Raw genomic sequence first — 64,356 nt, 5'->3', positions numbered from 1 at the left:
GTCTAGGTTACTCTGGGTTCTTAATCTTGGTCTTTATTTTTATTCTGGAATTTTATATATCTGAGATTTCATGATGTCTTTCTAACTTGGGATGTTTTTGGACTTTATACTGTCTCTACTGGGATTATTATGATGTTTGGATTACAATGCTGGACTAGGTAGTAGTCTGATGAAGAGAAACTCTGCTCGAAATGTCACGTTGGTGCAATAAATAATTGTATTTTGGAGATCTACAGTGTGCGAGACGTCTTTCTGTTCTTTGTCAGTCTTTTTTTCGGCTCAGCACCTGTCACCTAGGTTTGGATGTGCGTGTAGACTTCTTTCTTATGATATGTAATGTATAACATCTCTGCTGCAAAGAAAGTTTTAAACTGGCATTTTGACACACATTTCAGGTTAAAGAACTATTGCACCTTCTGTGAATTGAAAATTGCAGCAGGCCATTCTACAATTTAATCTAATTTGCAATTAATTTCTTAGCCCTAGTTCAGATGACTTTGACCAGCCCACTCAGCTGTCTGTGAGTTTTTTAAGTATAATGAGACATTGAGGAGCAGTGATGAACTTATTTTACATCTCTGTGGCTGCAGGGAGACGCTGGAAAGGCTTAAACAAGGTGTGCTGAAGGGGACAATAAAGCTTGGGATTGACTGCATTTGTTTTAATGAGTGCACTAATTATGGATCTTGATTAATTGGGATTAACTCCATTAATCTTGACAGCTCTAAAACGGCTAGTTGAAAAAAACAAAAATGAAAATAAAAAGATTCAAATTTCCTATTCAGTTCATTTTGTAGTGCAACCCTGTCATTATTAAATGTAGAGACAGAACTGCTCTCCCCTCACTGACATCCTGAGTCCCTGCTGTGTTTGTGAGCTGACTTTGCCTTCGAATCTTTACCCAGGCTTTCTGTCTTTGCCAATAAGCCAGTTGTTGTGGGACCAAAACAACACCATTGTTCCTTTGACCAACTGTCTGGCCTTTCATTTTGAATAACACTACTGTTGATTTCTGGTTTGGCCGCACTATCAGCACCTCTAGATGTTAGCACATTTCTCTGATATTCCTCCAACACAGAGACTGGTGAGTTCAAATGACTGCGTTTAAAGAAACAATCTTTAGATGACATCAACAATCACCCAGAAAAGCTGGAGGCTGTGAAGCGGTCAGGAGAGCATAGCTGCACCTGGTGACAAGTCCTAGTATGCCGGAAAAGTACGCCAAGGGATAAAACTCAGAACTGCTTATGCTGTCAGATGTAAAGACCTCGTCTGAATGAACTTTAACGTTGTGAAAGCTTGATTTATGCATGCTTGAATGAAGCTGATATAAGAAGTTAAAGTGGGTTGTGTTGAGTCTCCCTCCTTACCTGGACCCTTGATGCTGTCGCACAGGTTGTCAGTGAGATTGGCGATGATGTCCTGCAGATGATCGAAGTCTTCGACGTAGTACAGGTGGGTGTCATGTGGGTCAGAGGCGATGGACTTCAACTGATCCATATCAAAATTCTCCACACCTGAGAGCAAAATGAACCACCACAAAATGATTAAAAATTCATTTCTAGTTCATAGATATCTGTCTGTATAACCACTGTCTCTGACTGGTACTTAACCCTCTGAGCCTGCAGCTTTTTTTTTAACCATCAACCCATAGGTACACAGTCAAGCTCTGAACATCTTTTTCTTCAGGACAACCTGGGCTTTAGGAATATGTGTGCTGCTGTAGTGTCACTAGTATTTAAAAAAGTTATTGGACCTTAAAGACAAAAAAACAAAAACCAGAAAACAAAACTAATCAGAAATTAAAAGTCCACCCCTTGTTAAGCTGCCCTAAGTTCCTGAAGCTGCTTTGTTTGACAGTCCTCTGAAGGCTGAGCTCATCCCTGTTTCCTTACCACACTTTTCCCTTCAGTCAACTTTCCATGAACAGCCTGTCCTTTCAGCAATGACCTTCTGTGGCTTACCCTCCTTGTAGAGGTGCCAGCAATTGTCTTCTGGACAAGTGTCAAGTCAGCAATCTTGCCCTTTATTGTGGTTGTGTGTACTGGACCAGAGTGAGAGAATTCAAATTCAATTGAATTCAATACATTCAAAGTAAACAGTCCCTAAAAGCTCCCCTTTAACTAAAAATGCATCTACCATAAAATCTAGATTATAAGTCCCTCCAGTGTGTAAGATGCTGTCAGTTTTGAGGGATGTACTGAACAGTATCACTGTTCTCTTTAAGGTTTATGACCTAAGAGAGAACGTCTGTTCAAAAGTACATCTGCCGGCCAATCAGGGTCACTTTGTGTCCCAGGACGTTGTCATCAGTAGAGAGACCGATTCACCATGAATGGGGTGAATTTTAAAGTTGCATTTTCAGGGTTTATTCAGAGGCGGCTGTTCTTGCTGTCATGATGCCACTTGTCTCAGGACTTCATACTGGTATATCAGGACTTCATACTGGTATATCAGGACTTCATACTGGTATATCAGTCACAGCGGTAAACAGGAAACAGCCAGCTTTCAGCAAAAGAACTGGGTAAGTGTGCCTCATGCACCAGGTTTTATGGCATTTTCAGCTCACAGATTTTAGTTACCTTAAGTATGCTTCAGACTTGTTTTGCAATTTTCAAACCTTGTTGATATCAATCAATTCTTTTAACAATAACACTGAAAAACCATTGAACTATCTCACCAATAGCATACAGCTCAATGCCGTTATCTCTCAGGTTTTGTGACGGCATGTCAACGTCGTCCTGGGACTCTCCATCAGTGAGGAGGACAACAATTTTTCTGGACTCGTCCCGCATCCCTACAGTGGGTTTGAAGTTGTTCTGCAGGATATAGTTTAGAGCCAGTCCTGTAAGAGAGGAGGTCAGAGGTTAATGAATTGTTCAGATGACCAACTCTTTCCTGCTCGGTTCTTTAATTATCTTACTACAAATAAAACCCAAACAAACACCAAACATAATTCACATCCATTATATTTCAGTACTTATTAATGTTTACTGTACACTTTAATTACTCCATGTTTTATTTCATAGACATTTTTTGTTCTCCCTTATGTTAACAGCTTTGATGTTATCAGAACTCAAATTTAGAAATCCATCCATCCTGCTCATACAGAAGAGGGTCAGCATGGAAGCAGGCTAAGGAAGTTGACATGGACCCTCCTCTCCAAATCGATATTTTCATCTCCTCCTGGAGGAACCTAAGAGGAGAGACCTCCAGTTTCCACATACAGCGTACGCGCCGTGAATTGCACTGCGGAGCGAATCGCTCCGTCTCTAGTTTATCAGAACATTTCCACAGCCGGCGCTCCAGACTGGGAGCGGAGCGTGCCTGGACCCACACTTCGCTCCACTTAGTTCGAGATACGCTGTAGGTCTATTTTCATCACTGGCCGCTGCCAAACCACATCAATACCTGTCGATCAGAAAGCTCCGGAAAAGGAACCCACAAGCGTAGAATTTCTGGTTCTTTCAAAATACAACACGGACTCCTGATTGTAATTCATCACTAAAGCAACATTATGTCTCATCCTGCAGAGAGAGCACAGAGCTACAACGGTGCCATTGACGAGGAAAAGTTAACTTTTAAAGAAAGGGTATTGTGTCTTTTTTCAAGGCTTTACACCATCTCTCTGATACCCACGTAGTAGCTTCACTTGGTTTACAGCTCAAAAAACTCCTCATGTGTCTCACACTGGCGTCCTGAAAAACCCCTATTTTAACCTTTGTCTGAAACGCTTCATTTTCGCTGATGTCTCTTTGACACCCCCCCACCCCACACACACACACACACACACACACACAGACCTGCTTTCCTCTGATTGGACGATTTTCTGGAGGCTGGCCAGCAGCAGGACTCAATGTTTTGTGCCCGCCCCCTCCAATGTGGCTAATAGTACTTGTAAACTTTGAATGAACCGGTCCGACTGAGTAAAATAAGGCGAATTTTGATATACGTCCGTACGTGTTAGACCTGGAGTCTGACCCTGATAGTTTGGAGAGAGAGGGGGAAGAAAACCAGCAGCAGCAGCGAAGGATAGAGCAGGATGTATCTGTTTGGTAAGTTTCACTGTGTTACTAAATGGCTAAAGGGCTAAAAGGCCTTGTGGGGGCGGTCTGTTCCGCTTTGCTGGCAGCACGGACAAACCGGTCAGGAAATCCTATTGCGATGACCTCATCAGTTCGCTCCATCAAAATCTCGTCTCGGGAAGATCTCGGAGAGATTCCCAACAAACTGTTTTCATTAGTTTACACTCTAATTCTAATATTTCTGCCGCATACATTTATCTTGCGGTTTGAAAATTTGCATTCGTGAAGTATGGACATCCAACATTGTGACTTTATATTTATGTTACAAAAATATAATACCCCCTCTTTAAGGACATTTAGCCAAAGAATTTTACCTAAAACCACAGATCCTTTAATCAAACATTAACCTTAACCTTTTAACTAATATCATGGACTTATACCGGAAAGGATGATAAATTAAGCCCCAAAGGTAAAATAGTTGTCTGTTGACATACTTCTCCAGCGTGAACTCACAGTTCTCCTGTGATCTCTTCCTGCTGACCAGGGCTGTGCGCTGGGGCACAGCGCTCTTGACACGATTCCAGGCATGGTCGCTTGCCACCAAACCTGTGGCGCTTCGGTGCATGGTGCAGTTGTCCTATGTGGAAATCGCGGGAGAGTCTAGCACCTTTCCAGAGGCTGAGTGCACCACCTTGCCATACAACTGGGCATAACATTATGTCTGGCATGGATGGTCAGTGTATATTTGACCAACAGATTTTTAATATGGAATGAGAAACCCAAAATCAAGAAATGAGATGTTTCCCCATGGGTCACACCTGTGGGTCCTTTAGGCAGTTCATATTAAAAGTTTTAAGTCTTGGGGCTTCCCAGTTGCACCAATAATCGAACAATTACATATCTGTGTACTTTCGACTGTGTGCAGGGGCTTGTCTGAGATTTTTGGTGGTTACACAGGAATTTTCAACCATTGTTTCCCATGGACTTCTGCTTTGTTGAATTGTTATCTAAACAGGCACTGATGTTTTAGATTTGACCATAATCATATCAAACTTTAAAAATCTGGTATCCTGACAACCGTAGATTGATCATGTGAACCAAGATGCTCTTCTTACCTGTCCTGGTGCCTCCTGTTCTGTAAGGAAACGTGGCAACAGCGTCCAGCAGGGATTTCTTGGTTCTGTGGGTGTTCAGGTACCACTCTGTCCTTGGGTCTTCACTGTACTGAGCCAGACCTGCAGAAAAGACGTAATGAAGGGGTCAAATCCCAGAACCAAACACCTGAAAGTGATGTTCCAAGTTAAAGAAAACCTGTCGCAGCCATTGCAGTTTCCAAACCAATTATAAAGCAGTCAAACCTATGGATGAAGAGGATGAAGATCATGTGATCTAATACTAATACAGGATCTAATACAGGAATCTTGAGTTTGGCATGACTTGGGTGAAAGTTTTACCAATCTGAACTCTGTCAGGGCCGATATCGAAAGCTTCAACTAAACGAGCGATGAACATGCGGCAGATTTGGAAGTTTTGGATGCCAACACTAGAGGAGCCGTCCACCAGCACCACGACGTCAGCTTTAGCAGTGGTCATACACCGAGTTCCTGTAGAGACGATGAGGACAGAGAACCACAGTTGGTACAACATAGACGGCCTACTGAGTTTGAAATGAAAAATACGATCATTGATGTAGGTAAATGCAGAAAGAGTGAGATGAGACACATCAGAAAAGAAAGAGGATGAAATGGGCAAATCAGACCAAGAATCTTCACGATTTCTTATCCAGTGCAGGGCTGGTACTTAATGTATGTAGTTTTTCTGATTATTGCAGTGTACATATCCATTTAGAGCTGTAAAGTACTAACCTTCCTCTGTCCCCATTTATTCATAACGGTTGTCCCTCACTTCTTGCTCTCCACTGAGTATTTGTACATCATCACGATCACATGACTACAAATAACCTATCAGGCAATAACAGACTTCAGGTGTGTTTTTCTGTGTTCTTACCCATTATTATTAAAGTTGTGACTCATTCACCAGTCTGAGAGAGAGCATGTTGGCTCCACATCAGGAGCCTCCTGCTGCGGACCACTTAGTTGTCTCTCCGCTTTTTCTTTGGAATCCAGCAGCCATTTACTGATGTGCATGTCTAACTTCGTTTTTTTAGCTTAGAGAAACTCTTGCAACACTCTGTGGTGGCACATTATCTCACCATTTTTTTTTGTGTGGTTTGTGAATGTGAGAGTGCTTAATTATTTCAATCATCTGTCTGTCTTTGTGGATGTTCTCAGAATTACCAGCTGCTCTGAAGTCCAGTTCAGAAAAAGATTTATGATGCAATGAAACTGAGACTGAAAGGTGGTAGACTAGAAAACAGCAGCAATGTGATGAAATGCTTCTGCATTGCATTTTAAGCCTCAAAGCAATTAATTTGTACTCTGGTTTCCATTCTCAAGTGATGGAGTTTAAAAGAAGAGCTCTGCAGGTTTGGACTGAAACTAGAAGAGTGAAGAGGTTAAATGAAGAATGGTGTGTTTTCCAGCCTTTAACCCTGTGATCGTTCTGTGACAGCAGGAGCTGTAGTCTTCCTGTCTGTTATAAGATTCTCCATACATTCACTAACATGTGAAAGACATTTTAAAAGTCAGGAACTAACTCATTTAACATGACAGAAATACACTCGTAAGATGTGTGATGTCGGTTGATGACTTCCAGTCACAAGATAAGGCCTTTTGTCCAGTTAGACGGAAAGAGCCTGCACAGACTCAAATATACCAAAAACTTGCTGTATTTAAAGTGTTACAATGAAAATCCTTATCCAGAATTGTATTACTTTTATACATAACTCACTAGCTATTGGATCTGGGCTAATAGCCAGGGTGTTTTTGAGCAGGCAACCCTGGGGTTCAAAGATGTGGACTACTCTCTCATAATAGCACAAGGTTTATTTAATAATCGTTATCAGTATATAATTAGTGGGGGGGCTTAGTCAATTTTGAGAATCCAACACTTCATGTCCTGCATTTTAATCAAGTTCATGAAACAATCTGAGGTATAAATTCAGGTAGACATCCAAGGTCAGTGATTAAAGGAGACTGGTATTTCCTTTATAAGGTCACATTCTAGTGAGCTTAAATTTGTGTTTTTTCTCACGTTTATCTTAAATGAGCACCTTCATGTTACATAAACATCACAGAAGCCTGTTTACTGCTCTAACATATAAAAACATAGACCATCTAAAGCTAACCTAACACAACGTTAAACATAAAAATTATAGCTGACAGATTTTACCAAAATAAGAGGATTATGTTGATATTGTGGTGTAAGGTGACCTTAAAGGTCACATTATTTGCTAATTTAAGACAAGTTTATATTGGTCTCAGTGGTCCCCAAAACATGCCTGTGAAGTTTGTTGCAGAAAAAAACACTCCAGTACTGTTTTATTGCATTTCTAAAACCCCTCTGTTTCAGCCCGGCTCAGAACAAGCTATTTCTGTGTCTGTGGCTTTAAATGTTGCTGACCTATCTAACTCTGCCCCTCTCAGGACATGGATGTGGCTTCATGGATGTGACTTTCCTGATCCTCCTATCAGCTGGCAGCTAAGAGGAGAATCAGGAGAGGAGGGCTGATCTTTCTTCCAGGCCTGGGTCACATATTTTAGTTAGAAAATACCAAAAAAAGTGTTATTTTGTATAAAATGTGACCTCAAACATTTTATTTTTTATTTCAGCATTTCAACCTTAGAAGCTCTGACTGTAACATGCTAGCTCTACCTGTCTCTCTCCCTGCGTCACTGACCGATATGATAGTTTTTCAGATGATTTGTTTTAATTTTGCTGTCTCATTATCTATATACTGTCTATTAATTGGTCTTTTGTGCACAGTAAAGCTTCTCAAGGCATGTCAGAGGTTTGCTAAAATGCTAAAATGTTGGCCAATCAAAACTGATTCTAACAACTGTCACCCATCTACTGAAGTTGATTTACAAAACTAACACATCAAATATTGGGGTCATATTTGAACTTTCAGCCTAATCTAATTAAGTTTATCATACGTGATCTTACCTGTCTGGAAAGGTGTGTAGTGGGCCTGTATCTCCACATTGTTCTCCTCGTTAACAGACTGGCAGGTTAATTTGCTGTTGTTGCTGATCTGGCTCGTGACATTCAGGTCAGAGAAACAGTCTGCGTCTCTGGAATTCTCCCCAACACCATCAGTAATCTCAGCTCCTGTCTCATTCACCCAGCGGAGACTGTTTGGTTGACAGGAAGTCAAACCTCTGTATCTCAGCAGAGAACACTCTAGTCTGACATCACTGCTGCTCCTCAGATCAGACTGTCTTTGTGTTGGAAAGACTGAAAGAAAAAGATCAAAACTTAGTTAGACATTGAGATCTCCTGGAAAGTTTCTCCTCTCTCTGTTTTTGGCCAAACAATCATCACTAGAGTAGTATAAGATCTAGTCATAAACCAAAAGTGACCAGCAGATGCAGGGTTGGACACAATGCAATCTTTTGAAACATTAAGAATGTTACATGTCCAAGAAGGACGCCAAGCTCACTCTGGTGCAACACATTTAACTGTTGAAGATTCTGTGGTCATTCTATAAACATGTCTCTTTTAATGCCTCTTTTAATCTTTTAAATCACTCTGAAATGTTTCTCATGAATAAAAACATTTATCAAAGTCTTCTTATTAAAAGCTCAACAACTTAAATCTTTTAAACCTTAACATCAGCTCACAGAGAATACATAAGAGACATTCATACATAAAACTGGATGACAGACCATTTCCCTTTAGTTTGCTTTTAGGTAATTACACCATAGACCTTGTAAGAGGTCGAATAATCGGTCTGACCAATTATCAACACATATTTAGAATTTTGCTGATCACCAGTATCAGCATTTTATTCTACTGATCACTGATTATGATTAAACAATAAAAAAGTCCACTACTTTGGCTCTGCTGCATGTGTTTCTACCCCTCTGGATCCACTTCCTGATCACCCCCCCCCACTGAAATTGTATTGATCAATCAAAACAAAAAAAAAAAAATCCAAATTTTGAGCACATGCCACTAGTGACAGACGGTGGGGCGGCTGCATTGAGTGAGGTGGAGGGCTGCATGTGGCCCCTGGGGTGTCAGATGCCCACCCCTACATAAGAGGTTATTGGTCTGGCAAACAAAACAGGTGAGTGACAGTTTGCTGTTCAGTGTAGCTCTGATCAACTTAAATAAGAAAAATGAAGGGGGTGCTAATATTTCTTCATGGAGATGAGACTTACCTGTAAAAACACTGAGATACACATTTACATCGTAAGGATCAGAATCACCACGTCGACACGTGTAGAGACCAACATCCTCAGCAGTGACACGTTTAATGACCAAAGAACAATTGGAGTCCAAACTCAGCCAGTCAGCTCGGGACGACGTCTGCTTCACCTCCCCACTGCTTGCCTCCATAACGGTCTCTGATGGATCTCTGTTATAAAGCCATGAAATATCAGAGCACTGCAGAGGTCCAGAGGATGATGGAGAGCCACAGGGCAGGGTGGCGTCTTGTTCATGTTGGAAGATGCGATGAATCTTCTCTTGACTGTTGACCACTGGAAAGACACAAAGAGAAGAAGAAGTGTCAGAAACCAAGCTCACATCAAACTTCACAGAATCTCTCTGGACATTAACATCTGATCTCAAGGTTATTTTGTCAAAGAAGGAACAGAGAATATTGTTTAATTCTGGGTTTTGTTCCTGCATTTCCAGCCTGAAATCAGATGTACACTAGAGTAAGATCTGAATTCACAAATAACTGACAAAGATGAAAATAAATCTACAGATTTGGTGGGAATGTTTTTTGTCCATAATTCCATACTCTGTAGTTTTGCTCCAACCAATGGCACACTGCTCTAAATGATTGTTAACCTGTGGTGTATTAGGAATGAAATAAAAAACAAATCATTTTGAATTTGATGGTGACAGCACATCTCAAAAAAGTAGGGACATGGCCATGTTTCAGTTGTGTTCCATCTCCTCTTCTTTAGCAACAGTCTATAAACAGCTTTGACCCAGAGAAGACAGCAGTGTTTCTGGATCCTGTTCACATATGGCGTCTTCTTTACATACAGCTTTACAATCAGCTTTAGAAAAGCTGGTCTGAAGGGTTGTGTTTCTGCAAAAGAACACTACTTCATCCAAACAACAATAAAAAGAAAGACAAGTGGGCAACATCACCCAAAAATTGGACCTAAAACGACTTAAAACAAGATCTCTGGACCAACAAAGGCTAGACTGGACTCTTTGGTGCAACTTGCAGACTCTATGTCTGCAGATGGACAGGTGAACATCGTAAAGCATCATTTTAACACCCACAATAAAGCACAGAGGTGGTAGCGCCATGGTAACACCCACAATAAAGCACTGAGGTTGTAGCACCATGGTAACACCCACAATAAAGCACAGAGGTTGTAGCGCCATGGTAACACCCACAATAAAGCACTGAGGTTGTAGCGCCATGGTAACACCCACAATAAAGCACTGAGGTTGTAGTGCCATGGTAACACCCACAATAAAGCACTGAGGTTGTAGCGCCATGGTTACCACCCACAAAAATTTACCAATGAAACTATGATCTTTTTCTACAAATTTAATCTTGCTTTCATACTTTTGGACTGTAGTGTAGGTTTCACTCTGACCATGCATGTCTTTTAGTGTTTACAATCTTGGATCAGGTGTGGGCAACTAGTCACCTGGGGGCCACATGTGCCCTTCCACCTTACTTTATGCAACTTCCCAAATAAATTCTAAATACCAATAAATTTTAAAATCAAAGAAAATTAAAACCTATAATCTTTCCTTTAGTTGTTTTATTTGTTTAGAAAATAAGAGATTAATGAATTTGAAGGTCTAATATTAACTCCTAGATATTTAAATCTGTCAGTAGAAATTCTAAAGGGTAGGTTGTTAAGATGGGGCATATGAATGTTCTTATCCAAGTTAATCCTAAACCCATAGAGCTGTCCAAACTTCTGTATTAAATCAAGAAGAGGTGAGAGGGACGTCTTTACATGGGACAGAGTCAATAATCACACCACTACAGACCTATGGTGGAGACAAATGAGCTGAATGATATTTATAATAGATAAAAGTAGAAACTGCAAGAGGTTCCAAAGCAAGAGCAGGACACTCAAACCATAGAAAAGTTTACCTAATGACTCGGACTAACACTAAGTTGAAAATATCTGACAGCCAGGCACTCTCACTCTCACAACTATGACCAAGTTAGAGTCACTAATTAGCCTAACAAGCATGTTTTTGTGGTGGGAGGAAGCCAGAGTGCCAGAGAGAACCCACACATTCATGGGAAGAGAACCAGGAACCTTCATGCTTTGAGGCTACAGCGTCAACCCTTCATTGCTCTGCAGCCCTTCAACACAATAATCCTCTAAACATGTAAGAGCTTTGACAGCAGAAGAACAAACCTTTAGTTCTGCTCAGATTAGACCTCAGACATGACTGACCACTAACTCCTTAGCTGCTAGCTCAGCTGATTTTACATGTTTATATTAAACACAATCATCAGCATACATTTGCACATCTATACCATGACACACTTTTAACACATGTAAAGATAAATAATAGAAAAAGAGTAGTTACCCCCAAACTGGAGCACAAAAATGAAGATCAATCCCAGCAGAGCCATCCTCCATCTGGTCTGGGGGGGAAACTGGCAAAGTTCTCGAGGCGTTACCTTATTTGAACTAAATTTGAGACGGTTGTGCAATTTCCTTTAATGTAGTTAAGTTTCTGAGACAAGCTAATCTTAACAAAGCATCTGACACATCAACAAAAAATACTCAGAAAGCTTTAGGATGGTGGGTTATTTCAGAGTGAACATCAGGAAATTTTACATCAATGCAGGAAATGTCGGAATCTTTTCAGGTGCTGCGAACATAAATGAAATTAGTTCATCACACTTTATAATTTGGTGTTTTATGGAGGAGTGTTCTCTCCTCTCCAAGTCTGATGTCTGTAATAACAGCAACATGCAGAGCAGAGCATGCAGATCATTTCTAGCTGGGTTTCTGTTATAGTTTTTTGCAAAATAAAAGTGACATTTCTTAAATTTCGATTAAGTACAATTGAGCTTTGATTGCATTTCCATTAAAGGGAGTGTTGGGCATAGGCCTTGCAATTCTCGTAAAATCTCATCTTGTGTGAATCAGCTGCAGGGAAGCTTGCCGCTCAAAACCTGTTGTGTGTTGATACAGTTTTGGTTACATCTACAGCGGTTGCCTTGATAACTTTGAACAAAAGACGAGGCAACGGCTGATAGTTCAGAGGTAAAGTCCATATGTGTGGCAAAAGCCACGAATAAGGGTATTACTATGGTGATAAGCAAAGTCTCATCTCTTCTTCTGCCCACATGTACCACGCCATGTTGTCTCAGAGTGACTGGTCATGTGACCCCGTAAGTCACGTCCCGTGACTTGTAAATGCGGAAAAGTGTTTCCATTACACTTTTGAGATATATTTTTATATCAAAATGCCTAGAAAACATCAGGAGAGCGTAAAAACTTGTTTGCAAAATTTGAGAGGTTTTTCAAAATTCCGGTGTTTCCATAACCATTTTTTATTGCTTTATTTAGTTTTTGCACATTTCTAAGGGTAATGGAACCCAGCTTCTGTCAGCCTGTTTGAGGCTTCAACACAAGCTGTGAGCTGCAACGGATCAACTCGGTTTGTCTTGAGCCCGTGGCCGAGCCCTGCAGCAGCTCATTTAAAAAACAGCCTAAACATCTGTCTAAAGGTGTGTTCTACCTGATGACTCACTCCTCTAATGCCATGATGACTCAAAGAAGAGCGCTGTAGCTTTAAATGAGGTCAGAGAAGCAGCGACAAACATGGTAGTAACACCGATGCTAAAGCTAAGCTGCATCAATGAGAGACACGCTACTTTTAACAAATTCTTTAGAACAAGTCTGTAGTTCTTTCATTGTGAATGCTAACGACACTTGAATATGAGGCATTTTCCCCTTTGTCCTCTCACACTTCACACACATACATCCCTCAAACAGACCAAATGATGTGTCAGAAATGTGCCATGTGACCTAGCAGATATTAGGACTCAAACACAGTGTTGTTGGAGTTGTAGCTAATAATACAGGAGCTGTATTCACTCTGAGGCATCAGCTATAGTCTATCCCAAACAGATTTACCATGACACTTTGGAGTTTCATTACCAGATTTGCTGGAGGCTGTAACACTGCCAGACACCCACCAGACTGTTAATAATGAGTGTACGCCCCCTGCAGGACATCTGAGGTAAAAGTCACTGCTATTTCTAACAAGGAAGAGAGAGAGAGAGAGAGAGAGAGAGAGAGAGAGAGAGAGGTGCTGCTACCACTCTGAATCATCAACCCTCTAAATCAGAGCTTCCCAAAGTCTGAGGGCTCCAGAGGTACTGCAGGTCATAAGAGGACATTTGCTACAAATAAAAGACATAAACTTATTATTGAAAATTTAAATAATGTTTAAAATATAAAACAATAACTTCAGTTCCTGAATCAGCTTTATACTATGTTTGATGTGCAAACCGCTGTCATGGTTTAACTGGTGTTGGATTAACTGGTGACACTGTTAAATATTCTACTGTGGCACATCACAATTAGAAGAAATCATCAGTGCCTTTGGAGACATCACGGTTTCTCAGAAAGCATTTGTAGGGTCACAGTGTTTAAAGAGATAAATATTAAAGAAGAAAATAAAGGTGACTTTGCAGATGCCTGATCAAACATAAACACTATGGTCTATGTCTATGTGGACTTTGTGACTCTGCAGAGGCTTTCCTATCAACAATGTCTCTGAAAGTGTTTCTCTGTATATGAAGTCAATGATGGAGGTAAATACTTTGATAGTCATGTTTTGGTTGTCTGAGGGTTTTGGTGGACCCCTGAAGATTTGCAGGTTTCACTGAGGGCCACAGCATGCTGAAGTCTGGGAAAGGCTGCTCTGAATGATTGAAGAGATCTGAGACACTCAGAGGGATTGTTAATAAAAGCCTTTATTTCATCAGGACTACAGACTCATACAAACATGACAACATGTTTCAGGCCTTCAGTAGGGTAAGTACAAAATGACCACCAAGCTGCTTCCTTTAAGGATTCACATCAGGTCACATGATCACTGCTAGTCACATGATCAGCTAAATAGTAACTCTGTTAAAGCAAATGGTTAAATCTACATGATATTAAAGTAAATAAAACAATAATAAAAGAAATATATATTTACAATTCACAAATGGTGCTAATGGTATAATTTTCCCATTTTTATAAAAGTATATACATAGATTTAGTTAAATGTAAAATGAAAACATGGTCATTTGGTGAGATTTACACTCCAACAAAAGTAACATTTAAAAAATCCTGAAAATGTGAGTCTGCACGACTATTCTTGACTGTGCATGGTTGTGTTTGACTTTGCTTCAACCACCTTCAGCTACAGGTTCTTTGCCAGGAGGTGTTTTTGCACGCCTCCTGACCGGCCTTGGCATCAATTTTATTGACAGAGAAGCTCCACCATTCTCAGCAACAGCAGGGGTAACCTGTCAGCTCAGGAGAAGTGTATGCGTACAACCTCATATGACCTCCTGACCTCTCATGTCGTCTATTCAGATGAAGGAAGACAAGAGTCCAGAGGAGTCTTGTGCTGAGCTAAGAGGCTAGCTGAGCCCCTTTAGCATATAATAATAATTTTGTCACAAACATAAATTTAATTGAAGCAGTGATGTACTATCAACTGAATAAACCTTAAGGAGTGAGAGACTAAGTAATGAGAAGCTCGCTCCTGTTTGAGTGCAGTTTCCTTTCCTCCATTCTGTCATTATTTAATCCACAAACTGAATGAAGAGCCATTCGGGAGCCAAACATCCAGCTCTACTGAGTTCTAAAAACAGATGGATTTCTTGTAATGATGAGCAAAACTGGACAGACAACAGCTGGGAAACACAGGTACAATCAAAGGTTAATGTGCCAAAACTGGACTGAACCAGACCGGTGTTGTGTGAAGCTGCTCGTCCAGACTATGGAGGCATTTTTAATTCCTGCCTGCTGCTGTTTCTCTGAGAGTTGTAAAACTTTTTTTGTGCCTCAACATTTCACTGCTTTCAGGATGCAAATGTAGCTAAAGAAATAAGAATGTTTTATTTGTTCACTTTGAATGCGTGGCCTGGTTGTTAACAGCTCAAAAGCATGGCCTTTTTGGTGACGTTTCTCTATGCATGACATCATCAACAAAGAACCAATGAGATGAAAGCAGTGAGGTGGGCTGTACTGCTGAGCAGATCAACATGTTATCATTTACAGAGGAGGAAAAGACAAAGATAATGCTGACTCTACCAGTCATCTCCCACTTTCAGAGACACCTAATGGTCCATCATCTGATGAAATGGTGCTAATGTTGGATCAGGAGCAAAGCCCACTAATGACATCAGACCAGCTGCAAACAACAAAAGATCCAAAACCTTGGAGGGTACGTGAGTTTATCTTGAGAGGCTGGCAGAATAACCTGGACAGACTTTCTGCCTTACAGAGACAGTATGACCTGAGTGTTCAGGATGGATGTGTGCTGTGGGGAGCCGGCATTGTCCCACCAGAGACAGGACGAGTATCTTTGATGGAGCAGCTGCATTAAGCGCATCCTGGGATGAGCCGCATGGCCTCAAATGTACAGCCACATGGAAAACAAGGTAAAGTCATGCAGCACACGCCAGGAGCACAGAGAGGCTCCACTATGTGGACTACTTTGGAGTGGCCTGAGAAGACTTGGAGAAGACTCCACATTGATTACTGAGGATCTTTAATGGGTAAAATGTTCTTGTTAACTGTTGATGCACACTCAAAGTGGCTGTAGGTAAACCCAGTGAGCTCTGCTACATCAGAAATGACTGTAAACCACCTTAGAATCAGTTTCAGCACACATGGCCCCACAGAGACGATCGTGTCTGACAACGCCCAGTGTTTTGTCAGTGAACAAATGAAAGAGTTTATAACACTACATGGAATCAGACACAGCGGTTCCTGATCATCCTTCATCTAACGGTCTAGGTGAGAGAGCGGTACAGACTTTCAAAGAGCTCATGAAAAAGGGAACAAGAGACATCAGCAGAAAATTCAGTCCCTTCCACCTATACCACAGCCAGCCACAAGGGGGCGATTGAGATATTTGTCATGTTGTTCATCACTGGGTTTGAGTTAAATATGTCTAATCCTGATTGGTGAAAAACACAGGCAGTAAACAGCTCTTTTGTTTTTGATATCCAGGCAGGGAAATTGGGAGGTTGACGCCGTAATCAACAGTTCTAATCAAGAATGGACTGATGAGTGTGTTTATCATGCTTCTTATTTACTAATAATGGCTGACAGGTGGATTTTTGAGAAACTGTTCAAACATCAAACAAATCAACAAAAATCTCAGTTAATTTTAGGGTTCCTTTAGGAATTTTGAAAATGAAAAGACACTGTAAATACCATTAAACATTTTCCTCACATTTTCTTAATTCAATAATCTTCTGGGGGCCAGAAGAGAAGCTATGACTTTCTTTTGACTTAATCTTGATCTGGAAGTTGTTGCAGTTCGATGGAAGCAGCACCTAATGCTTCATCATTTTCATCGTCGGCTTCAATGACATCCTCATGCATCTGTGAAATACAACACAACACATGAGATTCAAAACAACAAGAGTCAACAGAGCAAACTCTGCAAAGTCCATCGTCCCAGAGGTTTCATCAGTCAGAAGAAATGTCACACATCGTAGGAGTTACTTTAAACTCGCGCTGGTTTCTTTACACCGTGGTTTGATGTTACCTGGAAGTAAATAGCAGCATTAATGTTTTACATATGATTAGTTTGAACTGTTTCTGCCACATTGATGGTGTTTATTTCCTCACCTCTGAGGGTGAAGACCAAAACAGTGCTCACGATCATCAAAACAAGAGCTGAAATACGCAGAACGAGCATGATGGAGCTGAGAGGAGACCAGTCTGTTGAAGCTTTATGAGAAAAAGAAACATTCATAAGTGAATAACTGTAACTGAACATGTAAGGATATCTGTTAGTTAAGAAGGCTCTGATTGAATTATTAACCCTGGCATTCTGGTCACCACAGTGGCAGCTCTTTAGAAAACATCTTCTACCCTACACTTCTATCTGTGTTGTCATCTGTTTTGTTCCACAGATCTTGTTGAAGCATAAATAATGGTCCTACCTGTGAAGACAGGTGTGTAGTCGGCCTGTATCTCCACATTGTTCTCCTCATCAACAACCTGGCAGGTGAATGTCTTGTTGTGTCCGCTTTGATGAGTCACAGTCAGGTCAGAGAAACAGCCTTCATCTCTGAAAGTCTCTGTGACACCGTCAGTAATCTCAGCTCCTGTCTCATTCACCCAGAGGAGACGGTATGGTGGACAAAGATGAAGATCTCTGAATCTGAACAGAGAACACTCTAACTGGAGTTCATTGTTGCTCGTTGGATCAGAGTCTGTCAGTTTTGGAGAGACTGAAGGAAAAAGATCAAAATCTCAGGTTAAAGATATTTGACATCTGCTGGAAATTAGAGACTCTCATACACAACTCTGACAAGTTAGTCCTCATCTTTGTCTGGTTTCAGCCAAACATCATGTCTAAAGTGGTAAAACCCAAATTCCAAAAAAGTTGGAGCGCTGTGTTAAATGTACATATAGACAGAATGAAATGACAGTTAAATCTCATAAACACATATTTTATTTACAACGGAGCATAATCCCCGAGCATTTATCCCCTCCTTAGATAGATGACTCCATCAGAAGCCACAGAGAAGAATGTCGGAGAGCTGAGCGAAGATGGAGAAAAACAAAGCTTACTGTTCATTACCTTTACATGAAGGAATTACTAATAAAACTGAATCAGCTCACTAAAGATGCAAGATCTGCCTATTTTTCCAATCTAATCAACAATAACAAGCACAATCCTAAATTTTTGTTTCATACTGTTAATCAGCTACTGAATCCTGGTGTCACTGCTTCCTCCACTGATGACTGTTAAAACTTTTTAAATTTCTTTGTTAACAAAATCACTAGTCTGCCAGCAAATCCTGTTTATAATCCTTCTAACCAAGTTAGCTGCCCGGTTCGTCTCTCAGAGTTCAGCTCAATTACCATGTATGACCTCTCCAACATCGTCACTCACATGCGCCTGTCTTCTGCCCCTGTTGATATAATCCCCATTAAATTTCTTAAAGATGTTCTTCCGTCTTCTCACCATCATTAACCAGTCTTTATCATTAGGCCGTGTTCCTGATTATTTCAAATTAGCCAGTGTTTCTCCTCTACTTAAAAAACCCACCTTAGATTCCTCTGACTTTCCTAAGGTTAGACCGATCTCCAAACTCCCATTTATTTCCAAAATCCTTGAGAAAGTTGTCTCTCAGCAGCTTCTCCAAGTTGTAGAAGGTCACAATATCTTTGATAAATTTCAATCCTGGTTTCGTCAAAAATACAGCACTGAAACGGCACTCCTAAAAGTTTCAATGACATTTTAATGTGGGCTGACAAAGGTGAATTTTCCATCTTGGTTCTGTTAGACCTGTCAGCAGCCTTCGACTCAACTGATCATGTAATTCTAATTGACCGTTTAGCAAAGTGTGTTGGCATCTCAGGTACAGCTCTTAAATGGTTCACCTCCACATGAATCAAGATTTGACATTCTTTTTGGAATTCACTGACCCAGTGTCCTGGGGAATAAAGAGGAGAGGGACTATCAAGCTTTTTACCAGAGCACAGTTATAAATCCAGCATCTCTGATGGTCTGGGGTTGCATTAGTGTCTATGGCGTGGACAGCTTACACATCTGGAAAGGAACTATCAATGCTGGAAAGTAGAGAGAGGTTTCAGAGCAACATATGCTCCCATCAAGACAACGTCTAACTCAGGGAAGGTCTTGACTATTTCAGCAAGACTGCTAAACCACATACCACATCCATCACAACAGCATGGCTTCACGGGAGAAGAGTCCAAATTCAAAATGAGCCATTATTTTTCATAAAATGTTAAAATGCTTCAGTTTCAACATCTGATATGTTGTTTATATTCCATTGTGAATTGAATATGGGTTTACGAGATTTAAAAATCACTGCATTCTCTTATTTACAATGTAAACAGCACCCCAACTTTTTTGGAATTAGGGTTGTAAATAAGATATCTAAGGTACTAATGGTAATTTAAAGAGCCACTACCATATGGAAGAGGAAGGTTAAGCCCACATATCAGATATCTGCTGGCTACACTGGAAGTCTAAAGTCTTGTCTGTCAGATGATAACTGATGTTTCTGAGGTTGAGCGCTGTGCAATACTTTAAACTGATGATAATGAAATGAGACTTACTTAAAAACAGACTGAGATACACTCTGACGCTGTAACGATCATCATAATTACGGCCACACGTGTAGAGACCAACATCCTCATCAGTGACACATCTGATGACCAAAGAACAGTCGGAGTCCAAACTCAGCCGACCAGCTCGGAGGGACCTGGGATTAACCTTTCCTTCGTTGGCCTCAGTAAAAGCCTCTGATGAAGCTCTGCTATAAAACCAGGACATGTCAGAGCATGGGAGAGGTCCAGAGGGGGACGGAGTACCACAGGGCAGGGTGACGTCTTGTTCAGGTAGGGAGAAGTGATAGAAGTCTGTTTGACTGCTGCGTACTGGAAAAAGAAGAAAGAGGAGGCTGAAAACTTCAGGGGCTGAGCTCCATTTGAGTCAGAAATGATTTTGAAATATAAATCAAGAGAGCAAAATCACAAACATTTAATCCTAACATTGAAGAATTTTAACTCTTAGGAGTCAAAGAGCCACTGTCAGGAAAAACACTCCTGCATCACTGAAGTCTACAAGTTTGTTGTAGATTTTCATAAGTGGGTCATGTTGAGTCTCCCTCCTTACCTGGACCCTTGATGCTGTCACACAGGTTGTCAGTGAAATTGGTGAAGATGTGCAGCAGATCATCAAAGTCACTGACGTAGTACACGTGAGTGTCATGTGGGTCAGAGGCAATGGACTTCAACTCCCTCAGATAAGCAGCACCCACACCTGAGAGAAAACTGTGGTTAGTAAGTTGAGAAACAAACATTATGCTATCTACCTAAAGACTACCAGAAGAATTTTGACGACCAAATTCTAACATACAAATGAACAAACTGTTTAAAGTAAAGCCTTCCCAATATCTCATTATTAACCAAAGATCTATTTACAATAGAACAAACAACACAAGCCTTTGTGAAGATTTCTCTTGTGTTCAGTAAAGTCCACACTGTGCAGTTTCAGAGAAGCTCTGTGGTTCTTCTAGAACCTTCTGTTTCACCATGTGGAGGTTGTAGTGTTAATTTTGGCAGGTATTTTTAATTTTAGCTTTAGATTTAGTCGTTAAATGAAATGCATTTTAGATTTAGTCACATTTTAGTTATTTCTGTCCTTTTTAGTTTTAGTCTAGTTTTAGTCCATAGAAAGTCCTTACAATTTAGTCTTTACTTTTAATCCAAGCATTTATGCTCTTGCTTAAATCTGGTACCAAATCATGGAAGTATGTCCTGTCAAACCTGGGGTCCCTGCTGAAATGGAGCCTGGGTCTGTTGAAGGTGGCATGCTGTTGAGGCTGTTTGGGCCATGTGGTAAGATCTGTAAGATGATGTCTGCGCGTTGGCATGGTGGGTGGTGAGAGCTGGCATGGAGGGGGGTGGCTCTGGGACGCTTGAGATCCTTGTTCAGCCCTCTGGAGGTGTTGTGGGACTAACTGGACGAAACACTGACGAAAGAGGGTTCACACTTGACAACCCCTGTGAAGTGCAGGTTTCTTACTACCTATCAGCCTGCACGGTTGACTTGTGGAGGCAAATAGTAATGGATTAGGGATTTCTTCACTGAGTGCTGATCCTCTTTATAGGGCACAAGTCTCTTGTGTTTCATTCAAATTCTCTTGCCTAAATCTGGTACCAAATCACGGTAGTATGTTCTATTCACCCCGTCAAACCTGGGGTCCCTGCTTTCTACAGCTGAGAGGCAGAATAGCTACTGCTGCTTTGTGTTTGAGAGATTTACCCACAGAGGGGAAATATAACGGATTCAGAACATCAGACGAAAACTACATTACATTTTAGTCTAGTTTTATTCATCTTGACGAAAACTAGACTCAGTTTTTGTCAATTTTAGTCATCACAGATCTATTTTGGTTAGTTATAGTCTAGTTTTAGTCATGGAAAAAAAGGCTGTCGACAAACATTTTTAGTCATAGTTTTAGTCGACGAAATTAACACTGGGAGGTTGTAACCCTGTTAGCTGAAATATGTCAGTTTAACTTTTAATTCATGATGGTGAAGTGAAGACCAACAGCCTGTGAGTCATGCTGCCACCTCCAGTGGCCACCTGAGACACTTTTTGACCAAAAGTCCCAGGAACTTTTAGCTCCAGGAACTTCACTCCAAACAACTTAATGGTTTAGTAAGGTTCATGTTTCCTTTTATTTATATTTCTGTTTGTAAAGCACTTTGTGCTACATTGTTTTGTTTTTGTTTGAAAAATGCTAAATAAAGTCTTATTGATTGATTAAATTTCAACTCAGTGTGTTTGGTACCTCAAGTATGCTTCTGATGTGTTATATAATTTTCAAACCTTGTTGTATCACTGAATTCTCTTAACTGTGATACCAAATACTCATTAAAAAATCTCACCGATGGCATACAGCTCGATGCCATTATCCCTCAGGTTTTGTGACGGCATGATAACGTCGTCCTGGGACATTCCATCCGTAAAGAGGATACCAATTTTTTGTGAATCCTCTCGCATCCCAACGTTGGGTTGGAAGTCATTCTCCAGGATGTGTGTCAGAGCGCATCCTGTAAGAGAGGAGGTCAGAGGTTTACTCAGATGGTCAACTCGTTTCTGTTCTTTTAATTATTATTTTTTATACAAATACAACCCAACTGCTATGAACAACCAACAAAGAAGAGGAAGAAGCAGACACAACAGAAAAGTTAGTTTCAGTTAGTTTCTCTCTCTGTTCTCCACTTCTCTGTGCTGATTTGAAAAAGTCTCTGGATGTGAAAGTAGAGAGGGTCTAAAAAATACAGATACAAATACACACCTCCCTGAACGTGGGCAACCAGGGCGCCCCGCTCGACCCAGACATGATAGAGGAGCTTGACACCAAGGATCTGGTGGTGGGACTTCTCAATTACACCAAAAAAAAACAATAAATACAAATGTACAAAAGGCAGTTAAGACTCCTGATGATCCAGTTACGTGTGCGGCTGTGAGTGGGAGCGAGCGGGTGCAAGCGCTGTATACTCTGGGAGCACGTGCTGGATAGCTAGAGCGAGAGCGCGCAGTGTGAGTGCAGTGTGGAGAAGCGTAAGGGATCAGCGGCTTATGCTTCGATGATTGAACGCACGATTCATGGACTTAAGTTCCCATACAAGTGTGTGTGCGTCCACGAGACCTGTAAGTTATAATGTTCACGCTGTGATTCATGTTTGTGTATAAACTTTGCCGACTTTGAGCACGTGTTTGAGCATCATGTCAGCTTTAGCTAAACTTGTTAAATGACAGCTCAAAGGGTCTTTATTTGTTTATTAAGCATATTATTTCAAAGTTTAAGTTTGAAATACTTGAAACATGCAGCAGAGATTGCTGCAACTTACTTTAACATGTTATATTTACATGCTCTGGGATACGTTATTATTTAATGCACATATTTTGAATGTATGTATACTGGTATGCACTGTTTAATGCATTAATATTTTAGAACTGAATATAGTATTTCTTTGCAGAACCACTCACACTTACAAATGTTGCAGACCCATGTTTGTACTGTTGCAAAGATTCATTAAAGCTCTAAAAGGAGAGAAGTCGTCCTCATCTGTGTGCTAACAGACACACCTGGAGCGAAGTTTGGAGATTTGAGATCCAGACAGCTAGTAGATCCCTACAGTCCTTTAAACCTCCATTACAACAAAGTTGTGTACTGTAGACTGTGCACAAGAGTTTGTCTGAAAGATCTGACTTCTACATTAGTTTCTGTGGTATTTAAACATGTACTGATATTGATTTTTACCAGAATCAGATCAGAATTTAAAAATCGGTGTAAAGCACAGGGTGCATCTGATAGCTGGTAGGTTAGTGCCATCACTGAGTTCTTCCTCTGTCAGAAGGAATATACGGTAGTCCAGAGAGTAACTCAATCAGTTCTTTAATTCTGTAATCACCAGGATGGCACAGTAGACTTTAGAGTGGATGAAAACAGCATGGAGCAAGTAGGTAATGATGAATAAGGTAACATAAGACTATGGAGATTTGTATTTTTTTGTGTGTGTGTGTGTGTGTGTGGTTATTCATATAGACGTACACCAGTTGTCACAGAAGGCAAAAAAGACGGTTGTGAACTTAGTCTGCATGAGCTGCTGCCATTTTACTCTTTACTGCAGAGGTGAGTGAGGAGCGTCACATGACCTGCAAGGGATGCTGGGAGCTGCAGTTCTTAAAGTGAACTGGGAGTTTTCTACAATCTGGTACCCTGACAACACTAGATTGACCATGTAATCCCACAGTGCTCTTCTTACCTGTGTAGGTGTAGCCTCCTATTTGCTGCAGCTTGTTAACACCATTCAGCAGGGATTCCTTGGTTCTGTGGGTGTTCAGGTGCCACTGGATCCTTGGTCTAGTACTGTACTGAGTCAGACCTGCAGAAAAGACACAGTGAGGGGTAAAAAATCACAGGAAATAAAAAGTGACTCTGATGCACCAACATAGAGAAAACCTGTTTCATCCATAGCACAGTTTTCAAAACCAGTTATAAAACAGTCAAAACTATGGATGAGGAAGGTGAAGATCATGTGATCTCATCTGTTCTACGGCTAAAACAGGAATGTTGAGACCAGTTTGGTCTGACTAAGGTGAAAGTTTTACCGATCTGAACTCTGTCAGGGCCGATGTCAAACTTTACTGCTATGCCAGCGATGAAGCGGAGGATGGTTCTGAAGTTTTCATGGGTGATACTCGCGGAATCGTCCACTAGCAGGACGATGTCAACTTTAGTGGTTGTCTTACACCGTGTTCCTGCAGAGAGATGATGAGGAGTGAGAAACACAGCTGGTACACCACAGACTGCCGACTCAAGCTTACCCATGGTTATTAAAATGGCGACTCAGAAACATTCACCAGTCTGAGGAAGAACACGTTGGTTTCAAACATCACTTCTTGCAAATAAATGCTTGAAAACGTGAGCTTCCTTCCAGACCACTTAGTTTTCTCTCTGCTTTTCTTTCGAATCCAGCACCCATTTACTGATGTGCACGTCTTTTTTTTTTATTTTTTAGTTTTTAGAAACTCTTGCAAAACTCTGTACTGACTCTTTATCATAACATCAGAGATAAGGAGAGCATCTCTCTAGAGTCTGAACCGAGCCGCTGCAGCTAAATCAAGCCATCATCTGAAATGCACAGCTGATGGATGACACAGGAGTGTTAACAGGATGAAGTTTCTGAGTAAAAACTAAAAAATAGATGTAATCGTTTCTAAGAAGAAGATAAAGGCTCTTGTTATCCTCCAGGATGTGTGGCACATTATGAGCTAGTACATAATAAATTCAGGGCTGTAGGAGCCATAAAAGCATTTCTGTGTTCATACATGAAGAGAAATTTCACAAACACTCTACAATGGTGATGACAAGGAGGATTTAGTGATGCATCACACTTTTGCAACTGTATATGATATAATGATGTCAGAGGAAGCAAAGCTTATAAATGAGCATGAAGTCACTTTGAAGACCACTCAACAGTCACAGAGTCACTCTGAAGACCATTCAACAGTCACAGAGTCACTCTGAAGACCACTCAACAGTCACAGAGTCACTCTGAAGACCACTCAACAGTCACAGAGTCACTCTGAAGACCACTCAACAGTCACAGAGTCACTCTGAAGACCACTCAACAGTCACAGAGGTACTCTGTTTTCTAGCATTCATGCTTCACTCACCAAACATTGTGGCTGATTGTAAGTGAACAAAAACAAGGTTAGAAGCAACAGGTGAGTTTATTGCCAACATTTAGATAAAAGTCAGAGTTGTGGTGACAGTTTAGGTGATTTATGGTCAAAGTCAGGCCTATTAAATTAGAGGCCTGGGGGCCACATGCGACACAGAACCAGCCCCCAAGTGGCCCAGCCTGTGGTCATGCCAGTATTTCAGATCCACAGAAGTAGCCTCATAGTACGGAGTGTAAAACATGTCCTTTTCAACTGGAGTGACAACTGTGAAAATGTAGCCTTTATGTAGTTTATAAGATGTGACCAAAATTATTTTTTTACAGAACTTCATTTCATGTTTTCATTTAACTTATTTTATTTTTATTCAAGTGTATAAACATTTCCACTACCTAAGGTGATGTTCAGCTCTTTTTTTGTGTTTTTTTGCTCTTTTTGATTGGCTTTTGTCATGTTTTAAAAGGAGACGATGAATAAAAAGTGCATATTTTTCATCAAATTGATCTGTATTGGGTCCAAATTTGACATTGCCAGCTGCTTACTGGGAGCTGAACATGTCCGGCCCAGCTACTTTTTATGATTTTAAAATTTGGCCCAGTTGAATTTGTAATTGAATAGCTCGTTACACAGGCAGACTACAGGTTTCAGTGAAAATGGGACGTGGAGTTTCTCTAAAGCAGACGTTCTCTCAGTGAGAAAGCAGAAGGATTACAGGGTAGCAGTAAAAGTGTGGTGGGGAGTTTCATTAGTTTAATCGTTCTATTGAGGATTAGATTTGACTGAAAGTAGCACAGACAGTTGTGACCCAGTCAAAGTGAGGGGGTCCAAATGGGGGATTTTTTTGAAGTGTACAGTGGGTCTGACAGCCATGTTTGGGTCAAAGTGAAACTCAGCTTTCTCTCATTAGATTTATCATGTGATCTTACGTGTTTGGAAAGGTGTGTAGTCGGCCTGTATCTCCACATTGTTCTCCTCGTTAACAGACTGGCACCTGAATTTCCCGATGTTGCCGATCTGCTGCGTCACATTCAGGTCAGAGAAACAGTCTGCATGTCTGGAACTCTCTGTAACACCGTCAGTAATCACAGCTCCTGTCTCATTCACCCAGCGGAGACTGTTTGGTTGACAGGAACTCAAACCTCTGTATCTCAACAGAGAACACTCTAATCTGACTTCAATGGGGCTCCATGGATCAGAGCGAGTCAGTGTCGGAAAGACTGAAAGAAAAAGATCAAAATTTAGTTGGAAAAGCTCTGACATCTGATGGAATGTTAGGGACACCCAAACAAGACCCTGACAAGTTTCTCCTTTTTCTATTTATGACCAAACAATCGTGACTAGAGTGGTATAAGGTCTGATAATAGTACTGGTGATAAACCAAAACCAGCAGATGGAAGGTTGGACACAATGCAATCTTTTGGTCCATAAGTGTGCGTAAAATCCGTTGTGATCATCACAGAAATGAGACTTACCAGTAAAAAGACTGAGATACACATTTACATCGTAAGGATCAGAATAATTCTGTCGACACGTGTAGAGACCAACATCCTCAGCAGTGACACGTTTCATGACCAAAGAACAGTTGGAGTCCAAACTCAGCCGGTCGGCTCGGGACGACGTCTGCTTCACCTCCCCACTGCTTGCCTCCATAACGGTCTCTGATGGATCTCTGTTATAAAGCCATGAAATACCAGAGCACTGCAGAGGTCCAGAGGATGACGGAGAGCCACAGGGCAGGGTGGCGTCTTGTTCAGGTTGGAGGATGCGATAAATCTTCTCTTGACTGTTGACCACTGGAAAGACACAAAGAGAAGAAGAAGTGTCAGAAACCAACCTCACATCAAACTTCACAGAATCTCTCTGGACATTAACATCTGATCTCTGAAGAGCTGACAAAGATGAAAATAAATCTACAGATTTGGTGGATAATGTCTTTACCCAATAATTCCACATACTCTGCTGTGTTCATGCACACTGTAGTTTTGCTCTAACTGATTTTTAACCTGTGGCTTGTACAACCTTCGTTTTATTAGGGGGTGAAAAATTATAATCCCAATTCCAAAAAAGTTGGGACACTGTGTACAATTTAAATATAAACAGAAGTCAATGATAGCCAAATCTCATAAACCGATATTTTAATCACAATGGCACTGCTGCTCATCCCACAAATGCATGTTCTTTACAAATGTGGCACCATTTAAAAAAGGGAAATAAACAGGCTTTCCAACAGTATAATATTTATAGCCAAGCAGCATTGCTACAACAAAGAAACAATCGATTAAACATTTCCTGACTTATTGTGCGAAGTTAAGATCATTTAGGTCAGAAGATTTTGGCTTCTTCTAATATTTATTCCCAGATATTTTAATCTCTCAGTGTAAATTCTAAAGCGTAGGTTATTAAGATATTTGAGGTCAAGGCCATCAGAAAGGGGCTAAAGGAGAGACTTATAGAAATAATACAATACAAAAAGTAGAAACTGCTAGAAGTTCCAAAGCAAGAGCGAGAAACTAAAACCTTTAATGAAACTCTAGAACATTTAACCTTACAACTAAGACTTAAACTAAATTTAAAATAGCTGACAAAATGAACCCTCCCATGTTTTAAAACACGATGCATTCATCCATTTTGTACACCACTTATCCCCTTCAGGTTCACAGGGGGCTGGAGCCTATCCCAGCTGTCACTGGGCAAGAACTGGGGTACAACCTGGACTGGATGGATCACCAGTCAGAAACAGAGCTGACATGCAAACACAAACAACCAGGCACTCTCACACTCACACCTACAGCCAATTTAGAGTCACTAATTAGCCTAACAAGCATGTTTTTGTGGTGGAAGGAAGCCAGAGTGTCAGAGAGAACCCACACATACACGAGTGAAGAACCAGGAACCTTCATGCTGTGAGGCAAAAGTCTTAACCCTTCACTGCTCTGCAGCCCGTCAATACAATAATCCTATAAACATGTAAGAGCTTTGACAGCAGAAGAACAAACCTTTAGTCCTGCTCAGATTAGACCTCAGACATGACTGACCACTAACTCCTTAGCTGCTAGCTCAGCTGATTTTACATGTTTATATTAAACACAATCATCAGCATACATTTGCACATCTATACCATGACACACTTTAACACATGTAAAGATAAATCATAGAAAAAGAGTAGTTACCCCCAAACTGGAGCACAAAAATGAAGATCAACCCCAACAGAGCCATCTGGTCTGAGGAAACTGGCAAAGTTCTCGAGGTGTTTCCTTGTTTGAACAAAACTTGAAATGGTTGTGCAATTTCCTTTAATGTGGTTACGTTTCTGAGATAAGCTCATTTTAATACAGCATCGGACACGTCAAGGAAAAAATACCCAGAAAGCTTTAGGGCGGAGGGTTAGTTCAGAGAATTTTACATCAATGCAGGAAATAGCGTAATCTTTTCAGGTGCAGTGAACATGAATGAAATTAGTTCATCTCTTTTTTCTAATTTGATGTTTTATGGAGGAGTGTTCTCTCCTCTCCAATCTGATGTCTGTAATAACAGCAACATGCAGAGCAGAGCATGCAGAGCATCTCTGTCGACCTGTTAGACGCTTTAACACAAGCTGTGAGCTGTGAACGGATCAACTCGACAACGCCTCATTAAAATCAGCCTAAACGTCTGTCTAAAGGTGTGTTCTACCTGATGATTCTCTCGTCTAAGGCCATGATGACTCAAAGAAGTGCGCTGTCGCTTTAAATGTGGTCAGAGAAGCAGCTGTAAACATGATGGCAGCACTGCTGAGACATGCTACTTCTTCTTTTTTGAGATTTTTTGAGGGCACTTTTGTGCCTTTATTACGATAGAGGACAGTGGATAGAGTCATAAACAGGGACGAGAGTGGGGGAGAGACATGCAGTAAAGGGCCTCAGGCCAGATTTGATCCCTGGCCATCCACGTAAATCAAGAGTGTAAGAGTGTATGGCTGCAGCCCGGAGACCTCTGAAATACAGACCTCTGAAATACAGACCTCTGAAATACAGACCGGATGTCCCACCTCCGTGCTGTAATTTTCAAAATAAAAGACCACGAGAAGTCACACGTTGTATATATATTTTTTTCATATCAAATGGAGAGGAGATACCTCTATTACTTTGTTCTTTGTTCATATATATTTTCCATATTGGATATAACAGATCACTACTGGTCAGGTCGTCTATTTTGGTCTGGTCGTCTATTTTGTTTATATTTATATTTATTTTCATAAAAATGGGGAAAATGCAGTGTAAAATTTTTTTAATCTAATTTTTTAAGACATCCGGTGACCCTCATGGGTTTCCCAACCCCAAGTTTGAGAATAAACTGGTACAGATTGCCTGTTTGTGTGACAGGAGATGCATTGTTTGATCTGTTTCCATGAAAAAATAATTTGAAGCTACTTACTGACCTCAGACTCCATTTTTCAAAAGAACTGCTCTTTTTCCCTTCTTCTTCTCTGTTTTTATTAATGGTCAGCCCATGTTTTTTATTTATTCTGTTAATGAAATTTCTCGATTACCTATAGAGAGTCAAAAACCAAGACTGGTAAGATACATGCATCAAGAATTTAATTCACTCTGTACAGAGGGAGCAAACCCACACAGCCACACGGCAGTTAGCAGTATGAGGCTTGCCCACTGAGCAACTGGAGGACCCCCTTTATATATCTGCTAAAGCATGCCTTTGAGCAGTTGACCAAACACATGAGCTTTTGACCAACTTCAAAGAACTTCTTAAGCAGAAGGGTAAATCAGTTGGGTTGCAATAAAACAGATGGTCACTTCCCTAAAAAGTGGTCTTTATGACCTTTTACAACATATAGCTGCTCAGCTCATGACTTACTGCCCTGTGGTGATCATGATGTGATTTACAGCGGAGTTGGAACAAAAGGATTCACCAGGTCATTCCTTGGTCAATAAGACAGATGCACAGCTAAATCTACAGACTAACTAAATCAGAGGTTAAAATATACAAAACATACAAAATTCCTACCACAATTCTAAAAATGAATAAATAAAAATGAATCCCAGATCACTTCTGACCCATTAGACTTGCCGTTGTGAATACCCGCGTATGCGCTGAGATAGATCAACCGAAAGCCAGAAGTCCGTACTTCAGAGGTCTGTATTTCAGAGGTCTCCGGGCTGCAGCCATATCCCTCTCACGTAAATGGGGCGCGCCTTAAACCACTAGGCCACCTACTCCTCTATAGACTCTACTTCTAACAAATCCTTAAGAACAAGTCTGTAGTTCTTATTCTGCCTGAGTGCTTTTATTGTGAAAGTCAACAACACTTGAATGAGAGGCATTTTCTCATTTGTCCTCTCTCACTTCACACACAGACATCCCTCAAACAGACAAAATGGTGTGTCAGGAATGTGCCATGTGACCTAGCAGATATTAGGACTCAAACACAGTGTTGTTGGAGTTGTAGCTAATAATACAGGAGCTGTATTCACTCTGACGTATCAACTATAGTCTATCCCAAACAGATTTACCATGACACTTTGTAGTTTCATTACCCCGTTTGCTGGAGGCTCTAACACTGCTAGACACACACCAGACTGTTAATAATGAGTGTACGCCCCCTGCAGGACATCTGAGGTAAAAGTCACTGCTATTTCTAACAAGGAAGAGAGAGAGAGAGAGAGAGAGAGAGAGGTGCTGCTACCACTCTGAATCATCAATCCTCTAAATCAGTGCTTCCCAAAGTCTGAGGGCTCCAGAGGAACTGCAGGTCATAAGAGGACATTTTCTACAAATAAAAAACATAAACCTATTATGAAAAATTTAAAATGATGGTTAAAATATAAAACAATAACTTCATTTCCTGAATCAACTTTATACCATGTTTGATGTGCAAACCGGTGTCATGGTTTAACTGGTGTTGGATTAACTGGTGACACTGTTAAATATTCTACTGTGGCACATCACAATGAGAAGACATGATCAGTGCCTTTGGAGACATCCTGATTTCTCAGAAAGCATTTGTAGGGTCACAGTGTTTAAAGAGATAAATATTAAAGAAGAAAATAAAGGTGACTTTGCAGATGCCTGATCAAACATAAACACTATGGTCTATGTCTATGTGGACTTTGTGACTCTGCAGAGGCTTTCCTATCAACAATGTCTCTGAAAGTGTTTCTCTGTATATGAAGTCAATGATGGAGGTAAATACTTTGATAGTCATGTTTTGGTTGTCTGAGGGTTTTGGTGGACCCCTGAAGATTTGCAGGTTTCACTGAGGGCCACAGCATGCTGAAGTCTGGGAAAGGCTGCTCTGAATGATTAAAGAGATCTGAGACACTCAGAGGGATTGTTAATAAAAGCCTTTATTTCATCAGGACTACAGACTCATACAAACATGACAACATGTTTCAGGCCTTCAGTAGGGTAAGTACAAAATGACCACCAAGCTGCTTCTTTTAAGATTCACATCAGGTCACATGATCACTGGTAGTCACATGATCAGCTAAATAGTAACTCTGTTAAAGCAAACAGTTAAATCTGCACAAGATGTCAAAGTAATGAAACAATAATAAAAGAAATATATATTTACAATTCACAGAGTTAGCATGGAGGAATGCTCTTCTGAAGTTAAGAATAGAGAAGTCCAGTCCCACATTTAGACCAGGAAACTGAGCTGTTTTTAATGTTTATATCTAAAATGACTCTGATTGAATTTTAAATATTCTCCTGACCTCTCTGTGCTCTCCACCTTCAGGCCTAACTCTAAACAGCTTCCCAGAAGGGACGCTGTGACTTTCTCTTGACTTAATCTTGATCTGGAAGTTGTTGCAGTTCGATGGAAGCAGCACCAAATGCTTCATCATTTTCATCGTTGGCTTCAATGACATCCTCATGCATCTGTGAAATACAACACAACACATGAGATTCAAAACAACAAGAGTCAACAGAGCAAACTCTGCAGAGTCCATCGTCTCAGAGGTTTCATCAGTCAGAAGAAATGTCACACATGGTAGGAGTAAGTTTAAACTCACGCTGGTTTCTTTACGCCGTGGTTTGATGTTACCTGGAAGTAAATAGCAGCGTTAATGTTTTACATATGATTAGTTTGAACTATTTCTGCCACATTGATGGTGTTTATTTCCTCACCTCTGAGGGTGAAGACCAAAACAGTGCTCACGTTCATCAAAACAAGAGATGAAATACGCAGAGCGAGCATGATGGAGCTCAGAGGAGACCAGTCTGTTGAAGCTTTATGAGAAAAAAACATTCATAAGTGAATAACTGTTACGGCCCCAGCAGCATCCCCTCTCCTATGTGTGAGATTAACCTCTGTGGAGTGTTCTGTGTGTGCATGTGGGTGTGTTTGTGTGAGTGTGCTATGATCTTCAGGTAAAGTCATACACCTGTGCTGCCAGCTGAGAAGCTTGATTGGGGTGCAGCTGAGCTGAAGCAATTAGCCAATCAGGGAAAACCTGCACCTACAAAAACTCCTGAAACACGAGTCTGCGGCAGCTTGGTTCAGAATCAGCTTTTCCCTGTGCCTCTCCTCCGATAGCCATTGAAGTTAACCTTGAATTGTTCTAGCTAGGACTTTAGTGTTTGCTTTGTTAACTACAACTGGTTATCTTTGTAAATTGTTTTTAATTAGAACTTGCTATTGTTTATGAGGTACTCGTTCACTTAAGAATGGGCCAGGAATTTATTTTAGTTTAGTTCACACACACATACACATCACGTTGCTTTTATTGTTTAGTCTCACTAGGATTTAGGGGTGCTGTTCCTTTTTGATGTTAGATTTGGGTAGATAGAGTGGGCAGTTAGGTTTATTTTTATTTATTTTCACAAACTAGTGAGCTAGATGCTAACCTTTAGTTATAGTCCCCCTTATATTCTTTTATAGGTAGGATCAGCATCCACTGGTCCTTTCAGTTACCTCTTGTTTTCCACATTTTGTAAAACAATTTTACCTCTTTTGTAATTAAATAACTTTTGGTTTAACCAATTCCATCTGGTTTTGTTATTTACCTTTTTCCCCATGAGCTGGGTCGTAACAAAAACTGTAACTGAACATGTAAGGATATCTGTTAGTTAAGAAATCTCTGATTGAATTATTAACCCTGGCATTCTGGTCACCACAGTGGCAGCTCTTTAGAAAACATCTTCTACCCTACACTTCTATCTGTCTTGTCATCTGTTTTGTTCCACAGATCTTGTTGAAGCATAAATAATGGTCCTACCTGTGAAGACAGGTGTGTAGTCGGCCTGTATCTCCACATTGTTCTCCTCATCAACAACCTGGCAGGTGAATGTCTTGTTGTGTCCGCTCTGACGAGTCACAGTCAGGTCAGAGAAACAGCCTTCATCTCTGAAAGTCTCTGTAACACCGTCAGTAATCTCAGCTCCTGTCTCATTCACCCAGAGGAGACGGTATGGTGGACAAAGATGAAGACCTCTGAATCTGAACAGAGAACACTCTAACTGGAGTTCATTGTTGCTCACTGGATCAGAGTCTGTCGGTTTTGGAGAGACTGAAGGAAAAAGATCAAAATCTCAGTTTAAAAACATGACCCTGACAAGTTTCTTCTCATCTTTGTCCTTTTTAGCATAACAACCAGGACTGAAGTAGGAATAAGATCTGGTAATAAATGCTAATTTAGAAAGTGACCATTAGATAGAAGAGGAAGGTTAAGCCCACATATCAGATATCTGCTGGCTACACTGGAAGTCTAAAGTCTTGTCTGTCAGATGATAACTGATGTTTCTGAGGTTGAGCGCTGTGCAACACTTTAAACTGATGATAATGAAATAAGACTTACTTAAAAACAGACTGAGATACACTCTGACGCTGTAACGATCATCATAATTACGGCCACACGTGTAGAGACCAACATCCTCATCAGTGACACGTCTGATGACCAAAGAACAGTCGGAGTCCAAACTCAGCCGACCAGCTCGGAGGGACCTGGGATTAACCTTTCCTTCGTTGGCCTCAGTAAAAGCCTCTGATGAAGCTCTGCTATAAAACCAGGACATGTCAGAGCATGGGAGAGGTCCAGAGGGGGACGGAGTACCACAGGGCAGGGTGACGTCTTGTTCAGGTAGGGAGAAGTGATAGAAGTCTGTTTGACTGCTGCGTACTGGAAAAAAAAAAGAAAGCAGAGGCTGAAAACATCAGGGGCTGAGCTCCATTAGAGTCAGAAATGAGTCTGAAATATAAATCAAGACAGCAAAATCACAAACATTTAATCCTAACATTGAAGAATTTTAACTCTTAGGAGTCAAAGAGCCACTGTCAGGAAAAACACTCCTGCATCACTGAAGTCTACAAGTTTGTTGTAGATTTTCATAAGTGGGTCATGTTGAGTCTCCCTCCTTACCTGGACCCTTGATGCTGTCACACACGTTGTCAGTGAGACTGGTGATGATGTAAGTCAGAAGAGCAAAGTTTTTGATGATGTACATGTGAGTGTCATGTGGGTCAGAGGAGATGGACTTCAGCTCATTCGCAAAAGCACCATCCACACCTGAGAGAAAACTGTGGTTAGTAAGTTGAGAAACAAACATTATGCTATCTACCTAAAGACTACCAGAAGAATTTTGACGACCAAATTCTAAAATAAAAATGTTTAAAGTAAAGCCTTCCCAATATCTCATTATTAAACAAAGATCTATTTACAGTAGAACATACACAACACAAGCCTTTGTGAAGATTTCTCTTGTGTTCAGTAAAGTCCACACTGTGCAGTTTCAGAGAAGCTCTGTGGTTCTTCTAGAACCTTCTGTTTCACCATGTGGAGGTTGTAATCCTGTCAGCTGAAATACATCAGTTTAACTTTGAACTCATGATGGTGAAGTGAAGACCAACAGCCTGTGAGTCATGCTGCCACCTCCACCGGCCACCTGAGAGACTTTTTCACCAAAAGTCTCAGGAACTTTTAGTTGCAAGAACTTCACTCCAAACAGCTAAATGGTTTGGTAAGGGTCATGTTTTCCTTTTATTTGTCCGTTTGTAAAGCACTTTGTGCTGCATTGTTTTGTTTGAAAAATGCTAAATAAAGTTTTATTGATTGATTTTCAACTCAGTGTGTTTGCTACCTTAAGTATGCTTCTGACATGTTCTGTAATTTTCAAACCTTGTTGTATCACTGAATTCTCTTAACTATGATGACAAACACTCATTAAGATGCCATTGAACTCATGATGGTGAAGTGAATGACCAACAGCCTGTGAGTCATGCTCCACCTCCACCTGAGACACTTTTTGAATCCTCGTTCCCAGGAACTTTTAGTTCCAGGATGTGTGTCCAAACAACTTAATGGTTTAGTAGAGGAGGTCATGTTTACTCAGATGGTCAACTCTTTTCTGTTCTTTTAATATTTGTTTTATACAAATACAACCCAACTGCTATTGTTATGGCATTTTTTTCTCTGCTGCGGGTGAACAAATGAAATACGGGCTCCTGCTTGCCAACAAAAGCGGTCAGTATGCAGAATGACCCAGAACCTGGGGAGACTCAAGCATTTATGCTTGAGAAACACTCACATCTAAGGTATGCTTGACACCCCTCTGTCTGGGAAGAATCCACACCAGCACAGGGCTTTGTTACCAGGCGGTCTGAACATCTCAATTTAAAATACAAAAGGACCTTTTGATTCAGTCATGGGCTCCAGGTTTAACACCTATTCAGGGACTAGCACAGTCATCCTTGTTGCTTTGTGTTTAAATATGTAGTAAAGTCGACACCTTCCTAGCCCTATCGTTTTCCCATGTCTGTGAGAGGCTCCATAAAAAAAAGAACAGTGGGGGGTGTTGGGGAAAAGAGGTGAGAGACAAAGAAGCTTTAATCCCATTACACTATGAACAACCAACGAAGAAGAGGAAGAAGCAGACACATCTCTGGATGTGAAAGTAGAGAGGGTCTAAAAATTACAGATACAAATACACACCTCCCCGAACGTGGGCAACCAGGGCACCCCGCTGGACCCAGACATGATAGGGGAGCTTGACAGCAAGGATCTGGTGGTGGGACTTCCCAGTTACACCAAAATCCCATAAATACAAATTTGTGTACTGTAGACTGTGCACAGGAGTTTGTCTGAAAGATTTGACTTCTACATTTGTTTCTGTGGTATTTAAACATGTACTAATGTTGATTTTTACTAGAATCATATCAGAATTTAAAAATCTGGTATCCTGACAACACTAGAAAGATCATGTGATCCTACAGTGCTCTTCTTACCTGTCCTAGTGGTTATGCCTCCTATTGGCTGCAGCTCATTAACATCATTCAGCAGGGATTCCTTGGTCCTCTGGGTGTTCAGGTGCCACTGGGTCCTTGGCTCATCACTGTACTGAGTCAGACCTGCAGAAAAGACACAGTGAGGGGTAAAAACCACAGGAACAAAAAAGTGACACTGATGCACCAACATAGAGAAAACCTGTTTCAGCCATAGCACAGTTTTCAAAACCAGTTATAAAACAGTCAAAACTATGGATGAAGAAGGTGAAGATCATGTGATCCCATCTGTTCTACGGCTAAAACAGGAATGTTGAGACCAGTTTGGTCTGACTAAGGTGAAAATTTACCGATCTGAACTCTGTTAGGGCCGATGTCAAACATTCCAACTATGTCAGCGATGAAGCAGAGGATGATCCTGAAGTTTTCATTGAAGATACTGTTGGAATCGTCCACCAGCAGCACGATGTCAGCTTTAGCGGTCGTCTTACACCGAGTTCCTGTAGAGATGATGAGGAGCGAGAAACACAGCTGGTACACCACAGACTGCTGACTCGAGCTTACCCATGGTTATTAAGATGGAGACTCAGAAACATTCACCAGTCTGAGGAAGAACACGTTGGTTCCAAACATCACTTCTTGCAAATAAATGCTTGAAAACGTGAGCTTCCTTCCAGACCACTTAGTTTTCTCTCAGGTTTTCTTTAGAATCCAGCACCCATTTACTGATGACGTGTTTTTTCTTATTTTCTTAGCTAACAGAAACTCTTGCAACACTCTGTGCTGACTCTTCATCATAACATCAGAGATAAGGAGAGCATCTCTCTGGAGTCTGAACTGAGTCGCTGCAGCTCAAATCAAGCCATCATCTTAAATGCACAGCTGATGGATGAGACATGAGTGTTAACAGGATGAAGTTTCTGAGTGAAAACTAAAAAAAATAAATGTAATCATTTCCAAGAAGCAGAAGAATGGCTCTTATTTGTCCTGCAGGACGCGTGGTGCTATATGAACTTGTACATGAGAAATTCAAGGCTGTTGGAGCTAGATTTGTTTATGGTAAATTAATTTTTCTCTGCAGATATCTTAGATACAACAAGACTGAGTGAGAAAAGCATGTCTGTGTTCATACGTGAAGAGAAATTGCACAACCACCCAATGATGGAGCCACCATGAAGACCACCCAACAGTCACAGTTACTCTGTTTTCTAGCATTAGATCGTTGCTCAACAAACAATGTGGCTGCTTGGAAGTGATCAACAACAAGGTTAGAAGCAACAGGTGAGTTTAATACCAACATTTAAATAAATGTCAGACTTGTAGTGACAGTTTAGGTGATTAATGCTCTATGTGGTTCTGCTGTCTGTGTTGAGGCCAAATTTGACATTGCCAGCTGCTTACTGGGAGCTGAACATGTCCGGCCCAGCTACTTTTTATGATTTTAAAATTTGGCCCAGTTGAATTTGTAATTGAATAGCTTGTTACACAGGCAGACTACAGGTTGCAGTGAAAACAGGACATGCAGTTTCTCTAAAGCAGACGTTCTCTCAGTGAGAAAGCAGAAGGATTACAGGGTAGAAGTAAACGTGTGGTGGGGAGTTTCATTAGTTTAATCGTTCTATTCAGGATTAGATTTGACTGAAAATAGCACAGACAGTTGTGACCCAAAGTGAGGGGTCCAAATGGGTGAATTTTTTAATAGTGTGACAGCCATGTTTGGGTCAAAGTGGAACGTTCGGCTTTTTCTAATTAGATTTATCATGTGATCTTACCTGTTTGGAAAGGTGTGTAGTCGGCCTGTATCTCCACGTTGTTCTCCTCGTTAACAGCCTTGCAGCTGAATTTCCCGTTGTTGCTGATCTGATGCGTCACATTCAGGTCAGAGAAACAGTCTGCGTCTCTGGAACTCTCTGTAACACCGTCAGTAATCACAGCTCCTGTCTCATTCACCCAGCGGAGACTGTTTGGTTGACAGGAACTCAAACTTCTGTATCTCAGCAGAGAACACTCTAATCTGACTTCAGTGGGGCTCCATGGATCAGAGCGAGTCAGTGTCGGAAAGACTGAAAGAAAAAGATCAAAATTTAGTTGGAAAATCTCTGACATCTGCTGGATTGTTAATGAAACCCAAACAAGACCTTGTTTACACTTTCCTTTTGTTTGGCCAAACAATCGTGACTAGAGTGTTATAAGGTCTGATAATAGTACTGGTGATAAACCAAAACCAGCAGATGGAAGGTTGGACACAATGCAATCTTTTGTTCCATTAAAGTCCCTTATGATAATCATGAAATGAGACTTACCTGTAAAAACACTGAGATACACATTTATATCGTAAGGATCAGAATCACCCCGTCGACACGTGTAGAGACCAACATCCTCAGCAGTGACACGTTTAATGACCAAAGAACAGTTGGAGTCCAAACTCAGCCGGTCAGCTCGGGACGACGTCTGCTTCACCTCCCCACTGCTTGCCTCCATAACGGTCTCTGATGGATCTCTGTTATAAAGCCATGAAATATCAGAGCACTGCAGAGGTCCAGAGGATGACGGAGAGCCACAGGGCAGGGTGGCGTCTTGTTCAGGTTGGAAGATGTGATAAATCTTCTCTTGACTGTTGACCACTGGAAAGACACAAAGAGAAGAAGAAGTGTCAGAAACCAACCTCACATCAAACTTCACAGAATCTCTCTGGACATTAACATCTGATCTCTGAAGAGCTGACAAAGATGAAAATAAATCTACAGATTTGGTGGATAATGTCTTTACCCAATAATTCCACATACTCTGCTGTGTTCATGCGCGCTGTAGTTTTGCTACAAATGATGGCGGGATTCTGACTGATTGAAAAACCTGTGGCTTGTACAACCTTCGTTTTATTAGGGGGTGAAAATTATAACCCCAATTCCAAAAAGTTGGGACACTGTGTACAATATAAATGAAACAGAAGTCACTGATGGTCAAATCTCATAATCCCATATTTTAACCACAATGGCACTGCTGCTCATCCCACAAATGCATGTTCCTTACAAATGTGGCACCATTACAAAAAAGGGAAATAAACAGGCTTTCCAACAGTATAATATTTATAGCCAAGCAGCATTGCTACAACAAAGAAGCAATCTATTAAACACAAATTTCCTTACTATTTGTGCTAAGTTAAGATAATTAGGGCTAGAAGATTTTGACTTCTTCTAATATTTATTCCCAGATATTTAAATCTCTCAGTGGAAATTCTAAAGGGTAGGTTATTAAGATATTTGAGGTCAAGGCCATCAGAAAGGGGCAAAATAATGCTCTTATCCCAGTTAATCCTAAACCCTGAGAGCTGTCCAAACTTCTGTATTAAATCAATAAGAGGTGAGAGGGACGTCTTTACATGGGACAGAGTCAATAATCACACCACTACAGACCTATGGTGGAGACAAATGAGCTGAATGATATTCCAGAGATCTTGGGACATGTAAAAGAGATTTATGGAAATAATATAATAAAAATAAGTAGAAAGCAAGAGGTTTTGAAGCCAGAGCGAGAGACTATAACCCTGAAAATATAGAACATTTAATCTAATGACTGGGACTAAAGCTAAATCTAAAATAGCTGACAAAATGAACCCTCAAATTTTTTAAAACACTATGCATCCATCTAAATTCTACACCACTTATCCCATTCGGGGTCACAGGGACTGGAGCCTATCCCAGCTTTCACTAGGCAAGAGCTGGGGTACACCCCGGTCCAGAGGTGTCAAACTCAATCACAGCAGGGGCCGGATTCAGGTCTAACCTGAGGGCCTAACAGGGTCACTTTTTTAACCAAAAACTGTCAACATCATTTCACCAGTAATAAAAAATGAAAAAAAAAACTTAGTATTGATGATATTGAAATTTTAAAAAAGAAAAAGTTTAAAGGCTCACAATCTGAGAAAAGTAAATTCATTAGTTCAAAAAGGTCAAAACATAAAATTGAAAAATATTTGTAATGGTAACTGTATTAGAAAATCAAAAACTTGAGTTTAGAAGGTAAAAATATGTTATAGAATTTGTAAGCATAAAATCAAAAGTCAAAATATGATTCAAAATTTTAAATGGAGCATCTAAAAGGTCAAACTATGGGATTATGAACTATGGGATTATTATTGTGAAATACAAAATAATTAGTTTAAAAGGTTAAAACATGAATTAAAATGTAAAATTATGAATCCTAAAGCTCAAAGTATAAGAAGTCAAAATTATGAATTGAAATGCTCAAAGTACAAAATAAAAAGTCAAAATCCTAAGTTTGAGTCCTAATTGTGAGATGCAAAATTGAAAATGTGAAATTAAAACACTAATTAATTTCTTTTCCAACATTCCTGAATTCTTATCTAAATATTTTTTCTCCTTACTTTTTCAGATTTTATGACTTACCAAGGATATCTTAAATCATAAAGGATAAATTTGAATTTTTATACTGGAGGAAATCTTCAGACCTCACAGTGATGGGTCAGTTATAACAGAAATATGAGATAATGTTGCGGGCCAGATTTAACTGTTCCACGGGAGGGATTTGGCCCCTGCCCTGGACTGACTGGGTCATCAGTCAGTAACAGAGCTGACATATAGAGACAAACAACCAGGCACTCTCAAACTCACACTTATGGCCCATTTAGAGTCACTAATTAGCCTAACAAGCATGTTTTTGGTGGTGGGAGGAAGCCAGAGTGCCAGAGAGAACAGACACATCCTATAAACATGTAAGAGCTCTGACAGCAGAAGAACAAACCTTTAGTTCTGATCATATTAATCCAATTCAATTCAATTCAACTTTATTTATATAGCACATTTAAAAAAACCACAGCTGACCAAAGTGCTTCACAGTATATAAGCAAAACATAAAACAAGAATATACCACTATTAATTAGTAAAATTAATTTAAAAAAATAGAACATTATACAGTAGTAGTAAAAGTTACAGTAACATCTAAAATCTAAAATCTGTTGGGATAAAATAATCTCATCCTGAATTTAAAGCCAACGAGAAAAGATAAGTTTTTTAAAATGATTTAAAATGTTCTACAGTTTCAGCAGATCTCACATTAAGGGGTTGGCTATTCCACAGTTTTGGGGATGCTACTGCAAAAGCTCGATCTCTCCTCTTTTTTTAGCCTTGTTTTGGGCACATCCATGAGGAGCTGATTGGCAGACCTCAGAGCTCTGGCTGGGGTGTGAACATGAAGCAGTTCACATAAATATGCTGGTGCAAGACCATGAAGAGCTTTGTAAGCTAATAGAAGAATTTTAAATTCAACCCTGGACAGTGGACAGGAAGCCAATGCAGAGAGAGCAACACCGGGGTAATGTGGTCCCTCGTCTTTTGGCCTGTTAGGAGGCGATCAGCTGCATTTTGGACCAGCTGCAATCGCTGGACTGAGGAGTGGTCCAAGCCTACATATAAGCCTATATATTAGACCTCAGACATGACTGACCACTAACTCCTTAGCTGCTAGCTCAGCTGATTTTACATGTTTATATTAAACACAATCATCAGCATGCATTTGCACACTTTCAACACATGTAAAGATAAATCATAGAAAAAGAGTAGTTACCCCCAAACTGAAGCACAAAAATGAAGACCAACCCCAGCAGAGCCATCCTCCGTCTGGTCTTAGGTAACTGGCAAAGTTCTCGCGGCTTTTCCTTGTTTGAACTGAAGTTGAGATGATTGTGCAATTTCCTTTAATGTAGTTAAGTTTATGAGATAAGCTAATCTTAACACAGCATCAGACACATCAACCAAAAATACCCAGAAAGCTTTAAGGCGGTAGATTATTTCAGAATGAACATCAAGGAATTTTACATCAATGCAGGAAATATCGGAATCTTTTTAGGTGCAGTGAACATAAATGAAATTAGTTCATCACACTTTTTGATTTGATGTTTTTTGCAGGAGTGTTCTCTCCTCTCCAAGTCTGATGTCTGCAATAATATGGAGCTATATTTGTTGCAAAAGTATTTGCAAATGTGTACAAAGATCTGCGCACAAATCCACAAATGCGTGCACAGATCTGCAAATATGTGCACGAATCCACAAATGCGTGCACAGATCTGCAAATGCATGCACAAATCAACAAATGCGTGCACAAATTCACAAATGCGTGTATAGATCTGCAAATCCATGTAAAGATTTGCAAATGTGTGCAAAGTTTTGAAAATTTGTTCAAAAATCCACAAATGCATGCACTAATCTGCAAATATGTAGACCAATTTGTAATTGTGGACTTAGTTCATTTTGGTTCAGAATCTGCCTCTCAGTTGGCTGTCATACACACGTGACTTTTGCAACACTTATACCACACATGATTTGTACTGAGATCCGTAAGCGTGTGCTTGGATCTGTAAGCGTAGAGCCTGGGTTTCTGCCCTCAGTGAAGGCTCACAGGCAAGGCTGCCTATGTCATCAGATAGGCTTCACACAGGAGGCAGCAGTTAAGACTTAGTAACGGCTCTATTTATCGTCAATGAGAAATGAGAAATGTCAAAGTAATGAAACAATAATAACAGAAATATATATTTACAACTCACAGAGTTAGCATGGAGAAATGCTCTTCTGAAGTTAAGAACAGAGAAGTCCAGTCCCACATTTAGACCAGGAAATTGAGCTGTTTTTAATGTTTATATCTAAAATGACTCTGAATTTTAAATATTCTCCTGACCTCTCTGTGCTCTCCAACTTCAGGCCTAGCTCTAAACTGCCTGTCCTGTCTGAAGCAGTGGTCTCCAACCTGGGGGTCGGGATACTCCTGGGGGTCATCAGACACTGAGAGGTATATTTCTATATGCATAGAATGTGTTCAATGCAAAATGAAAACATGATCATTTGGTGAGATTTACGCTCCAATAAGAGAAACATTTAAAAAATTCTGAAAATATGAGTCTGCACCACTGTTCTTGACTGTGAATGGCTGTGTTCGGCTATGCTTCGACCATCTGCAGGTACAGGTTCTTTCCTGGGAGGTGTTTTTTGCACGCCTCCTGACCGGCCTTGGCATCAATTAACAAAGAACCAATGAGATGAAAGCAGTGAGGTGGGCTGTACTGCTGAGCAGATCAACATGTTATCATGTACAGAGGAGGAAAAGACAAAGATAATGCTGACTCTGTCAGTCATCTCCCACTTTCAGAGACACCTAATGGTCCATCATCTGATGAAATGGTGCTAATGTTAGATCAGGAGCAAAGCCCACTAATGACATCAGACCAGCTGCAAACAACAAAAGATCCAAAACTCTGGAGGGTACGTGAGTTTATTTTGAGAGGCTGGCAGAATAACCTGACAGACTTTCTGCCTTACAGAGACAGCATGACCTGAGTGTTCAGGATGGATGTGTGCTGTGGGGAGCCGGCATTGTCCCACCAGAGAAAGGACGAGTGTCTTTGATGGAGCAGCTGCATTAAGCGCATCCTGGGATGAGCCGCATGGCCTCAAATGTACAGCCACATGGAAAACAAGGTAAAGTCATGCAGCACATGCCAGGAGCACAGAGAGGCTCCACTATGTGGACTACTTTGGAGTGTCCTGAGAAGACTTGGAGAAGACTCCACATTGATTATTGAGGATCTTTTCTGGGTAAAATGTTCTTGGTAACTGTTGATGCACACTCAAAGTGGCTGTAGGTAAACCCAGTGAGCTCTGCTACATCAGAAATGACTGTAAACCACCTTAGAATCAGTTTCAGCACACATGGCACACCAGAGACGATCGTGTCTGACAACGCCCAGTGTTTTGTCAGTGAACAAATGAAAGCGTTTATAACAACACATGGAATCAGACACAGCGGTTCCTGATCATCCTTCATCTAACGGTCTAGGTGAGAGAGCGGTACAGACTTTCAAAGAGCTCATGAAAAAGGGAACAAGAGACATCAGCAGAAAATTCAGTCCCTTCCACCTATACCACAGCCAGCCACAAGGGGGCAAATGAGATATTTTAGCCACATATTTCTAGGGCTGTCATGTTGTTCATCACTGGGTTTGAGTTAAATATGTCTAATCCTGATTGGTGAAAAAACACAGGCAGTAAACAGCTCTTTTGTTTTTGATATCCAGGCAGGGAAATTGGTAGGTTGATGCCGTAATCAACAGTTCTAATCAAGAATGGACTGATGAGTGTGTTTATCATGCTTCTTATTTACTAATAATGGCTGACAGGTGGATTTTTGAGAAACTGTTCAAATATCAAACAAATCCAGGACAAAATGACTTAATCTCAGTTTCTTTTAGGGTTTCTTTAGGAATGTTTGAAAATGAAAAGACACTGTAAATACCATTACACATTTTCCTCACATTTTCAGAAGTCAATAATCTTCTGGGGGCCAGAAGGGAAGCTGTGACTTTCTTCTGACTAAATCTTGATCTGGAAGTTGTTGCAGTTCAATGGAAGCAGCACCAAATGCTTCATCATTTTCATCGTTGGCTTCAATGACATCCTCATGCATCTGTGAAATACAACACAACACATGAGATTCAAAACAACAAGAGTCAACAGAGCAAACTCTGCAGAGTCCATCGTCTCAGAGGTTTCATCAGTCAGAAGAAATGTCACACATCGTAGGAGTTAGTTTAAACTCACGCTGGTTTCTTTACGCCGTGGTTTGATGTTACCTGGAAGTAAATAGCAGCATTAATGTTTTACATATGATTAGTTTGAACTATTTCTGCCACATTGATGGTGTTTATTTCCTCACCTCTGCGGGTGAAGACCAAAACAGTGCTCACGATCATCAAAACAAGAGCTGAAATACGCAGAACGAGCATGATGGAGCTCAGAGGAGACCAGTCTGTTGAAGTTTTATGAGAAAAAGAAACATTCATAAGTGAATAACTGTAACTGAACATGTAAGGATATCTGTTAGTTAAGAAGGCTCTGATTGAATTATTAACCCTGGCATTCTGGTCACCACAGTGGCAGCTCTTTAGAAAACATCTTCTACCCTACACTTCTATTTGTCTTGTCATCTGTTTTGTTCCACAGATCTTGTTGAAGCATAAATAATGGTCCTACCTGTGAAGACAGGTGTGTAGTCGGCCTGTATCTTCACATTGTTCTCCTCATCAACAACCTGGCAGGTGAATGTCTTGTTGTGTCCGCTCTGACGAGTCACAGTCAGGTCAGAGAAACAGCCTTCATCTCTAAAAGTCTCTGTAACACCGTCAGTAATCTCAGCTCCTGTCTCATTCACCCAGAGGAGACGGTATGGTGGACAAAGATGAAGATCTCTGAATCTGAACAGAGAACACTCTAACTGGAGTTCATTGATGCTCATTGGATCAGAGTCTGTCGGTTTTGGAGAGACTGAAGGAAAGAGATCAAAATCTGAGGTTAAAAATATTTGACATCTGAATTTAACTTTGTGACTTCCATACACAACCTGAAAAATTTCATCTCAGATCGTTGTCCTTTGTAGCATAACAACTAGGACTGAAGTAGAAATAAGCTCTGGTAATAAATGCTAAATTAGAAAGTGACCATTAGATAGAAGAGGAAGGTTAAGCCCACATATCAGATATCTGCTGGCTACACTGGAAGTCCAAAGTATTGTCTGTCAGATGATAACTGATGTTTCTGAGGTTGAGCGCTGTGCAATACTTTAAACTGATGATAATGAAATGAGACTTACTTAAAAACAGACTTAGATACACTCTGACGCTGTAACCATCATCATAATTACGGCCACACGTGTAGAGACCAACATCCTCATCAGTGACACGTTTGATGACCAAAGAACAGTCAGAGTCCAAACTCAGCCGACCAGCTCGGAGGGACCTGGGATTAACCTTTCCTTCGTTGGCCTCAGTAAAAGCCTCTGATGAAGCTCTGCTATAAAACCAGGACATGCCAGAGCATGGGAGAGGTCCAAAGGGGAAAGGAGTACCACAGGGCAGGGTGACGTCTTGTTCAGGTAGGGAGAAGTGATAAAAGTCTTTCTGACTGCTGCGTACTGGAAGAAAAGAAAGAAGAGGCCAGAGAGTCACTCTGATGACCACTCAACCGTCACAGAGACACTCTGATAGCATTCATGCTTTGCTCAATGTTCTATGTATTTCTGCTGCCTGTGTTGAGGCGGCTCGTTACACAGGCAGACTACAGGTTGCAGTGAAACCAGGATGTGGAGTTTCTCTAAAGCAGACACTCTCTCAGTGAGAAAGCTGAAGGATTACAGGGTAGCAGTAAAAGTGTGGTGGGGAGTTTCATTAGTTTAATGATTCTATTGAGGATCAGATTTGACTGAAAGTAGCATAGATTTTGTGTCGTGGAGGCGTCTGCTAGCGCCCCCGCCTCCCCTGCCTCCAGCTTGGATTCGCCTGCAGCTGCTAGCTTCAAAAGTGGCGAGCAAAGTATTCTAAGTTTTTTCCATGCCCCGCTTGCTAACAATTCCACGTGTGCAATGGCAATAACTGATGCTATAGCTTTCTTCATCTGCAAAGATATTCAGCCTTACAGTGTCACAGATAACGGAGGTTTCAAACACCTCCTCCATGTCTTGGAGTCTCATTATAAAATACCAAACCGAAAGCTATTCTCTGAAAAACAGATCCCTGCCCTGTACGATAAAGTTAGAAGAGAGATAGCGCAGTCACTGAGCAAAGCCCAAAGAGTTGCTGTAACAGTGGATGGCTGGACATCCTGCGCCTCAGCATCATATGTAACGGTCACAGCACACTACATAGATGACGGATGAGTTTTAAAAAAACACGTTCTGCAGACCAGAGTGTTTAATGAGGCTCACGCAGGGAACAATCTTGCAGTTTTACTTCAGGATATTTGCCGCTAGTGGAAGATTGAAGAGAGGAGCCCTGCATTAGCCATGGATAATGCCAGAAAAATGATCCTGGCTGGTGCTGGTGGTAAGATGGACCAACATGTGGAATGCATCGCTCACACACTGAACTTGGCCCCTTTAAAAAAGCCTTGAAGGTGGACAGTGTGTCAGAGCTGGTGGTGAAAGTTAGGAGGCTTGTCTCCTTTTTCCACAAAAGCCCCAAAGCATCTGAAGTTCTGCATGAAATACAGACCCAGTTACACCTGCCCATCCACAAGCTCATCCATGATGTTTCCACAAGATGGAATAGTACCCTTGATATGATGGAGTGTTTCTGGGAGCAGCAGCCTGCTGTGCTGAACACCCCGCTGTCAAGGAAGATAAAGAGGGGAGAAGCTATGGTCAGTTTGACAGAAGATGACATGACACTGATCCCAGGGATCATCAAATTGATGTCCCCTCTGAAAGTGGCAACCACACTCCTCAGTGAGGTAAAAAAAAATCCCACCATCTCCATGATCTCTCCAATCCAAGCCAAACTGCAGAGCCCTTTCCAACCAGATGAGAGTGATCTACAAGTTCCTTCCCAGATGAAGGAAAGATTTAGACAGGACTTTGATGGTCGCCATACATATCTTCAAAACCTTCTCCACTGTGCTTTAGCACTTGATCCTCGTTTTAAAGACGTGGCTTTTCTGGATGACAGTGATGCCAAGTATATGGTATTCATGAAGGTAACAACAGAGGTGGTACAGATGAATGGAGAGGTAAGAACATTTAAAGTATAAGATAGCCATTCCAGCTGACACTATTCTCAGTTTAGAACTAAAAATGTATGCTTATGTGTTATTTTACATGTTTTTTTTTGTTGTTTTTGCATTACCTGTGTAACCTCATGCATTTTGCTTGGTAGTTGCTGTTTGTTAAAACAAGTGGTTATATATATTGATAACGCAAATCTTAAATGAAATAAATAACACACCTAAGCTTTTTAGTTGTTTAGATTAAAACAAAATCTAATTGATTTCTCTGGATGCATTTATTAAGGAAGGGGGCGGTGACACAGACACACAGAATGAAGACCAGGCAACAGACTGAGTAAAACTTGTCCAAATTTGATCTTAAACGTACTAATGATAAATACTGTCAAAAGGGCAGACACATAAAAATGAAAGCAACAAACTGGCAGGACAGAAGGATCTGTGAGGGGAGCTGCAGGTCTGAGGCAGGGCCGGTTTTATCCATCTGGAGGCCCAGGGCAAAGACCACTATGGGGACCCTCCCCCTTTAGCTAAAACCGATAATAATGAGAGGAGAAAAATAGAAAGCATAACTTTAAGTTAACAGAGTCACAGAACTACAGTGAATGTCAAAATATGGAATATAAATACCCAAACAGACTCCCATGATTCATCAGCTCTTTGAAAAGCTCCTTATAGCTCTGAGTCAGCACGTTCTGACATTTTATAAAGACTTTAGTCCAGGTGGAGCTTATATAAATACAAACATATGCTTATTATCAGTGAAATATCTTTTCTTCTGACACTATACAAACATTTTTCTGTATTTCATCCCATTGAACAACATAATAATCCACCAATTCACTGTTTTATTTCAACTATGGATAGATTGATCATCAAATGTTTTGGATTGGGGCTCTTGCAATAGTATTTTTAAGACAATGTGGCTCCTGGGTGGATGAAGGTTGAGTACTGCTGGAATAAATGCTCTGTAAGGCACAAAGGATAACAGCTGAATGGGCTAACAGTTAACCACTAGCTAGCTTACGTTAATGTGACCAAACGTCCTCTTTTGCTCCGGTAGTAGTGAGTTTTTCTGTGCAATTGATAATGTAGCAACCATGTATGTTTTGAAGAAAGACTTACCAACTGTGTTACTGCAGATGAGCATACTGAGATACTTTAAGAAGGAGAGAGAGAGGAAGAGACGAGGGACTGGCGCTAGCAGACAGAGGCAGCAGGAATGGGACATCGTCAGAAGAGAGGGAGAATAAAGATGATGAGACTCAGGTACAGTCTTCAGAAATGAGACCATCGCAGGTGAACCAAGCTCACAGCACCATCTAAGATTTCATAAGTGGCCGACCCAACAAGTTTTTATCCCCAATTAAATTTATGGCATTGTGAGCATGGCCTCTGCGGTCCATATCTATTTTATTCAAGGTTTGCTAGCAAATAACGAAGCACAGTAAATTGTTGTTTATCACACTCATATACTTCAATAATTGCTGCTATTATGTGTGTGTGTGTGTGTGTGTGTGTGTTAGGGCCTGTGTAAGACACATACTTTTTAAACCCTAATGGTGAAATGAGTCTGAATACGTCGCCATCATTGAGTGCGGGCATGTATAATGAACAAAATCTCACTCCAGCCAGCAACCCAAAGTTGGCAACCCTGTTAAAACATTTTCTAAGAATGAACCATGTCTGGACCTCGTGGACATCGCCGCCCTCTCCGACGCTGATATTATAAAGTTTCACTCATGATTCTGTTACCTGTCAGGTGGAAAGGGTTGTAAATAAAACGGGAAAACAATGGAAAACAATCCATGCTGTAGGCGATCTCCTTCTGCCATGCTTTACTCTGCTGACTGCGGTATGCTCCATCTCTCTTCCCTTTTCGAACCACGCCGTCTTAAGAGCTCATCAAAAAACGTTAGAAGCTTTGTGCAGATTGTGCAAAGAAATATTTTTTGCACATGAATGGGTCAGAAAACCAAGACACGGCTTGGCATAAGACAGCTGGAAAGAACTAAAGCTTGAGTTTCACTTTCACTTGCAGCGTGAGACTCCGCTGCATCAGGAGGCAGGAGGGCAGGGAGAGAGGGAGCAAAGAGCGAGAAGAAATAGAGCCGATTCCACGATGAAACAGCATTAGCAGATCACGGATCCATTCTATTTCGTCACTATCTGAGATCGTCTTTTCGCGCTAACCCTTCACTGCTCTGCAGCCCTTCAACACACTAATCCCAGAGCTTTGACAGCAGAAGAACAAACCTTTAGTCCTGCTCAGATTAGACCTCAGACATGGCTGACCACTAACTCCTTATCTACTAGCTCAGCTGATTTTACATGTTTTATATTAAACATATTCATCAGCATGCATTTGCACATCTACACCATGACACACTTTTAACACAAGATAAATAATAGAAAGAGAGTAGTTACCCCCAAACTGGAGCACAAAAATGAAGACCGACCCCAGCAGAGCCATCTGGTCTGAGGAAACAGGCATTGTTGGAGGCGTTTCCTTGTTTGAACTGAAGTTGAACTGGTTGTGGAATTTCCTTTAATGTAGTTTAGTTTCTGATATAAGCTCATTTTAATACAGCAACAAACATGTCAACCAAAAATACCCAGAAAGCTTTAGGGCGAAGGGTTAGTTCAGAGAATTTTACATCAATGCAATAAATATCGTAATCTTTTCAGGTGCAGTGAACATAAGTGAAATTAGTTCATCTCATTTCTCAGTTCTCTCCTCTCCAATCTGATGTCTGTAATAACAGCAACATGCAGAGCAGAGCATGCAGAGCATCTCTGTCGGCCTGTTTGAGGCTTTAACACAAGCTGTGAGCTGCAACGGATCAACTCAACAGCAACTCATTAAAATCAGCCTAAACGTCTGTCTAAAGGTGTGTTCTACCTGATGATTCTAAGGCCATTACGACTCAAAGAAGCGCGCTGTCGTGTTATATGAGGTCAGAGAAGCAGCTGTAAACATGGTAGCAGCACTGCTGCTAAAACTAAGCTGGATCAAGGAGAGACACGTGACTTCTTTTTTTGGTGTTGTTTTTTTTTTTTTTTGAGGGCACTTTTGTGCCTTTGTTACGATAGAGGAGGACAGTGGACAGAGTCATAAACAGGGATGAGAGCGGGGGAGAGTCATGCAGTAAAGGGCCTCAGGCTGGATTCGATCCCACGCCGTCCACGTACATGGGGCTCGCCTTAAACCACTAGGCCATCGACTCCCCTATAGACTCTACTTCTAACAAATCCTTTAGAACAAGTCTGTAGTTCTTATTCTGCCTGAGTGCTTTTAATGTGAATGCCAACAACACTTGAATGAGAGGCATATCCTTTTTGTCATTTGTCATCTCACACTTCACACACATACATCCCTCAAACAGACCAAATGATGTGTCAGGAATGTGCCATGTGACCTAGCAGATATTAGGACTCAAACACTGTTGTTGGAGTTGTAGCTAATAATACAGGAGCTGTATTCACTCTGAGGTATCAACTACACCGCGTTCCACATTATTATGCAAACAACGTTTTTCTCTGATTTTCTAAATATCAATGCAAATGACAGTCATAATATTTTTCAAGTCATCAACAGTTAGAGTATAATTCAAATGTTTTTGAACAAACCTCATAATGATAACTATTATTTTTTTAAAAAATAAAAACCTCAAAATGCACTTTTCCACATGTTCCACATTATTAAGCAGGCCACAAGTTTCAAGCAATATGGGAAAGAAAAAGGATCTCTCTGCTGCTGAAAAGTGTCAAATAGTGTAATGCCTTGGACAAGGAATGAAAACATTTGATATTTCAGGAAAAACTAAGCATGATCATCATACTGTGAAGAAATTTGTGGCTGATTCAGAGCACAGACGGATTTGTGCAGATAAAGACATAATGAGGAAGGTTTCTGACAGACAAATACATCAGATTAAGAGAGCAGATGCTAAAATGCCATTACAAAGCAGCAAACAAGTATTTGAAGCTGCTGGTGCCTCTGGAGTCCCACCAACCTCAAGGTGTAGGATCCTCCAGAGGCTTGCAGTCGTGTATAAACCTACTATTCAGCCACCCCTAACCAATGCTCACAAGCAGAAATGGTTGCAGTGGGCCCAGAAATACATGAAGACTCATTTTCAAACAGTCTTGTTTACTGATGAGTGCCATGCAACCCTGGATGGTCTAGATGGAGGAGTAGTGGATGGTTGGTGGATGGCCACCATGTCCCATGAGGCCGGGACGTCAACAAGGAGGGGGCGGAGTCATGTTTGGGCTGGAATCATGAGGAGAGAGCTGATAGGCCCCTTTAGGGTCCCTGAAGGTGTGAAAATGACCTCGGCAAAGTATATAGAGTTTCTGACTGACCACTTTCTTCCATGGTACAAAAAGAGAATCGTGCCTTCTGTAGCAAAATTTTCTTCAAGCATGACAATGCACCATCTCACCAGCTCTGTGTCATTGGCTGCTATGGGCATAAAAGGAGAGAAACTCATGGTGTGGCCTCCATCCCCTCCTGACCTCAACCCTGTTGAGAACCTTTGGAGCATCCTCAAGCTAAAGATCTATGAGGGTGGGAGGCAGTTCACATCAAAACAGCAGCTCTGGGAGGATATTCTGACATCCTGCAAAGAAATTCAAGCAGAAACTCTCCAAAAACTCACAAGTTCAATGGATGCAGGAATAGTGAAGGTGATAAGAAGGGCTCCTATGTTAACATGGAACTTGTCCTGTTAAGATGTTTTTGATTGAAATAGCTTTGATTTCAGTAAATATGACCCCCTGATGCTGCAATTTCTACAAATGACCATTTTCAGTTCTTTACAAGCTATAAAATGTTTTAAAAAGCTGTTGTGCTTAATAATGTGGAACAGTGCATTTTGAGGTTTTTATTTTTAAAAAAATAATTTTTGTCTTTATGAAGTTTGTTCAAAAACATTTGAATTATGCTCTAATGGCTGATGACTTGAAAAATATTCTGTCATTTGCATTAATATTTAGGAAAATCAGAGAAAAATATCATTTGCATAATAATGTGGAATGCGGTGTATAGTCTATCCCAAACAGATTTACCATGATACTTTGGAGTTTCATTACCAGATTTGCTGGAGGTTCTAACACTGCCAGACACCCACCAGACTGTTAATAATGAGTGTACGCCCCCTGCAGGACATCTGAGGTAAAAGTCACTGCTATTTCTAACAAGGAAGAGAGAGAGAGAGAGAGAGAGAGAGAGAGAGAGAGAGAGAGAGAGAGCGGTGCTGCTACCACTCTGAATCATCAATCCTCTAAATCAGTGCTTCCCAAAGTCTGAGGGCTCCAGAGGAACTGCAGGTCATAAGAGGACATTTGCTACAAATAAAAAACATAAACCTATTATAAAAATTCAAATAATGGTTAAAATATAAAACATGAACTTAAGTTCCTGAATCAGCTTTATACTGTGTTTGATGTGCAAAATATAATACAATAACTAAATGGTGCATAATCAACTTTTTATTTTGTTTGATGTGCAAACTGGTGTCATGGTTTAACTGGTGTTGGATTAACTGGTGACACTGTTAAATATTCTACTGTGGCACATCACAATTAGAAGAAATCATCAGTGCCTTTGGAGACATCACAGTTTCTCAGAAAGCATTTGTAGGGTCACAGTGTTTAAAGAGATAAATATTAAAGAAGAAAATAAAGGTGACTTTGCAGATGCCTGATCAAACATAAACACTATGGTCTATGTCTATGTGGACTTTGTGACTCTGCAGAGGCTTTCCTATCAACAATGTCTCTGAAAGTGTTTCTCTGTATATGAAGTCAATGATGGAGGTAAATACTTTGATAGTCATGTTTTGGTTGTCTGAGGGTTTTGGTGGACCCCTGAAGATTTGCAGGTTTCACTGAGGGCCACAGCATGCTGAAGTCTGGGAAAGGCTGCTCTGAATGATTGAAGAGATCTGAGACACTCAGAGGGATTGTTAATAAAAGCCTTTATTTCATCAGGACTACAGACTCATACAAACATGACAACATGTTTCAGGCCTTCAGTAGGGTAAGTAAAAAATGACCACCAAGCTGCTTCCTTTAAGGATTCACATCAGGTCACATGATCACTGCTAGTCACATGATCAGCTAAATAGTAACTGTTAAAGCAACGGTTAAATCTGCACATGATATCAAAGTAATGAAACAATAATAAAAGAAATATATATTTACAATTCACAGAGTTAGCATGGAGGAATGCTCTTCTGAAGTTAAGAATAGAGAAGTCCAGTCCCACATTTAGACCAGGAAATTGAGCTGTTTTTAATGTTTATATCTAAAATGACTCTTTGTAGAGCTGTTTTATCTATCTGCCTCTCTGACTGAATTTTAAATATTCTCCTGACCTCTCTGTGCTCTCCAACTTCAGGCCTAGCTCTAAACTGCCTGTCCTGTCTGAAGCAGTTTAGCTCAAAGGACCCTCTTTGGGTATCACGAGACACTGAGAGGTACATTTTTCCCATTTTTATAAAAGTATATACAGTGATGTGAAAAAGCGCTTGCCCCCTTTTCTGATTTTTACATATTTAACACACTTAAATGTTTCAGATCATCAAATTTTTATATTTCACAAAGAAGAACAGAAAATGCAGTGTTTGAAAGATTATTTAATTTTTTAAGGGGGGAAAAAATCCAAACCTATCTGGCCCTGTGTGAAAAAGTGATTGTCCCCCTGAATCTAATAACTGGTTGTTCCACCCTTAGCAGCAATAACTGAAATCAAGCGTTTGTGATAACAGGTGATGAGTGTTTCTCATCACTGTGGAGGAATTTTGACCCACTCTTCTTCACAGAATTGCTGTAACTCAGCAGTATTGACGGACCACCCCTGGGAAGGTTCACTACTGTTCCCAGTTTTCTCTATTTGTGGATAATGGCTCTGACTGTGGTTCGCTGGAGTCCCAAAGCCTTGGAAATGGCTTTGTAGCCATTTCCAGACTGATAGATTCCAATCACCTTGTTTTTTCATTTGTTCTTGTATTTCTTTGGCTCGCGGCATGATGTGTTTCTTTTTGAGATCTTGTAGTCTACATCTTTTTGTCTGACAGTTTCTATTAAGTGACTTTTTTATTCAACAAATCTGGCGGTAATCAGGCCTGGGTGTGGCCAGTGAAACTGAACTCAGCTTTCCAAAAACTTGGGTTGTCTTTGTGAAATATAAAAATTGGTTTGATGATCTGAAACATTTAAGTGTGATAAATACGCAAAAAACTCAGGAATCAGAAAGGGGGCAAACACTTTTTAACACCACTGTACATAGAATTAGTTAAGTGCAAAATGAAAACATGGTCATTTGGTGAGATTTACACTCCAATAAAAGTAACATTTCAAAAGTCCTCAAAATGTGAGTCTGCACAACTATTCTTTACCGTGCATGGCTGTGTTCGAGCTACAGGTTCTTTGCCAGGAGGTGTATTTGCACGCCTCCTGACCGGCCTTGGTATCAATTTTATTGACAGAGAAGTTCAACCATTCACAGCTACAGCAGCGGTAACCTGTCAGCTCAGGAGAAGTGTACAACCTCATACGACCTCCTAACCTCTCATATCATCTATCCAGATGAAGGAAGACAAGAGTCTAGAGGAGTCTTGTACTGAGCTAAGTGGCTAGCTGAGCCCCGTTAGCATATAATACTAATTTTGTCACTACTTTCAGGATGCTAAAGTAGCTAAAGAAATAAGAATGTTATATTTGTGCACTTTGAATGCTTGGCCTGGTCGTTAACAGCTCAAAAACATGGCCTTTTTGGTGACGTTTCTCTATGCATGACATCATCAACAAAGAACCAATGAGATGAAAGCAGTGAGGTGGGCTGTACTGCTGAGCATATCAACATGTTATCATGTACAGAGGAGGAAAAGACAAAGATAATGCTGACTCTACCAGTCGTCTCCCACTTTCAGAGACACCTAATGGTCCATCATCTGATGAAATGGTGCTAATGTTGGATCAGGAGCAAAGCCCACTGATGACATCAGACCAGCTGCAAACAACAAAAGATCCAAAACTCTGGAGGGTACGTGAGTTTATCTTGAGAGGCTGGCAGAATAACCTGGACAGACTTTCTGCCTTACAGAGACAGCATGACCTGAGTGTTCAGGATGGATGTGTGCTGTGGGGAGCCGGCATTGTCCCACCAGAGACAGGACGAGTATCTTTGATGGAGCAGCTGCATTAAGCGCATCCTGGGATGAGCCGCATGGCCTCAAATGTACAGCCACATGGAAAACAAGGTAAAGTCATGCAGCACACGTCAGGAGCACAGAGAGGCTCCACTATGTGGACTACTTTGGAGTGGCCTGAGAAGCATTGGAAAAGACTCCACATTGATTATTGAGGATCTTTTCTGGGTAAAATGTTCTTGGAAACTGTTGATGCACACTCAAAGTGGCTGTAGGTAAACCCAGTGAGCTCTGCTACATCAGAAATGACTGTAAACCACCTTAGAATCAGTTTCAGCACACATGGCACACCAGAGACGATCGTGTCTGACAACGCCCAGTGTTTTGTCAGTGAACAAATGAAAGAGTTTATAACAACACATGGAATCAGACACAGCGGTTCCTGATCATCCTTCATCTAACAGCCTAGGTGAGAGAGCGGTACAGACTTTCAAAGAGCTCATGAAAAAGAGCACAAGAGACATCAGCAGCAAATTCAGTCCACCTATACCACAGCCAGCCACAAGGGGGCAACTGAGATATTTTAGCCACATATTTCTAGGGCTGTCATGTTGTTCATCACTGAATTTAAGTTAAATATGTCTAGTCCTGAGAGGTGAAAAACACAGGCAGTAAACAGCTCTTTTGTTTTTGATATCCAGGCAGGGAAATTGGGAGGTTGACACCGTAATCAACAGTTCTAATCAAGAATGGACTGATGAGTGTGTTTATCATGCTTCTTATTTACTAATAATGGCTGACAGGTGGATTTTTGAGAAACGGTTCAAACACCAAGAAAATCCAGAACAAAATGGCTTAACCTCAGTTAATTTCAGGGTTCCTTTAGGAATTTTTGAAAATGAAAAGACACTGTAAATACCATTACACATTTTCTTCACATTTTCTGAATTCAATAATCTTCTGGAGGCCAGAAGGAAAGCTGTGACTTCCTCTTGACTTAATCTTGATCTGGAAGTTGTTGCAGTTCGATGGAAGCAGCACCAAATGCTTCATCAATTTCATCGTCGGCTTCAATGACATCCTCATGCATCTGTGAAATACAACACAACACATGAGATTCAAAACAACAAGAGTCAACGGAGCAAATCCTGCAGAGTCCATCGTCTCAGAGGTTTCATCAGTCAGAAGAAATGTCACACATGGTAGGAGTTAGTTTAAACTCACGCTGGTTTCTTTACGCCGTGGTTTGATGTTACCTGGAAGTAAATAGCAGCATTAATGTTTTACATATGATTAGTTTGAACTATTTCTGCCACATTGATGGTGTTTATTTCCTCACCTCTGAGGGTGAAGACCAAAACAGTGCTCACGATCATCAAAACAAGAGCTGAAATACGCAGAACCAGCATGATGGAGCTCAGAGGAGACCAGTCTGTTGAAGTTTTATGAGAAAAACATTCATAAGTGAAAAACTGTAACTGAACATGTAAGGATATCTGTTAGTTAAGAAGGCTCTGATTGAATTATTAACCCTGGCATTCTGGTCACCACAGTGGCAGCTCTTTAGAAAACATCTTCTACCCTACACTTCTATTTGTCTTGTCATCTGTTTTGTTCCACAGATCTTGTTGAAGCATAAATAATGGTCCTACCTGTGAAGACAGGTGTGTAGTTGGCCTGTATCTCCACACTGTTCTCCTCATCAACAACCTGGCAGGTGAATGTCTTGTTGTGTCCGCTCTGACGAGTCACAGTCAGGTCAGAGAAACAGCCTTCATCTCTGAAAGTCTCTGTAACACCGTCAGTGATCTCAGCTCCTGTCTCATTCACCCAGAGGAGACGGTATGGTGGACAAAGATGAAGATCTCTGAATCTGAACAGAGAACACTCTAACTGGAGTTCATTGTTGCTCGTTGGATCAGAGTCTGTCGGTTTTGGAGAGACTGAAGGAAAAAGATCAAAATCTCAGTTTAAAAATATTTGACATCTGAATTTAAGTGACTTCCGTACATGACCCTGAAAAGTTTCTTCTCATCTTTGTACTTTTTAGTACAACAGCCAGGACTGAAGTAGGAATAAGATCTGGTAATGAATGCTAATTTAGAAAGTGACCATTAGACAGAAGAGGAAGGTTAAGCCCACATATCAGATATCTGCTGGCTACACTGGAAGTCTAAAGTTTTGTCTGTCAGATGATAACTGATGTTTCTGAGGTTGAGCGCTGTGCAATACTTTAAACTGATGATAATGAAATGAGACTTACTTAAAAACAGACTGAGATACACTCTGACGCTGTAACGATCATCATAATTACGGCCACACGTGTAGAGACCAACATCCTCATCAGTGACACGTTTGATGACCAAAGAACAGTCGGAGTCCAAAGTCAGCCGACCAGCTCGGAGGGACCTGGGATTAACCTTTCCTTCATTGGCCTCAGTAAAAGCCTCTGATGAAGCTCTGCTATAAAGCCAGGACATGTCAGAGCATGGGAGAGGTCCAGAGGGGGACGGAGTACCACAGGGCAGGGTGACGACTTGTTCAGGTAGGGAGAAGTGATAGATGTCTTTCTGACTGCTGCGTACTGGAAAAAAAAAGAAAGAAGAGGCTGAAAACATCAGGGGCTGAGCTCCATTTGAATCAGAAATGATTGTGAAATATAAATAAAGAGAGCAAAATCACAAACATTTAATCCTAACATTGAAGAGTTTTAACTCTTAGGAGTCAAAGAGCCACTGTCAGGAAAAACACTCCTGCATCACTGAAGTCAACAAGTTTGTTGTAGATTTTCATAACTGGGTCATGTTGAGTCTCCCTCCTTACCTGGACCCTTGATGCTGTCACACAGGTTGTCAGTGAGACTGGTGATGATGTGCGGCAGAAGAGCAAAGTTTTTGATAAGGTACAGGTGAGTGTTGTGTGGGTCAGAGGCGATGGACTTCAATTGTCTCAGATCAGCATCACCCACACCTGAGAGAAAACTGTGGTTTGTAAGTTGAGAAACAAACATTATGCTATCTACCTAAAGACTACCAGAAGAATTTTGACGACCAAATTCTAACATACAAATGAACAAACTGTTTAAAGTAGTCTTCCCAATATCTCATTATTAACCAAAGATCTATTTACAATAGAACATACACAACACAAGCCTTTGTGAAGATTTCTCTTGTGTTCAGTAAAGTCCACACTGTGCAGTTTCAGAGAAGCTCTGTGGTTCTTCTAGAACCTTCTGTTTCACCATGTGGAGGTTGTAATCCTGTCAGCTGAAATACGTCAGTTTAACTCTTGATGGTGAAGTGAAGACCAACAGCCTGTGAGTCATGCTGCCACCTCCACCGTCCACCTGAGACACTTTTTGACCAAAAGTCCCAGGAACTTTTAGTTCCAGGAACTTTACTCCAAACAACTTGAGGGTTTAGTAAGGGTCATGTTTCCTTTTATTTATTTGTCTGTTTGTAAAACATTGTTTTGTTTGAAAAATGCTAAATAAAGTTTTATCGATTGAATGTTTTTTAAACTCAGTGTGTTTGGTACCTTAAGTATGCTTCTGACATGTTCTGTAATTTTCAAACCTGGTTGTATCACTGAATTATCTTAATTATGATGATGGTTGCCACTTTTCTGTGGTGGGGCGGTTTGAGTGCCTCAATGATCTTAGGAGCTGTGTTGTCAGGGGCAATTGCTCCTGGTAGGGTCTCCCATGGCAAATTGGTCCTAGGTGAGAGATCAGACAAAGCGCAGCCATAGATCCCACATGACAAGTCCCAACACAAACATGATCACCCTGGCCGGAGGGGTACCGGGGTCCCACCCTGGAGCAAGGCCTGGGGTCAGGGCCTGCAGGCAAGTGCCTGGTGGCCTTTACCCATGGGGCCTGGACAGGCCCAGCCTGTTTATAAAGAGAAATGATCCAATATTAGATGTAGGTACCATTTAATGAGTGCTGCATGTTTGCACACTAAAGGGTTAATTAGCTACCTTAGAAGGAGAATTTATTTGCAAGTAATCTAAACAGGTCAGACAAAAATATGCTGACCTTGTTATATGTGACAAGTTTGACAGATTTTGACGTTTTTAGAATCCACAGATGATGAATTTACAAGACTGGAATATCGTTCAATATGACTGTTTATGACTTTAAAACAGCAACCTATTCACAAAACCTGATATGAGCCCTGTTTAACCTGGCCTGGGCCTGCCTACACAGAGTCCAGAAAGAGGAGAAAGAGAGAGAGAAAGGAGGGAGGGAGAGAGAGAGAGAGCGACAGAGAGAGAGCCTCTTGCTCTTTCTTGTGGAGATTTGCGCACTGCTGCCCTGTTACTGTTTATAAAGCTGCAAACCCTCACCTGCTGAGTGAAAACTTGACTTTTAAACACACGTATGAGCCCTACAGTCCTTCTTCTGCATGTCCACTCTATCTGAATCCAACTGACGTCCCTGCACGCGTCATGCACTGGGGCATCTCCGTGCGTAATTTAGCACTGCATCAAGATCAAACATGCCGACCTCTCATGCCTCATGTTTCATGCCTGTGTCCAGATTAGGATTAAATATTCAGTTATAAAGTTTTGTTTTTGTCGTTATGAGAGGAATTTTTACTATTTGATGAGAACTGGAGTTAAATATGCCACAGAATTTATAAACCATGTCCCGTTTAAACTTAAGTGATCAAGACCATAATGTCACTTCTTGTTGACATAAAGTTAAAACATATGTTAAATAAAATTAGTTGATATTACTTTGGCATTATAGATTGTAATAATCAGGGATTAAATCAGACAAGAGATTGAATTGAGTCGCTCTCAAAAGCGAGATACGATGTTCGCGTCACAATATACGCAGGGAAAACATTTGTCATCCCGAGCTCAGCTGTTTTAATCCCACTCAGGAGAAGTTTGGTTTTACAAGGCAAAAACCTCTGGATGCCTTTATAGACTTATTTAAACTCCTATCCATATCTTTGACCCTTCCTGCCACATTAGTGAGCTGTGATGTCTGCGTCATTTAAAGAATGGGTTGAGGAACAGCAGCAGAGACTCTCAGACCAGCACCCTGGTAGCCTACTGCTAGCACTAAACTCAGACAGAACCCGAGCCCTGGACCAAGCAGAATCATTGATGCCTTCGCCCTCAACCATAACAACCGGAAGATTGTTTATTATGAAGACATCAAACTAGCGTGTTTTTTCGGCTGCAGTGTGTTAATTAAATGCATTTGTGGGTTTAGGCACATGCTCTGTCAAGTAGGGTCTGATCCTCTTGATGTTATAGAGGGCGAATCGACAGGACAAAGCAATCGAGGCCACATGAACCTTGAAGGTTAGCTGGTCATCAATCATGACACCCAGATTTCGGGCTGACTTAGTGGGCAAGAGATTATTTGATCCAAGCTAGATACTGATCCGTGGTTCCACAGTGGGACTGGCTGGGATGATAATAAGCTCAGTCTCGGACAGGTTGAGCTGAAAGTGATGTTCCCTCATCCATTTATAAATATTTGCAAGGCAGGATGAGATTCGAACTGAGACAGTTGTATCGTCTAGTGGAAAGGGCAGGAATAGCTGTGTATCATCTGCATAGCAGTGATAAGAAAAGCCATGGGAGCGGATGATTGCACCAAGTGAGGTGGTGTATATTGAGAAAAGTAGGGGACCAAGCACAGACCCTTGAGGCACCCCTGTTGATAAACCATGCAGTTTGGACACTCCTCCCTTCCATGATACTCTCAAAGATCTCCCCATGGGGTAGGACTTAAACCACTGGAGGGCAGATCCTGAGATACCAAGTGAAGAGAGTGTGGAGAGGAGGATCTGGTGGTTAACTGTGTCAAAGGCAGCAGACAGATCCAGCAGTAAGAGAACTGAAGACTGACCAGCTGCTCTAGCCAAGCGCAGTGATTCCGTTACAGACAAAAGTGCAGTTTCTGTAGAGTGGCCCCGCCCGTTGAACTCATTCCCAGTTAGGGTTGGACTCTGTCAGGGCTGCCCTTTGTCACCGGTTCCGTTCATAACTTTTATGGACAGAATTTCTAGGCTTAGTGAAGTGGTGGAGGTGTCAGGTTCAGTAGCCTTAGGATTCTGTCTCTGCTTTTTGCAGATGATGTGGTCCTGTTGGCCTCATTGAACACTGACCTCAAGCTCACTCTGGGATGGTTTGCAGCCGAGTGTGAAGTGGTTGGGATGGGGATTAGCACCTCTAAGTCTGAGGCCATGGTTCTCAGCTGGAAAAGGTAGGACTGCCCACTCCGGGTCAGAGGAGAGTCTCTGCCCCAAGTGGAGTAGTTCAAGTATCTCGGGGTCTTGTTCATAAGTGAGGGAAAGATAGAGCGCGAGATTGACAGACGGATCAGTCCGGCATCTGCAGTAATGCAGGCGTTACACTGGTCCGTTGTGATGAAGAGAGAGCTGAGCCAGAAGGCAAAGCTCTCAATTTACCGGTCAATCTACGTTCCAACCTTCACCTATGGTCACGAGCTGTGGATACTGACCGAAAGAACAAGATCGCGAATACAAGCGGCCGAAATGAGCTTTCTCTGCAGAGTGTCTGGGCTCACCCTCAGAGATAGGGTCAGGAACTCAGACATCTGGGAGAGCCGCTGCTCCTCCGCATTAAGAGGATCCAGATGAGGTGGTTCGGGCATCTTGTAAGGATGCCTGCCGGACATCTCCCTGGGAAGGTGTTTCGGGCATGTCCATCTGGGAGGAGACCCCAGGGCAGACCCAGGAGACCCATGGAGAAGTTACATCTCTAGGCAGGCCTGGGAATGCCTCGGCATACTCCCAAAGGAGCTGGTGGAACTGGCCTGGGAGAGGAGTGTCTGGGCTTCTCTGCTGAGACTGCTGCCCCTGCGACCAGGAAAAGTGGAAGAAAATGGATGGATGGATGGATGATGACAAACACTCAGTAAAAAATCTCACCAATGGCGTACAGCTCGATGCCATTATCCCTCAAGTGTTGTGACGACATGATAATGTCGTCCTGGGCTTGTCCATCTGTAAAGAGGATGCCAAGTTTTCGTGAGTCCTCTCGCATCCCAACGTTGGGTTGGAAGTCATTCTCCAGGATGTGTGTCAGAGCCCGTCCTGTAAGAGAGGAGGTCAGAGGTTTACTCAGAAGGTCAACTCTTTTCTGTTCTTTTAATTATTAGTTTTATTAAAAAAAAAATACAACCCAACTGCTATGAACAACCAACGAAGAAAAGGAAGAAGCAGACACAACAGCAAAGTTAGTCTCAGTTAGCTTCCTCTCTCTGTTCTCCACTTCTCTGTGCTGTTTTTTAAAAGTCTCTGGATGTGAAAGTTGAGAGGGTCTAAAAATTACAGATACAAATACACACCTCCCTGAACATGGGCAACCATGGCACCCCGCTGGACCCAGACATGATAGGGGAGCTTGACAGCGAGGATCTGGTGGTGGGACTTCCCAGTTACACCAAAAATCCCATGAATGCAAATTTGTGCACTGTAGACTGTGCACAGGAGTTTGTCTGGAAGATTTGACTTCTACATTTGTTACTGTGGTATTTAAACATGTACTGATATTGACTTTTACTAGAGTCAGATCAGAATAAAAAATCTGGTATCCTGACAACACTAGATTGATCATGTGATCCCACAGTGCTCTTTTTACCTGTCATGGTGTAGCCTCCCATTTGCTGCAGCTTGTTAACATCATTCAGCAGAGATTTCTTGGTTCTGTGGGTGTTCAGGTGCCACTGGGTCCTTGGCTCAAAACTGTACTGAGTCAGACCTGCAAAGAGGACACACTGAGGGGTATAAAAAACCACAGGAACTGAAAAGTGACACTGATGCACCAACATAGAGAAAACCTGTTTCAGCCATAGCACAGTTTTCAAAAAACAGTATTAAACAGTCAAAACTATGGATGAAAAAGGTGAAGATCATGTGATCTCATCTGTTCTACAGCTAAAACAGGAATGTTGAGACAAGTTTGGTCTGACTAAGGTGAACGTTTTACCGATCTGAACTCTGTCAGGGCCGATGTCAAACATTCCAACTATGTAAGCGATGAAGTGGAGGATGGTTCTGAAGTCTCTAGAGGAGATACTCCCAGAATCATCCACCAGCAGCACGATGTCGGCTTTAGCGGTCGTCTTACACCGAGTCCCTGTAGAGAGACGATGAGGAGTTAGAAACACAGCTGGTACACCACAGACTGCTGACTCCAGCTTACCCATGGTTATTAAGATGGGGACTAAGAAACATTCACCAGTCTGAGGAAGAACACGTTGGTTCCAAACATCACTTCTTGCAAATAAATGCTTGAAAAACATGAGCTTTCTTCCAGACCACTTAGTTTTCTCTCTGCTTTTCCAT

At 41.1% G+C, this 64,356-nt stretch overlaps 4 protein-coding genes across 4 annotated transcripts in view; 1 reads left to right on the top strand and 3 right to left on the bottom strand.

The window, feature by feature from the left end:
- The window catches only part of LOC121521178 (collagen alpha-1(XII) chain-like), a 39,089-nt gene extending 38,464 nt beyond the window's left edge, over nucleotides 1–625 (top strand). The window contains exon 11 of the mRNA XM_041804934.1: nucleotides 591–625. Within this exon, the coding sequence (XP_041660868.1) occupies nucleotides 591–625 (35 nt within the window). The remainder of the gene's footprint in view (nucleotides 1–590) is intronic.
- A 14,250-nt stretch (nucleotides 626–14,875) lies between these two features.
- On the bottom strand, nucleotides 14,876–28,301 carry LOC121521177 (collagen alpha-1(XII) chain-like). Its single transcript, XM_041804932.1, has 11 exons — nucleotides 28,256–28,301; nucleotides 26,558–26,878; nucleotides 26,012–26,302; nucleotides 24,012–24,161; nucleotides 23,666–23,785; nucleotides 21,779–21,943; nucleotides 19,998–20,144; nucleotides 19,439–19,759; nucleotides 17,287–17,577; nucleotides 16,970–17,071; nucleotides 14,876–16,886 (listed from the first exon to the last, which is right to left on the bottom strand). Exons 1-11 carry the CDS (start codon nucleotides 28,299–28,301, stop codon nucleotides 16,840–16,842), a joined length of 2,001 nt encoding a protein of 666 aa, XP_041660866.1. The 3' UTR covers nucleotides 14,876–16,839.
- A 3,567-nt stretch (nucleotides 28,302–31,868) lies between these two features.
- On the bottom strand, nucleotides 31,869–36,868 carry LOC121521176. The gene is made up of 9 exons (XM_041804931.1): nucleotides 36,865–36,868; nucleotides 36,651–36,800; nucleotides 36,304–36,426; nucleotides 34,442–34,588; nucleotides 33,881–34,201; nucleotides 33,302–33,592; nucleotides 32,211–32,312; nucleotides 32,096–32,127; nucleotides 31,869–31,961 (listed from the first exon to the last, which is right to left on the bottom strand). Exons 1-9 carry the CDS (start codon nucleotides 36,866–36,868, stop codon nucleotides 31,869–31,871), a joined length of 1,263 nt encoding a protein of 420 aa, XP_041660865.1.
- A 962-nt stretch (nucleotides 36,869–37,830) lies between these two features.
- LOC121521175 lies at nucleotides 37,831–50,352 on the bottom strand. The gene is made up of 6 exons (XM_041804930.1): nucleotides 50,286–50,352; nucleotides 46,210–46,275; nucleotides 45,339–45,629; nucleotides 45,022–45,114; nucleotides 38,604–38,924; nucleotides 37,831–38,363 (listed from the first exon to the last, which is right to left on the bottom strand). The coding sequence occupies exons 1-6, from the start codon at nucleotides 50,350–50,352 to the stop codon at nucleotides 38,059–38,061; spliced, it is 1,143 nt and encodes a 380-aa protein (XP_041660864.1). The 3' UTR covers nucleotides 37,831–38,058.
- Between the last annotated feature and the right edge of the window lie 14,004 nt (nucleotides 50,353–64,356).

This window comes from Cheilinus undulatus, linkage group 14 (genome assembly GCF_018320785.1).
Source record: "Cheilinus undulatus linkage group 14, ASM1832078v1, whole genome shotgun sequence".
In the NCBI taxonomy this organism is placed as follows: Eukaryota; Metazoa; Chordata; class Actinopteri; order Labriformes; family Labridae; genus Cheilinus; species Cheilinus undulatus.
This window is presented reverse-complemented; position numbering and strand designations above follow the sequence as displayed.

What these genes read in the sequence shown, in the direction of transcription:
- LOC121521177 (XM_041804932.1), bottom strand. Translation starts at nt 28,301, where the DNA reads ATGGCTCTGTTGGGGTTGATCTTCATTTTTGTGCTCCAGTTTGGGG. An exon ending in CTACACACCTTTCCAAACAC is followed by an intron (nt 24,162 to 26,011) that starts GTAAGATCACAT and finishes ATCTCTCTGCAG; the next exon opens with GAACACGGTGTAAGACAACC. An exon ending in CATCGAGCTGTATGCCATCG is followed by an intron (nt 20,145 to 21,778) that starts GTGAGATTTTTT and finishes GTTTTCTCTCAG; the next exon opens with GTGTGGGTGCTGCTTATCTG.
- LOC121521176 (XM_041804931.1), bottom strand. An exon ending in TTTGGTCTTCACCCTCAGAG is followed by an intron (nt 32,128 to 32,210) that starts GTGAGGAAATAA and finishes ATTTACTTCCAG; the next exon opens with GTAACATCAAACCACGGCGT. An exon ending in CACGGCGTAAAGAAACCAGC is followed by an intron (nt 31,962 to 32,095) that starts GTGAGTTTAAAC and finishes TGTATTTCACAG; the next exon opens with ATGCATGAGGATGTCATTGA.
- LOC121521175 (XM_041804930.1), bottom strand. Translation starts at nt 50,352, where the DNA reads ATGCCTGTTTCCTCAGACCAGATGGCTCTGCTGGGGTCGGTCTTCATT. An exon ending in CTACACACCTGTCTTCACAG is followed by an intron (nt 45,115 to 45,338) that starts GTAGGACCATTA and finishes AAACTTCAACAG; the next exon opens with ACTGGTCTCCTCTGAGCTCC. An exon ending in TTTGGTCTTCACCCGCAGAG is followed by an intron (nt 38,925 to 45,021) that starts GTGAGGAAATAA and finishes GTGTCTTTCCAG; the next exon opens with TGGTCAACAGTCAAGAGAAG.